The 72,089-nt window shown below is 32.7% G+C and overlaps 3 protein-coding genes and 1 pseudogene across 6 annotated transcripts; 3 read left to right on the top strand and 1 right to left on the bottom strand.

Annotated features, from left to right (window-relative positions):
* Positions 1-36,479: 36,479 nt before the first annotated feature.
* On the top strand, positions 36,480-38,541 carry LOC125420991 (uncharacterized; annotated as a pseudogene).
* A 682-nt stretch (positions 38,542-39,223) lies between these two features.
* On the bottom strand, positions 39,224-47,289 carry LOC107425261 (beta-galactosidase 8). Of its 4 annotated transcripts, none has more exons than XM_016035225.4 (20): positions 47,146-47,289; positions 46,600-46,783; positions 46,415-46,510; positions 45,963-46,075; positions 45,726-45,792; positions 45,535-45,627; positions 45,241-45,384; positions 45,067-45,155; positions 44,850-44,955; positions 44,622-44,709; positions 44,227-44,345; positions 43,765-43,926; positions 42,868-43,061; positions 42,654-42,754; positions 41,563-41,672; positions 41,204-41,314; positions 40,899-41,000; positions 40,023-40,234; positions 39,602-39,938; positions 39,224-39,517 (listed from the first exon to the last, which is right to left on the bottom strand). In XM_016035225.4, the coding sequence occupies exons 2-20, from the start codon at positions 46,762-46,764 to the stop codon at positions 39,410-39,412; spliced, it is 2,517 nt and encodes an 838-aa protein (XP_015890711.1). In that variant the 5' UTR covers positions 46,765-46,783; positions 47,146-47,289; the 3' UTR covers positions 39,224-39,409. The 4 variants fall into 4 exon arrangements, with proteins under 4 accessions (XP_015890711.1, XP_015890709.1, XP_015890710.1 ...); XM_016035223.4 differs by having other exon boundaries at positions 47,114-47,270; XM_016035224.4 differs by having other exon boundaries at positions 47,127-47,259.
* A 9,686-nt stretch (positions 47,290-56,975) lies between these two features.
* Positions 56,976-59,606, top strand: LOC107425221 (DNA polymerase II subunit B3-1). The gene is made up of 4 exons (XM_016035174.4): positions 56,976-57,449; positions 57,605-57,689; positions 58,936-58,977; positions 59,160-59,606. The coding sequence occupies exons 1-4, from the start codon at positions 57,042-57,044 to the stop codon at positions 59,231-59,233; spliced, it is 609 nt and encodes a 202-aa protein (XP_015890660.2). The 5' UTR covers positions 56,976-57,041; the 3' UTR covers positions 59,234-59,606.
* A 1,294-nt stretch (positions 59,607-60,900) lies between these two features.
* LOC107425231 (fasciclin-like arabinogalactan protein 12) lies at positions 60,901-62,115 on the top strand. The gene has a single exon (XM_016035186.4). It carries the CDS (start codon positions 61,002-61,004, stop codon positions 61,911-61,913), a length of 912 nt encoding a protein of 303 aa, XP_015890672.2. The 5' UTR covers positions 60,901-61,001; the 3' UTR covers positions 61,914-62,115.
* The last annotated feature ends 9,974 nt before the right edge of the window (positions 62,116-72,089 follow it).

Raw genomic sequence — 72,089 nt, 5'->3', positions numbered from 1 at the left:
TTGTTTTGTCTTAGCCTATAAAAGGGCTTGTTTTTTAGGAAGAACACACCATTAATAATATTCAAAATTTATTTTGTGAGATTGAATTTCTCTTTGTTCTTTGAACACCTAAAACACCAATAGAGAGTGAGTGTTTTAGTTTGACTTATCAATAGGACTTCCATCACCTATTGTGGCATCTTCATTATATACCAAGGTTTCTAATCACATGTTGGTTAGGGATCAAGGTGACCATTAGAACTTGAACATAATTGGATCTGGGCTAAAATAATACGAGTTTAGGAGCAGGTCATCCTAGGTTCGTATCAACTAGTATGCATCTATCTTCACTCATCAACAATACGACCATGCTCCACTTGGTTCTATCTCATAACTAAAACCTCGGGAAGTCAAGAACAACAATCCACCACTAGAAACATTCAATTGCAATTGCACTTCCCTTTACCCTATGCCAAAAAAAATCAAAATAGAAAACCCATCTGGTCACAATTTTGTCTTCAGTATTGGAAAAGATCTAATGCAGCAAAAGGAAGTCAATCATGTTCTTTACTAGAATGCCAGAAGCCCAAGACACTGCATTAAACCATCTTAGTATATTACTATTTCACTCTTTCCAGACAGTACAATTTAGCAAGGGGCTACTTACAATGGTTGGTCAATAAACCATTTAGGATGTGTGGTATACCAGCAATAGATTCCACCTGACGAATACCTATTCACGTATCCACCTAATTATAAGCAATATTTGCATTTAAAAAAAAATAAAGATCATGTATTTGTTTAAACTAATTATAAACCTCTTTAAATTTAAATAGCAGTGGACTGAACATATCTTGCCAAGGTTTCTTCCTGCTGCACCACATTGTTGGTGTTCTTAAAACCTTTATGATTCATCTTTCGAACCTAGTTTTGAAGCACATTACTGGAGTAAACATGAAAATTACTATCAAATAAAGAAGAAACCCAAGTGCACTAGCTCTTGACAAGTTCTATCACTTACCTAGAGTGGTTGGATAATCAATACCCAATTCCTCTTTACTTCCGTAAAGACAACCAAAACAACAAGAACTATGCTGATAACAAAACACAATAAATTAATCAACATATATTAGATTTTCATAAATTGATTTGACGATACAAAATAATAAAATGATAACACAAAGACAAGGATGAAAACCTTGACATCCTGACCACCATAATTGTGATGGAAAATGTTGAGATCTTTAACATTCTATAGTGTACCTATGTACTGCAACATTCACATGACTATACATGAATATAAGTAAATGAGTTGAAACACCTAGGCAAAAAATGAAGGCATCAACTGAGATAATCAAGAATAATCAATACTCCATTGAAGATGTAGTTTAAAAGATGCTGAAGGTAATCAAGGATTGGTCAGCACAGCATATATAATGGAGAAATGCGATTCAATTCACCAAACAGTTCAACATACTTGACATAGATAATTGTAACAGACATTTTCGACAAAACATACAGCGAGCTTAATAGGATACATATGGTACTTAACAAGCACATAGCAAAATTTAGTACATAATTAGTTTACAAACCGAACAGACACATATATTACTTGACTACATTTTTAGGCAAACATTTTAAAGAAAAGAAATAATAGAGGTACAAGAACTATAACAGTCTTGACGTCATATTGGTTACTCCTCTTTGTAGTTTTCTGATTTGCTTCAAGAATATTATTAGATTTCTCCACTTGCAAAGATAAACGACGAACTTCACCAAGAAGTATATCTATTTTGTCTAGCTTAGCTTCCCCTTCTTTTGTCCAAATGAATTTACCACATCCTTTTTCCTATGACAAGCAAACATATATAATTTAATTATTTTATAAGCAACAACAAATTAAAATTCAACACATTAACAATTATGAACAACCTATTCTCCATCTAAGCATTTCCAGAATTGACGATTTGGATTCTTAACTGTCCTTGATGTTTTTCAATGCATATATTGTCCACATAAGCACATCCGGATCGGTTGAACATCACTAGTACTTGTTGACATGCTTACACAACTAATCTCCAGATTTGTCTTCTAAAGAAGACAAGGCAGGATTATATGGCTTTTCCCTATTCATACGGTATGCTTAATATTCACTTTCAACATTACTGTACCTGCTCCTCCTGTCACCCTTGTTACTCAACGATTATTCGTCTTTCTAGCTATTCATGAGTATTGAAATAAACATTGATGATGTATGCTAACAAAGGAAAGAAAGAACCACATCTTACATAAAAATCTTCTTTGCTAATTCAGAGTATTACTTTAAACACTTCACCTAAAATGGCAGACATAATTACAACTAATCAAAATCGATACACCCTTCCTATCTCATCTTCCCAAATAAAACAAAGATGTTAAATAATAACAAAAAAAAAAATACAGATTTTTTACCAACCAAAAATATGCTATTAGAAGGCAGAATATCATAAATAAGCTACATGAACCTTACCAGCATAATATAATAAATAAGCTACATGAGCCTTACCAATGACATTTGGTCATTATAAACATTTACGTTTTGTTTGTGATATAGAGACGTTTAGAATGAGGGAATCGCATGGCATGCAAAGTAGTCTAAGTAGAGATTTTAAGAGAAGAAATTTGAATTGGAATATGATATATAGATAAACAAAAACATAAAGACAAATTCACACCAACCATTGGAATTGTCTATATAACTAATGGACTTTAAGAATTGAGATTTGGACCATCAACAAAATGACAAAAGGATGACACTGTAACGAGTGGATCTGGCAACATGGGCATGTGGGTAAGTTAACTAATTAAAGATTGAAAGAAGAGATTGCAAGCACAGATGGAGAACATGGAAATTGATTCTTCACACTCCAAAAAGGAAGAGTTTTTAATTATTTTTATTTCTACAAACTAGTAATTGTCCTATTCTACATTTGCAGTGATATACATTCAAGACAAAAACTGGAAAATTTATTATAATTGCTTGACATAATAAAAAGAAATACACTCTTCACTTATTTGTAGAGAATGGCTGGCCGATCAGTGGAATCAGCAGAAAATGGCTGAAACGGTGGAATCCAAATTTAACCCATCCATAGATGGTGAAAGCAATGGAGAATCTGGGGCACGGCTAGTCGACGGAAGCAACGAAGAATGGTGGTGGCTCAACGTGAGAGTTGCAAGGAAGCTAGGCCGTTGATGCCAGATGTGCAAATCAAAGGGCTCCAATTTTGATCACATTTTTTATATGCACATAACTCATACGGTCAGTCCTCATACTAGACTCTCTGCATATATATATATATATATATACACAATTACCATATTATATATACAAGATAAAAATAGATGGTAATAATATCTAAAAGGTAAAACCCTTGATGAGTGTGCAGTATAGACTAAAAGCATTTCAAATAATTGATGGACCAAGTATGAATAGGAATCCATCCGCAGCTTTAGGTATAAGTGTGCCCGTTCCCTCATAGGGGGAAGCCCCTTGGACTCTGATCGTTTTCAATTTACATTTTTTTTTTTTCAATTTACATTTTTCATGTTCTATTTTCACCTACAAATGTTTATGCTGTTTGGATATGGAATTGCAATACACCTTTTGCAATCTGAAGACCCTGCGAACATGCCCAAGAAAAGCTAAATCAATCCCAATGACAATCATATCTCATTCCAAGTAATTTTCAATCTCCATTATTTTATACCTGACTTATTGATTTCTTTAATTGATCTTTTATCCATAAACTATTGATTTCTTTAATTGATCCTTAACCCATAAAGTTGCTTTTTGAATTGATTCTTTATACGTGCCCTGTGCTGCTACTCTGCTCTGCCTGTAACGTTGAAATCAACGAAGAAGGAAGAAGACGGAGAAGAACGAGAAGCAGATAAGGAGGATTAAATGGTGAGTTTTGGTGTTTTTGATTTTTTTTTTTTTTCTCAAAACAATTCAAAAAATTAGAAGAAAAAAAAAAGAAAATCAAAATAGCCCGTCATCATCCTTTTAACGAAATCTGTGTGGTTTTAACCGAATTGATAATAAAAGGTAGCAATTGTCAAAAACAATTTTACAACCTCCTAAATGAAAATAAAGTAAAATACATTTTGTATTTTTTTTTTCCATATATCAATATATGTTTGGATAATTACTCTTTTTTATTTTCTAAAATCACATTGATATTACTTTATTCAGAGACTATTCAATGTTTCTTTTGACACTGATGTCTCTTATTTTTAAAATCATTATAAATTGATCAAAATTTAAATTTAATAGGAACAATAAAAATTGCACTGAAATATCTTGTATATTTTATTTTTATTTCATTTTTTTCCAATCAAATTCAGTAAAATATATTGGTAAACTAAAAAAATTTAAAACCAAAATAAAATGTAAAAACTCACATGTAATCCAACCTAACAACGTATTTTTTTTTATATAAAATATGTTTTCTTAATAAAATTTTTACTTTTCTCAAAAAAATACATTAGATATAAAAATTATTTAATCACTTTTTTTATAGTTCTTTATTTTTTTATTTTGAATATCTATAATATATATATATTATTATTATTTAATTTTATATTTTGAAAATTATATTTTTAATTTTTCAAATTTGTGAAAAAATATATTTCATATTATTATTTAGTTGAGATCATTCCCACCTACCCCTACTTCAAATTTGTCATTCACATTCCTAGATTTTTCACCCAATATAACCCATAGGACAGACCAAAAAAGGAAAAAAAAAAAAAAAAAAAAAGAAACAAAAGACAGAACCACAAAATCAAATCCCTAGTACACTCCTACAATTCCAGCTTTAATCCCCAAAATCATATATAAATGCTCTAGAATGTTGGTAAATGTATGGAATCAAAAAATTTATATTTTTGAAAAAAGAAACATCAGTTTTCTCACCATCCAAACATATTTTACCTTGTTTTTCTCCTCATCCAAACAAGTACATAAGTTCTCAGTCTTCATCACAAATCCAACATCAAACCTACAAAAACACACGATGCACAAACTTTCTTAACTTCTTGCTCACTTTCAAATCATTGTCTACTATTTATATTTTTTTTAGATGTAAACGAAAAAAAAAAAAAATCATATATGTAAATAATCTTCTTCCTCATACTACTGCAAATCTGTAGTCATTGGATCCATGCCCTTTCCCTCACCACTATAACTATTTTACCCTCTATCCTTTTAATAGTCTTCTACTAATTTTTAGAATACTGGTAAAAATAAAAAAAAATGGAAACAAAAAAGAAAAGGAAACCCAGACATGGAAGGAGAAGGAATGAGTTTGGGATTTGGGAAGAAAAGAGATCCAAGAAGAAGAGAAGAAGAAACCAGAAAGAGGAAGAGGGACATAAAAATGCATATATTTATCTATCAGAAATGCTTGTTGCATTGCAAAAACAACTTTACATAATCTCATTTTTTTTTAAAATGATCAAAATGCCCTTATTTAATTTTTTAGGTGATAATTAGCAAAAGAATTGAAAACTTAGTTTGACCAAAATTAATCCAACAAAAATATATCATAGATTGGAAGAAAACCTAGATAATTAAACTATAAAACAAGGTAAATTAATTATTAAATTTAGATTCAAAAATATGTGGTGGAACTTACCAAAACAAACTGTTTCTGAGGAAGCTCAACTTCTTCTCCAAGTCCTAAAGTTCATAGTTATGATTCTATGAAATTTTCCAATGACTAGAATCAATTCTATATCATCCTTGTTTTTATCATAGGCTATAATGTTACCTAACCAAATACAAAACACAAAAACAAAAAAAAAAAAACAAAAAAAAAATCACCTGTTTCACCAAAATGAAGATTTAAAATCCTAAAAACAAAAAAGAAATAATAAAAAAAATATATTTTTGAATTTTAAAATTTTATTCAACAAAACAAACAAAGTAAACTAAAACTAAGCCTAACATGCCCATTCATGCTCAAAGAAATCATTCAAAACATTGAAATGCATCCTCCAACCTGTGATGAACATTATCCTCAATGTTAGAAACATAAAAATTCAAGGAAAATAAAAAGATAAAAGTTAAGAATACTCACTCGTATTGAAGACTAGCAAGTTTGAACTTTGAAAACCCATGAAAACACATTGAGAAACCACTAATAGTTATTGAATCGGGCATATGCAACAACGGGGCATATAGGTGCAGCAAACATTGAATCCAAATGGTTTTGGTACTCAAATGTGTCCTCTTTCCAATACTAAAACCCTTTCCTGATTTGAAGATTTTCTTCCTAAAGTTTCCTGCATTACAAGCTAAGTAGTTTCATAGCCTCCAAATATGAATAAACACATCAAACCTGTCTAATTCAAACATAAACTCAATTCAAATAACTAAAATAAACAAAACTAACAAGGTTCTCAATCATATAAAAAAAACAAACTGGCTGAATTAAAAGATCAAAATTTAGATAATACTCCCTTAAAGCATGAAAACCCTTTAAAAACAATGTAAACACTATGAAAAGAATCAAAAATCATCAAAGGTGAAAGACGGCAAGCATGGTAGGGGCTGCAGGAAGCCCAAAGGGAAATTTCCTTGGAATCCTTATACATAAAGCAATGCACCTATTTATAAGTTTACAATGTTGCCTATTTTACAAAACTACTTGGACACTCAGAAAACTTGAACGATGTAAACCTTATCAACATTTAAAAGCTATATTGGGCTGGACTTGGACTTAAGAGGTTAGACTTCACATAAACATGAGCTGCACTTTTTAAGTTTTATACTTCTTTTCTTGTCTTTTGATTTATGAAGGTGCTTATGCTCCGTTTGGTACACAGGATATGGCTAGATTGAGATTAAAACTAGGATTAGGGATTTGGATAGAATGGAATAAGAATTAATTTAGTCTTGCATTTGGTGTCAATCAGACAAGACTAATCTATTTTTTTGTAATTTTTATTAAAATATCATAGAACTTATTAATTTTTGAATTAAACAAAATGATTTCAATTAGACAACTCCAACATAAAAATAATAACGATAATAATAATAATAATAATAATAATAATAATAATAATAATAATAATAATAATAATAATAATAATAATAAATAGATAAATCCTTTATCTAATAATTTTTTAAAAAAGTTTGTCTAATTAATTTATTTTCTTTACAATTTTTTTTATACAAACTCTTTCCTTATAAAATAATAATAAAACAAAATAATCACAATTGCAGTGCGTTTTAGACTCTTGAAACCAAATGAAAACAAAAAAAAATCCCTAAAAAAAAGAAAAAAGAATGAGATAAAAAAATAAAAAGAGAGAGAAATAAATAAATTAAAAAGTAAAGAAATAAATGAACTAAAAGAAAAGAAAACAAAATGTAACTGTAAATAAAGAATCAACTTGACAAGACGACCTCTAGGTCCTTCCTAGATATTTGAAGTGGTCCCATTTAAGAAAAGCCCCACTAAAATCTCTATCGAAACCCCAACAAAACCTTTCTTATAAAATCGGATATTATCCCAAAGCAAACACTTTTAAAATATTTCCTAACAACAACACATATATGGGTTAATCCACCAGAGTAGTCTAAAGAGTACGAATAAAAAATTTTAAAATATTGAAAGTGTTCAAAATAATTGATACATCATAGTTAGTGAAATTAAGAATACACAATATCATTAGAGTCAAAGGAAAAGAACAATATATCAGCAACAGAATAATCTACAAACATAGAAAATGCATGATTATCTGTGTAACCTATCAGTTCAGGTCTACAGAAAAAGCTAAAAATAAAACTATGAGATAAGCTAAGTGAGTAAATGAAAAAATAATTTGGAAAATAATTTCATTTAACTAAAAATATTTCTCACAAGACCTTACATTCACTTGTTATAAAGTTCTCCTGTTTGGAAAATAGAATTCACAAAACCCATATTTCCTATTATACCAAAACTCATAGTTATTAAAGAAATATAGTAATATTGGTAAAGACCATAACCTTTTAATAAAATTAAACTTGGATTTTATATAAGTAACAATAAGTATGAATAAGTATTCATCCATGGTCCAAAATATCATAAATAAATATTATATCCATAATACAAAATATCCAATCATTTGTGTACCATACCACATACCAAACCTGTTATACGACCACATCTAGTGTTTATAGTCCAAAATTCTCAGCATCCTAGAGGTGTCACAAACTAGGACCTCCGATCCAACTTGAAGAATCACATGATAAAGCACGGGATAATCAGTAAAGCATGCATAACCATAATCCATCAAATCTATAAACATGGTCCAATATAATATGCAAATAAATCCACACACTAGCATCCAACCCATAATCTAATATATATTATTAATATTATCCATACTTCTCATAATAAAATATTCCCACAAGTACTGGCATATATATATATATATTGTAAATATAATTCCGCAAAAACAATCCTTGTAATATACCAGAAAAATGATAATTTAGATATCTCCCATATCATAAAGTAAAGTATATAATTATAATAGTTTCCAGGAATAATATGTGTAATTATCAATATATAAATTATCCAAAATCATTTTTAAAAGTAAAAGTTCACTCATAAATCGCCCAAATGAGGGAACCCTAGAAGAGCCGCCGACTCCAACTATTGTCCATGTACAATCCATACAAGATCTAACCAACTACCTATCCTACCTCCTCCAAGCCCATCACAAGGGAAATGAAAACAAATATTTGCTTTATCTGGTATCAAACGCAAACTACAGCTCAACTTAAAGTTTAGCTGTAGCTCAACTTTAGCTGATGTTATGGTGTAGATCTATGAAAAAACAATTAGATCTTGATGAGAAGAAAAATTGCCATCATTGAAAAAAAAAAAAAAAACTGCGATCTTAGAGTATTTAAGGTCTATTGGCAATTAAAATTTAGGTGGTAATCAAAAATCTTCTAAGTTTATTTTATGGGTGGAACTTGTAGAGAACAAGTGCTCAGAGCTAGATCAAATTGTGTGAAATTATGGTGGTAGGTGGTGATTCAAAATGGTTTCTGATGGTCTATTGTTCTTACACAGGTTTTAGTATTTCATGGGGGTATTTTTCATAATTTCAGCTTTTGGGAGAGTTTTAAGCCCTAAAAAACCCTATGCATAAATTTCTAAGCCTTATATAGACCTTAGATCCACTAGAAGACAAACCACACAAGTTTGGATACCGTAAAAATTATATTGCATATGAAACTGTAACTCAAAATTAGGTATGCTGCTAGTCTATGAACTTAATATCAATAAGCTTTATGCAATGCTACTAGACTCAATCAAATCCATCTCTAACAGAAAGTTAAACTTGGTCCCACATAAAAGTTCAATTTGATCAAACTTGGTCAAGCGGCTCAAAAGTTCAAATTTTGGGTGTTTTATCAAAACAAATCGTTACACTAATTAAAAATAATAAAATAGTAGGGGGAAAAAAACTCACACATGGGCATCAAAGTAGCGCTATTTGCCTTTTTACATGAATTGGAGTAAATGATCCTGCACCATCAAATGGCTCACATTAATCTTGTAGTAGTAAGATTATTTTGGAATTTAGGATTTTGTAATCCTATCTACCATGGTTCTCAAACGTGGCTAATACTTTTAACTTGATTCTAGCATATGATTAGTGATATTTGTACTAACTAATCTAGCATACTTTAACTTAATTATTTGTTAAATTCCTTGGGCTTTTGTGCTATTTGATGTATTGTGGGCTCTTTTGTAAGAAAAAGCTTCAATTATGGAATTTGAAGAATATTTGCTTGTAGATTAAAGTTTTTGTGCATTTTTTAAGCTATTTCTTGAGAGACATGTCAAAGAGTTGAAGAATTACCCTAAAATTAAGTGTTAAAGCCATGCACACTCTCCTAAGAGAGTGCGTAGGAAAGTGCACATGACACCTAAAGCTACAAACGAGCATATTTCAACATAAGTGGTACTCTACTCTATCACATTATTGTTAAAATGTGGTGATCTTGCTACAATGTGCAAGGTAGTTTGGTTACACTTGCACTCTTTATTTTGCAACATCAAAGACCAAACATTATTTATGTTTATGCATTTTATTTTATCTTGTAATGTTTAAGAACAATATCCTTTTTGTAATGCCCTAAGCTCAATTAACTAAAGCTTAGGGCATTTTTGTCTAGTTGCTGGAATTATATTTCCAGCAACATAAGTCCACTTCCTTGGATGCCGTTTAATGAAGGTTTGGGATTTGGATCTGAATTTTGTGTATAATAAACTAGAACCGTAGAGGAAGCAGCAGCAAAAAGAATGGCCCAATGTGGAGTTGGGAAGGCTAAGTTAAGCCCTAAACAATCTGACCCTTGTGCAGTTTTGTTGCCCAGAAATCTGGACAAAACTGCCTCGGGTTTGATTATTTTTGAATGGGTAAATGGACTTTTTTTTATCTGATTTTTGCCTAGAACACAGTTTAATATTCAAAAAGGCTTTCCTCCAATTTTCAAGTCAAATAGAGATGGTTTTCAAATTCAAATGCCTCAGAAAAGCTGAACTGCCCATTAAAGAAGGTTTCTTGCATGCCCAGCACATTGATTAGAGTTAGTTGAGGTAGTTTTGGCTTGGTTGGTTACTTTTAATGCTTTTGTATTTATTGCTCAATATGGCAGCATGTCTTATTGTCTTTTTGATGTATTTAAAAGTATGAAAATTGTAATGAAAACGTTGAGGAAGTAATATTCAAAAAATTTTGAAAAACAACAATTTTGGCTCTCTCTCTTTCTCTCTCTCTCTCTCTCTCTCTCTCTCTCTCTCTCTCAACTACTACATTTGTTTTCTTCTTCTTCCCAAAAGCTAACAACCTTCTCAAGAACCCTAAACCTCCATTAAAACCAGAAACAAAACCTTAACAAACCCAAAAAAACAAAATCAAGAACCAAGAACCAACAACAATCATTCTTGACTAACACCTTGAATGATTGTGCTCTAGGGTACAACAACATAAACCTACACCAAATTCCATCATGGTATCAAAGCATAGTGTAATTTCTTAGGACCTTGTGAGCTTTCAACCTAGACCATTTTATTTGTGAGGATCCCCCACCTAAAGCCTTCCAACCGAAACCAAACCTCTCAAAAAGGCTAGTTGAAACTCACCAAAACACCACCACCAGAGAGCTTGTTCTTGTGTCCATTTTTCAAAACTTTTCAAAAATAATTTTTTCAAATGGCCTCACAATAATTTGCAACCCCAACACCACCTAAGTTTGAAGGCCAAAACTATTCCATTTGGAGTATAAAAATGAAAGCCTACCTTCAAGCCTTTGGTTTATGGGAAGTCATAGAAGAAGGTTATGTAGTGGAAGAGTTGAGAGCTAATGCAACCCAAGCACAAAGAAATGCACATGAGGCCGAAGTTGCCAAGGGGTTCAAGGCCCTCACTGCCTTGCACTCCTCCGTGAGTGATTCCATTTTTACAAGGATAATGTCATGCACAAGTGCTAGAGAGGTTTGGATAAAGCTTCAAGAGGAGTTCCATGGAAATACTAGAACTTGGCAAATGCAAGTTTTAAACCTAAGAAGAGAGTTTGAGACCTTGAAGATGAAAGAGAATGAGCTTGTCAAGGATTTCACGGAAAGGATGCTCAAAGTGGTAAATCAAATTTGGGTCCTTGGTGAGCAATTGACCGATCAAAGGGTAGTAGAGAAAGTATTGGTGAGCTTACCCAAAAGGTTTGAAGCTAAGATTTCCTCCGTTGAAGAATCTAGAAATCTTAGTGAAATAACCTTGAGTGAGCTCATCAATGCTCTTCAAGCAACCGAACAAAGGAGAGCCATTAGAAAGGAGGAGACCATAGAGAGTGCATTCTATGGTGGCCACGGCAACAAAAAGAAGAATAAATGAAGGAAAAGCAACAACACCAACCAAACCGGTTTTACAACCAACAACAACACAAACAACAACAAAAGTGGATGGAATCAACAACAACAACAACAAAGCCATCAAAATCGAGGAGGGCATCCACCTTGCCCTCATTGCAAGAAGCTTGGACATCCATCATCCAAGTGTTTTTGGAGGCCGGATGCATCTTGTGAAAGATGTGGAGGAAAAGGCCACATTGCCAAAGTATGCAAGCAAAGGAGACAACAAGCCAATGTGGTTAATGAAGAAGCCAAGAACTTATTTGTGGCCACATGCCTTAAGGCCACAAGTAGTGGTCTCGGTTGGCTTGTGGATAGTGGTTGCTCACACCACATGAGTTTCCAAAAGGATGGTTTTATGGAGCTTGACCGAAACTACAAACCAAAGTGAAGATTGGTGATAGCCAGTTCATGGAAGTAGAAGGCAAAGGAGATGTGTGCTTGAACACCAAGGAAGGTACCAAAATTATAAAAGATGTGCTATATGTTCCTAGTTTGTGTGAAAACTTGCTTAGTGTAGCACAATTGGTAGAAAGAGGCTTTGCTTTAAACTTTGTAAAAGATGGATGTATTATATATGATGCTGTGGTAATGAGCTGTTTAAGGTACCATTGAAGGACAAAAGCTATAGATTGGACCTAGTTAAGAATGAACAAGCCTTAAAAACCAAAGTGGAGTCCATTTCTCAACTTTGGCATAAAAGGCTTGGGCATTCTAGCTATGGTGCCATGAAAAACACCAATGCCATTGTGAAGGACATGCCAAAGATTGAGGAGATGAGAAGCCTATGTGATGTATGCCAACTAGGGAAATCCACACGGTTTCCATTCCCTAAAGCATGTTCATGGAGAGCTAAGGAAAAGCTTGAGCTAGTCCATTCCGATGTATGTGGACCGATGAGTTTGTCATCAATTGGAGGTTATAAGTACTTCCTAACGTTCATTGATGACTACTCAAGGATGTGTTGGGTATATTTTCTAACAACCAAGTCACAAGTGCTTGAGAAGTTCATGGAATTCAAGAAGATGGTGGAAACCCAAAGCAATGCAAAGATGAAGTGCTTAAGAACCGACAATGGTGGAGAATATACAAGCTTGGCTATGGAGGATTTTTGCAAAGAAAATGAAATGGTGCATCAATCCACAACACCATACACACCACAACAAAATGGTGTTTGTGAGAGAAAAAATAGGACCTTGATGGAGATGGCAAGGTGCATGATACATGAGAAGAACATGCTAAAGAAGTTTTGGGTCGAAGCCATATACACGGCTAGCTACATCCAAAACCGAGCATACACCAAAGCCAATGAGTCCAAGACACCTTATGAGATATGGTATGGAGAAAAACCATCTTTGGACAACATAAAAATCTTTGGAAGTGTTTGTTTTCTCCATGTTCATCCACACATGAGAGACAAGCTTGACAAAAGGGCAAATGTGGGCATCTTGGTCGGCTTTAGTGAGGTTACCAAAGGTTTTAGGGTTTTCAACTTGGAAACCAAGAAACTTGTGGTAACAAAGGATGTGAGGATTAATGAAGATGCTGTTTGGGATTGGACAAAGGAGGAGCTTCTTGTCCATGAAGATAATGCTTGGTTGGATGATGAAGAGGAAGAAACCAATGACAATGACAATGAAGAAAATGAAGATGATGAGGAGGATGCACTTGAGACCATTGGAGCCGAATTGGAGATTGGAGATGGTGTTAGAGGAGAAAGGCCATTGTCTGAAATATATGAAAGGTGCAATGTTGCCTTGAGTGATCCTACCAATGCTCAAAAAGCTATGCAAAAGAAAGAGTGGATGGAGGCCATGCAAACCGAAATGGATACGATAGAAAAGAATGAAACTTGGTCTTTGGTTTCTAAACCTAAAAACAAGAAACCAATTGGTGTAAAGTGGATCTTTAGGACCAAGTTCAACCCGGATGGAACAATATGCAAGCACAAGGCAAGGCTTGTGGAAAAAGGCTATGCACAACAAGCGGGTGTAGATTATGGAGAGACGTTTGCACCGGTTGCAAGAATGGAGACCATAAGGCTCATCCTATCCATCTCGGCCTCAATGTCATGGAAGGTGTACCACCTTGATGTAAAGTCGGCTTTTTTGAATGGTGTGCTTCAAGAGGAGGTTTATGTCAAGCAACCCGAGGGCTTCATTGTTCAAGGACATGAGGACAAAGTCTACCATCTACATAAGGCACTTTACGGGTTAAAGCAAGCACCTAGGGCTTGGTATGGAAAGATTGATGGTTACTTGATCTACCAAGGCTTTAGGAGGAGTTAAAATGAGCCAACACTATACATAAGGAATGAAGAAGGCATAATTGTTATCTCACTCTATGTGGATGATTTGTTGGTCACGGGTGAAAATGAAAAGAATGTGGAAGTTTTGAAAAATGAACTTGAGAAGGAGTTTGACATGTCAAGCCTTGGTGAAATGAATTACTTCCTTGGAGTGGAAGTGATGCAATGCTCTAGGGGTATCTTCATATCTCAAGAGAAATATATCAAAGATCTTTTGAAAAAGTTCAACCTTGATGAATGCAAGCCAATGTCAACACCAATGAGCCAAGGAGACAAATACAAGAAGGAGGATGGCACACCAAAGGTAAACCCAACCCTATATAGAAGCATGATAGGAAGTTTGCTCTATATATGTTCATCAAGATCGGATATTATTCATGCCACATGTGTTTTGTCTAGATATATGCAAGCACCATCCCAAAATCATTTTGTAGGTGCCAAAAGAATTCTTAGATACTTAAAAGGAACACAAGAGTTTGGAGTTTGGTATAATAGGCAAGATGTGATGAGATTAATGGCCTACTCGGATAGTGATTGGGTTGGATGGTTGGATCATATGAAGAGCACATCGGGGTATCTTTTCTCACTTGGTAGTGGACCATTCTCATGGAATGCAAAGAAGCAAGCAACAACCGCTCAAAGCACCGCCGAAGCCGAGTACATTGCTTGCTCTTCATGTGCAAATCAATGCATTTGGCTTAGGAAATTATTGGAGGACCTTGGTTATCCTCACGAGGGTTCAACCATCATCAAATGTGACAACACTTCAGCCATATCAATAGCCAAGAACCCCGTTCAACATGGAAAGACAAAACACATACTGGTGAAGTATCACTCTTTAAGGGAGTTTGAAGAAAATGGAGAAGTAAGCTTGGAATATATCAAGACCGAAGATAACCTTGCAGATTTCTTCACCAAGCCACTTCCAAAAACAAGATTTGAGACCTTGAGGAAGCTTGATGTGATTCTGCCCAAGCCCGCTCCACCGATAACCCGCTGTGGTGCTGACTCGACACGGATGAAGACTAGGCCAATCACAAAAGCTCAAATTAAGATATTTAAGGACAACCTGGGAGTATTTATACAGGGGGGTAATTAATCTCAACAGAGCTTGTCCATACTTGAAGATACAAAGCCTATTCTAAGCATCCAAGTAGTGGAAGCCGATACAGACCCAGGTGACGATTTTGGTACATTTTTGGAGTCCGGAAAGCATGAAACGGTTCCAATGCTTTATGGGTTCAATACATATGCCTAAGAGGTCATGGAATCAAGTTAAATCAGCCTCAAATGCAATCAAAAAGGGCTTGTACGGACAGCATCAACAATTTGGCCGAATTTGCTGTATTGCTTGCTGGCTTTACTGTATTTTACTGTATTAGACTTTTCTTATTTTTCCAAGCATGGGCAACGTGTGGGACTTCATATTCAACTTATTTGGCATCCTAAAAATCATCTAGAAGCTGATTTGAAGCTCAAAGAGGTCAAAGATTGATCAAAGTCAACTTGATCAAAAGGCTAGCATTTTTAGTTTTCTAATTTGTTTTTACTTTTTGTTTTAGGAAACTACCATTACTTTTTGGCTTTTATTTATTTATTTTCTGGAAAAATAACTTTAGGAAGGTTTTTATTTTATTCTTTCCATTGTAAATTAATAATTCCTAATTTAATATAAAGGAATTAATTAATCAAACCTAGATTAGGAAAGGAAGTATAGTTTCGGCCAACTAGGTTTCTTTATGTGTGGTGGCCGGTTTTCTTTATGTTCTAGGGTTTTATTTCATGGCTTTGTAGCCTATTTAAAGGCTTATTTTTCAATAAGAAAATACTTATGAGATTAATTATCTCTTTGTTCTTTGAGAACACCTAAAACACCATTAGAGAATTGGTTGTTTTAGCTTGACTTATCAATAGGTTTTCCATCCCCTATTGTGGCGTCTACATTATACCAAGGTTTCTAAACACAGGTTGGTTAGGGGTTGAGGTCCATTCCATTAGAACTTGAACTTAATTAAGATTCGGGCTAATATAATACGGGTTTAGGAGCAGGTCGTCCTAGGTTCATATCAAAGCTTCTCAATATTTCAAGCAAGAACACCAAGGAGGAGTGTTGAAATGTGGTGATCTTGCTACAATGTGCAAGGTAGTTCGGTTACACTTGCACTCTTTATTTTGCAACATCAAATACCAAACATTATTTATGTTTATACATTTTATTTTATCTTGTGATGTTTAAGAACAATATCCTTTTTGTAATGCCCTAAGCTCAATTAACTAAAACTTAGGGCCTCTTTGTCTAGTTGCTGGAATTGTATTTCCAGCAACATAAGTCCACTTCCTTAGATGCTGTTTGATTAGGGTTTTGGATTTGGATCTGAATTTTGGATATAATAAACTAGAAATGCAGAGGAAGTAGCAGCAAAAAGAATGGCCCAATTTGGAGCTGGGAAGGCTGAGTTAAGCCCTAAACAATCTGACCCTTGTGCAGTTTTGTTGCCCAGAATCTAGACAAAACTGCCTCGGGTTTGATTATTTTTGAATGGGTAAATGGACTTTGTTTTATCTGATTTTTGGCTAGAACACAATTTAATATTCAAAAAGGCTTCCCTCCAATTTTCAAGTCAAATGGAGCTAATTTTCAAATTTAAATGCCTCAGACAAGCTGAACTACCCACTAAAAAAGGTTTCTTGCATGCCCAGCACATTGATTAGAGTTAGTTGAGGTAGTTTTGGCTTGGTTGGTTACTTTTAATGCTTTTGTATTTATTGCTCAATATGGCAGCATGTCTTATTGTCTTTTTGATGTATTTAAAAGTATGAAAATTGTAATGAAAACGTTGAGGAAGTAATATTCAAAAAAATTTGAAAAACAACAATTTTGGCTCTCTCTCTCTCTCTCTCTCTCTCTCTCTCTCAACTACTACATTTGTTTTCTTCTTCTTCCAAAAAGCTAATAACCTTCTCAAGAACCCTAAACCTCCATTAAAACCAGAAACAAAACCTTAACAAACCCAAAAAAACAAAATCAAGAACCAAGAACCAACAACAATCATTCTTGACTATGAATGATTGTGCTCTAGGGTACAACAACATAAACCTACACCAAATTCCATCATTTATTACTTAAGTGACCATGCTAAATACGCCTTTAAAGGATATGTAAGGAATAGAGCACGGCCTAAAGGATGAATAAAAAAATGTTATATTGTTGATGAAGCTATGAGATTTTACAGATGATACATGAAAGAAGTTGCAAATGTAGGTTCTAAACATTCTGTTGCAAATGTAGGTTCTAAACATTCTCAAAATGAAGAACTTAAGACAAAACTATATTAGGAAGGAGACCAATTTTTAAAGGGCAGCCAATAGAACTATCTTTTGAAATGCTAAAAATTGCTCATCTATATGTTTTATTCAATAATGCAGAAGATAAAACTTTTCTTGAGTAAGTTTTCAAATACATTTCCTTAAAATAAATTTTTCTAATACACAGTTAATGATTAGATATTTTAGTATATATTTATTACTTAAATAATGACATATTTTGAATGCATATGGGAAAGTTGAAGAATTTAGATATGCTGCTACTAAGAGATGGCAATTTACTCCAAAAGCAACATTCAAAGACATTTTCTTTAATGTTGTTAAATAAGATTAATATTTTTTTATTTTTAATGTTGTACAATCATATTATTATATTATTGTTTATAAGAATAAATAATTTTATTTTATTTTCTTATAGATCAAAGTTGAAGCCCACACAACTATTATTGTTGGAGTTCGATGTGGTTTTGGATTCACTTGACCAAGAGTGTTATACACAAAGTGTTAATCTTGTGCACAACTTTTAATCCAATTTTCGGTTTGGTGTTAGGTGATTTTTGTGTTTATTTTTTGTATGATGATATCAAGATTACACTAGAAAACTCAATAATATGTTTTTTTTCATTCATTGTTGTATTACAATGGTACAAAACTTAGTTCACACATGTAAAGTGAGTGTGAGACCAAATAAAGTCTCTAAATTAAAAAAATACAAATTTTCCACCTAATAATCTGATAAAAAAACGTTCAACTACCAGTTGCACATATAACTGTACAAAGATGATAAAGGTTTGTGAGATTTTGAATTCTAAAAACTGTCTCGTTCTAAGTCAGATTAAGATATTTTGACCTAATGACAGGCTAGGATATCTTCATCCAAACTGCTTAAATCTTGACATGTGGTATGTCAAAATATTAAGGATGAAATCTAGAGAAGATTAGGTCCAAAGGAATTGGATAGACCCTCTAATTCATGTCAAACAAGTGGGCCATAACTGCTGGAAATCTCAGCAATTATGCCAACTTGCAGTCTGCATATCTTGGGCTTCTCAAGTCCTTTTTTAGTCATTCTTTTTTCTAGATTTTTCTCTACAAGCCTATTACAACATATAAAAAATTCATAACCTAGTTCAAACAAAAAATACCATGCTAGCCCCCACAATGAACCTATGTTGCTGAAAATACAATTTCCAGTACATAGCCATTCTACAAGTAAATAGCAAGATCCAACAAAAAGAACAATTCCTAAGATAGATACAACAATTAGGCAATCCAAAGATATTGCTTTAAGATATTCAACAAAACGTTTCTTATGAAGAAAGAAAAATGGTGCAAACCTTGATATACGTTGGCTTGCACAAGGTGGCAAGATTACCAACTTTTCAACAATTATGACTATGATAGATTCATTAAAATGGTTGGCATAAGAACTTAGACTATGTACAATGTCAAATGATGGCCATATTATCAATGGCATACAATTTCAAACCATTGGAGTTAAAGGGACTAAGTTGAGACTATATGTATATCAAGTGCAAGAGTGGTTGCTAATCAAAGCTAGTACACCAAATTCAAGATTTAAGTTCTTATTCAAAATTCAATACCAAAAATGCATGTATCAAACATACTACTTAACATTTCCAAGCAAAAACATGAAACTAAAAATCCAAATTGAAAGAACCAAAATCAGTCTTGTCCAAAGCAATAAACTTGAGAGTATACATGGATACCAAGCTTTAAAAATTCATAGATTAAACACAACATAATCATTCTTAGCATGTATACTTACTCTTTCGTAAATCCAAACCTATCCTTCCAAACAATCCATCAATAAAACCAAGTCCAGATAAAAGTAATTAAATTCATTTTCATTCTTATTGTCAAATCCAAAAGCAAAGTATTCTTACTAAACTTCAAGAATAAATTCAAAACTACATGCAAAAGATCAATCGTTATCATCATCAGCATGCTTCACATATTCAACATTTCTCAAGCAAATTCTCAAATATCTTACATCCAAACTTTGAACATCCAACATGCCTACCTAAAACAATTTTGAACTCCAAAGTTTATACATGAAAACATGAAAATCATCCATTAAAAATTCACATGCAAACCTAAAAACATCATCACCACCCAAAACTATGCCACTATAAGCCATTCAATCATCCATAATGTGAAAACCTCTTATCACCCATTAAGTTAACAGGTTAAATTCAGTGAAACACATGAATCACCTATTTAACTTGTTAAAGAGGGTACTTTAGTAATTATCTATATGTGAAAAGTAGATTTAATTCTAACATTAAAATTTACAATCGATATACCGCTTAACTCTTTGTCTTCACCACAACTGACTAACATAAATGGAAAAGCGTTATCATCTTCATCGATTAACATTCAACAACCCTATCATCTTTAACATAGTTTGATCTTTCTTATATTTGTTTGAAATTCATAATTATTTGCTCTGAAATGTAAACCATCTTCAATAGTTTTAGATTTAAAGCTTATTGTAACCTCTTTGTTCCACTTTAAAATCCAAGGAATATTGGCCTACATCAAAAGGTTAGTTCTTTTTTGGCTTAAATTCTACATGACCCATTAACATGATTCAAACCTACACGAGTAATTCAATGATTGAGTTTAGCTAATATGGGTGGGTTCATAATGAGTCAACTTGTTATCACCCATTAATTGGTTGAATGCAGTTAAACCCGCAAATCATCTATTTAACCCTTTAAATGGGGTATTTTAGTAATTATCTATATGTAAAAAATAGACCTAATTCTATCTAACCCTAACATTTACAATCAATACATCACTCAACTCTCGGTCTACACCATAACCAACCTATACAAAACTAAAAAGATTGTCATCTTTTCTAATCAACATTCAATAGCCTTATCATCTTGACCATAGTTTGATCTTGTAACAACCCATCTCAAGAAAGCACCTTGAATCTGAATTTTTAAATAGTTTGACCAAGATTGATAAAATTTGGCTAAGTTTCAATTTTTATATTGTCAGTTTTTGGACTTGACTATTATATCATCTTGTAAGTATCATCGTTATGAGTTCATAGACTGACAGCACACCTAATTATAAGTTGTGCTTAAAAAGTTATAGCTCTAAGAGTTTTGAGCATCAGTATTTTATCTACATCCAAACCAATCCAAGTTTTTATCCTATAGTGGACCCAAAAATTTATAAACACATGGGAAATCATGCAAAGCATTTAACAATTAGAAAATCCCCTTTTTCGTACCCCAAAAAAACCTAGCCAAACTCACGACCCAGTCAAAGTCAATTTGCAACCCATCGACGCACTTTATACTTTATCAAGTTTCATCAAAATTGAGTCATTTTGCTACACACACCACACCTTTGGAAATCCAAAGGAATTTCTTACCAACAACCCAAATTTCATAGCTAGCCATCGCCGGACAAACCCAGATTAGGCTTCCAACTCTAACAACAGAGGTTCGTGGGTTTTTCCAACAATCCAACCATTTTTCGACCAACCTAAGCTAACCTATAACCTTTACCCCCACTTTGGACCCTAAATCCATTTTCAGCATTCATTTGTACAAATTCCTGACAGTTTAAAAGATTCATCAACATCAAGTTTGGCTGAATTTTTAGATGGGTTTTCTTGCCATTTGTGGCAAAATCAAACCAAGGTGAGCACACCAATGTGTTACCCATCTCATGGGCTTTCCATTGATATGTAATTTGTGATTTGTATATCGTTTGATTAATTTTTTGTTTTTTTGTCAATTAGTTAAATACCAAATAAAATAGGATTGTATTTGGACAATTTAGAATGAAATTGAAGTTGGATTTGAGTTTTTAGATATTATTTAAATCCAATAGAAGGATTAGTTTCATATTCGCCTTACAATGAAAAATCTCAATTTTAGGTACTAAGTCCTAAAGGCTCTCCATATAATTAAACCTCTTGGTGTCCAATTTTGAAAACCTTCAAGTTGTATAAGTTATTTTGGGACATTTGGAATGCACCAATGTCTCTGGTTAAATTTTTTTGGAGCTTGAAAAATATTTTAGTTATATTTTAGGTACTGGCATGGAAATTAAAAATGATCTAACTACGGATTAGAATCGAGTTGTGATCTATAAGTTGATTACTTTGTGAAATTGATGATTTTATGATTTTGGCTACTTATGCAAATTGTGAAAGATAGTGGTTTTATAATTACATATGCTTACATTATGAATATATATATATATATACAAGTTATCATTTCATATTATTTTTGGCAAATTTTTAAATGTTTCTAAATTTTAATATACTCATTATGAAATTGTGAATGCTGGTATTTAAAAAGTTTTAATATTTGAATTGATGTTTTAGTCCAATTTCTATCAACTCAATTTTACGAAAAGAAAATAATTGGTTTGAAAAAGAGATATTGGAAAGTATTAATTTGATAAATTTTCACATGTGAGTGGATTTTTCATATTCTAAATGATTATTCAGGCAATTGATTTTGTTACTGCTATATATTTTTATGTGATAATATTTTAGAACTACTTGAGATATGGTTATTTAAATATTCGCATTATCTTATTATACTACAATGCTCTCAAGTATATGGTATTGAGAATCTAGTTAAGAAAATAAAGGAAAATAAAAGACCTGCTCCTAAACCCGTATTATATTAGCCCGGATCTCAATTAAGTTCAAGTTCTAATGGAATGAACCTCAACCCCTAACCAATATGTGGTTAGAAACCTTGATATAATGTAGACGCCACAATAGGGGATGGAAAACCTATTGATAAGTCAAGCTGAAACAACCAATTCTCTAATGGTGTTTTAGTTGTTCTCAAAGAACAAAGAGATAATTAATCTCACAAGTAATTTCTTAATCAAATCAAAGTTGTATTCTTATTGAAAAATAAGCCTTTAAATAGGCTACAAAGCCACAAAATAAAACCCTAGAGCATAAAGAAAATCGACCACCACACATAAAGAAACCTAGTTGGCCGAAACTATACTTCCTTTCCTAATCTAAGTTTGATTAATTAATTTCTTTATATTAAATTAGGAATTAATTAATTTACAATGGAAAGAATAAAATAAAAACCTTCCTAAAGTTATTTGTCCAGAAAATAAATAAATAAAAGCCAAAAAGTAATGGTAGTTTCCTAAAACAAAAAGTAAAAACAAATTAGGAAACTAAAAATGCTAGCCTTTTGATCAAGTTGACTTTGATCAATCTTTGACCTCTTTGAGCTTCAAATCAGCTTCTAGATGCTTTTTAGGATGCCAAATAAGCTGAATATGAAGTTCCACACGTTTCCCATGCTTGAAAAAATAAGAAAAGGCTAATACAGTAAAATACAGTAAAGCCAGCAAGCAATACAGCAAATTCGGCCAAATTGTTGATGCTGTCCATACAAGCCCTTTTTTATTGCATTTTTGGCTGCTTTAACTTGATTCCATGACCTGTTAGGCATATGTATTGAACCCATAAAGCATTGGAACCATTTCATGCTTCCCGGACTCCAAAAATGTACTAAAACCATCACCCGGGTCCGTACCAGTCTCCAGCGCTTGTATCAGCAAAACAGGTCTTGGTTCTTTGGTCATGATCATTCCTTCTTGATTATGATTTATCCTTTGAATAAGCACAGCAAGGTTATACTTGAACTTCTTGGCTTGTGCTCTAGTGGTTGGTCCCACCTTCATCCGTAACGGATCGGCACCCCAACGGGTTATTGGTTGAGCGGGCTCGGGCGAAATCACATCATTATATTTTTGGACCATGGTTATAGATTTAACAGATATAGTTATGGACGCTTTATATTTTGTCATCCCCTACCATGATCACATGATATAGAGCTAAACGTGAGATACTGTTCAATGATGCCTTTAGAATGCCAAAAGTCATTAAGAGTTTCCTAATCCCTATGGTTTGTGACACCTTAGGATGCTAGGCATATGCGTATGATAGTTATGATGATGGATGTGGTATACATGGTTCTATTATTATATATGCATACTAATTTCCAATATGACTGAAAAGATATGCATTGCATAGTTCTAATTTCCTTTTAACTTTGAAGCTTCACATGAAGAAAAAATCAATTTGGAAGATAGTTGTGAAGGTATTTTCAATATGATTATGATGAAACAAAATCAAGATAATGCTGCAATACTATTTCCCTTAATGATTAGTGAGGTATTTAAATATACAAATAAAATTTTAAGTTTTTGTTCATTATAGCTTTCTCTAACTTTTGGTTTTTGTTTTTAGGAGAACTTCATATTCATGGAGCAAGGATAAAAACTTAGTGGATTGAAAATGGTTTATAAAAGGTTTCATGATTATGGTTGCATTGTTTTAAACAATTTATGTTTCTAATTTCCTTATCTTTTGTTTGTAATGATATATTATTATATTGTATTTGTTGGACTATTTATTTATTTTAGATGCACTTTTATATTATGGAGTTTAAATATATTTTGATAGCTAATGTTATTTTTTCTTTATTTTCTTAAAATAAAATATAGGATATAATACAAAAAGAAAAAATATTAAGCAAATGGGTTCCACAAATCAAATGACTAATGTGTTAATAGTTAACCCATATTCAATTCAAAAAATCTGTTAACGGGTAGTACAATGAATAACCCATTATATTCATGAATGTCTTCACACGGTAGCTTAAACGGACATGTTTGGATGAGCAAAATTTAACATAAATACAAATACCACACGACCTGTTACTAGGTTTAAGTGTAGCTTCTTGTTTGCAAAGTATTATCATTTTGAGATTTTAAAGGACCTTGATGCACTTATGTTAAGTTATCGTTTTGGAAAACTAATTGAAAACACTTGGTTTCGCATATTGATAATCACTGGTTCCAAGAAAATAGATTTGGAAACCTTTTGAAAATGATTTAACGCATTTAAATTTTTGGCGATTTTTGGCACAATTGCCCGTTTTAAATGACTATTGATTTGACTCTCTGGAATCGTGGATTTGATTATGACATTCTAGTAACAATATGTACTATAGTTTAGGCCTAGAGCTTGTTTGGTTGATATTATGATGATTTTGATTATTGATTGATTGATTCAATGCGTACAGTTTTAGGCTTTCATGCCTGGCTGTTTGTTAGCTTGGTCCGATCCACCAAGGACTAGTGGCAGGGCTATATCCTAGTTCGGTCAATTCCAACAAAGAACTAAGGGCAGGATATTATTTTGGGTTAAGACGTCCTGTAATAGTTATACTGTATGTAAAATTCACCTCTAGTTTGATTGGAATGATCTCCCCTGGTATACTTATGTTCACACATTAGAACCGTTAGGACGTCCACACCATAAAAAGAAACTATATATACACATTATATATATATATTTATATGGTTTAATTATGACAAGAGATTTATAGAGAGAGATAGTAAGGGATAGTCATCTACAGTCGTCAGATCATGAAAATCATATAGATATGATAACTATATATGTTGTCCCTCACAATCCCCCTCCATAAGTCCCTTACCATATTATATCTTTATATATATATATATATATATAATGGATGGAATCATGGCAAAGGACAAAAGAGGAGTGAAAACCAATAGATATGTGATCTTTAAAAATACCTCCACTCTACTTTCATCTTATTTATGAAAACTTGATTATATTGTAAGTAAGAAACTAATATCATTATTTTATGTAAAATTTTCTTATAGTTTGCTCCAACATATTTAATTTTGTTTTCATCTTTCTAATTTTGTTGTGGCTCACTATTTTTCATAAGAGTGTTACAAAAATGAAAGAAGAGAGTAGAGAGGAAGAAGAGGGGAAGGAAAATAAAGGAGAGGGGGTTTCGGACAAAATAATCATCCACAAATATTTTTTTGTTATAGAAAAAATTTTATAAGAAAATTAAAAAAAAATACACTTATTGTTTGCTACCAAAAAACGCCTTTTATGGTGGACAAATTTAACAAAAAAACCTTATTGTTTTTTTTTTTACCAAATAGCACCTTTTGAGGTGGACAAAAATATTCTTAAATATTGATTTTTTTTTAAAAAAATTTCTATCCTTTGTGATCAATCCTGTTATCTTTCCCACCCATTCTTTGCTTTAACTTTCTAGGTGAATACCCATCTCTTCACACATTCAAGGTTCCCAAGAAAACAACTGAAACAAACCATTTAACAAACAAAGAACCCATATACACAGCTCTCCTATGTTTTCATTCAAAATCCTGTAAATCTTTTATCAAATAGGATAATGGGTGTTTCAACTTGACAGATCAAAGAGTTCTTAAGGAAAGAGTCTATAACAAAATAACAATGAAATTTGAAAAAAGAAAAAAAAAAAAAAGGAACTCAAAGAAAAAGAGGCAAGAGAAAGAAAAAGAATATAAGGCTTCTAGATCCTTTCCTAATCCATTAAAAAGCTTTGTAATATGCAATAAAATCGCTGGTCTTGAAATTACAATGAGGAAGAGTGGCACAAAGAGACTAAATGAAGCATCATTTGGTATCTTTGAAGCAAAAAAAAGAGTTTCAAACATTAGAAAATGCAAAAATCCATCGAAAATTACGAAATTTCAACATATTTCTGCCAATGGAAAATTTTCCAACCATCTAAAATTAGGGTTAGAATTTCATCTTCTTTGCCCTTAATTTCAACAATTTAAACCTTAAATCTCTAACAAAACTCTACCAAACTTCCCATAAATCTAACATATCTCTGTTAAATTTCCAACAAATCTAACCCTAAATCCCACAAATATAATTCTAAATCAAAATATAATCCAAATATGTATATATATATATAATTTTTCTATGGTACAAACATGCACATCTAACATCAAACAACATATTGCCTAATACCTTTATTAGGCAACCTGTTGTCTAATGTTAAGCACGTATGTTATGGTTCATACCTAGTATGCACCATAGCATATATATATATATATATATATATATATATCTATATATATATATGTATATATCATAATATAATTCAAAACTAACCAAACAATAACCCGATATCCAAAGCTTAATAGTTGCGTAGGCTTAAGTTCCAACTATGGGTATTGCAATGGAAAGCTTGCTACAATGATGATGACGGCATGATCCACATTGGATGGCTTTGGAAGACACTTGAACAAATTGAGACGATGGTTTAGGAATGTTAAAGAAGTCAATTGTTTCAAAGAAAAAGGATATATATGGATTTTTCTCAAAAATATGATTATTTGTGTCTTTTCTAAAAGGATACATATGTTTCTATATACCACTCATTTTTTTCTAGGTTGAAATAACGAAATTTACTAATCATGATAAGTTCCTATTCATTCATTCATTGAAAAAGAAATACAAGTTCAATATAACAAATAGTTAAACCTAGAAGCAGTCATCTATTGAATCTCAAGCACAAGGAATAGGTGAAATATCATCTTTATTAGTTCTAGAAGACAGTCACATGTCGAACTTCAAGCACAAAAAGGGTGAAATATTGTCTTTAAAACATTGTATTTTATAAGTCTATCTAATTGAAATTAGTATTTATTTCTTTTCATTTTTAAAAAGAAAAAGAACAAAGTTTGTTTCTTTTTTTCTTATACATTTTAGTATTTTACCAATTGCTTGTGAATTCCTAACATTTTCTACTCAAACTTCTTCAAAGGGTTCATCAATTCATTCATACTCTTTGAAGGACTGCAGGGGTATTATAGTGACATTCATGAGTGGAAGTATATGATAGTAACACACATTGGTCTTTAAGAGAGAGAGAGAGAGAGAGAAGGGGGATGAAGATTGTTTGGGAATATAATGAAAATGTAAAAATGAACAGGTAAAAGTTTAATTGGATAAAAATTAACCATAATGCTATAGACACCAAATTGTTTACCAAATTTATTTTTCAAATGGTTTAATCAATGATATGATAATATTTTATTAGCTTGTATTTGAAATTCACTTATTTGTTCAAGATTTCTTTATTCATATTTTAGTTAATTTTCTAACTAATAATATATTATCATATGAAATAACACATGGAAGGTCGGTTGTTCCCAAGGAATTAGTTTTTGATGGAGCCACAACTTTTTTATTGGAGTTCCAGGATGTGAGGAAGAAAGATCCAAAAATCATAGCTATCAAGTATAGAAGGTGGAAATGGCTCCCACCATCAAGGTTGGGCCAACCATTGTCTACTCTAGCTATAGAATTATTGGCAGTAAAGGACTGTCTAAATTTTTGTGTAGAGCTTCATTTTGATCATTATGAACTAGAAACCGATTCCCAAGTGGTGGTGGAAATAGTTTTGGATAAGGAAGTCCGTTTGGGAGCAGGAGTTGTCCAAGATATTTAGAAGCTTTTTCATTGTTTCCAAAAGTATCTAGAAACACTAGCTTATAACATCGCAAAACACACTTTTTTTTCTTTTTTTTTTTTGTAATTCAGAAAACAAAAAAAAAAAAAAACAAAAACAAAAACAAAAAAAAAGCTTTACTTTGTAAATGTTTGGAAGCTATGCCCATTTGGCTTCTTAGTCTCATCCAACGTTATGCATTATTTTTTCATGATGACTAAATGTTTTTTTTTATTTTTAAAAAAACTATACCATCAGATCATTTAGCACACATCATTTAACAAATAAGTTAATGTTCTATAGCACTATTGAAAATTTTAATTATTTGACAATCTCACGGTTTTTTATTTAAATGAACTAAAATTCTAGTATTGTGCCCCAAAAAATAAGTCCAATGATGTCTAAATAACCTGATGAAGACATTCATAAGGCCCAAATCACATGAAATCCAAATAAACAAATGGATAGCCACTAGCTAAAACCTTAAAGAACACTAAGGGTCCATATTTGTAGGGCTCGCAAGCTTCACAGTCATTTAGTTCATGTACCTTTTTTTCTGCAATTTTTAAGGCATAATGCACCACCCTTTTTTTTGTAAGGGGGGGGGGGGGGGGGGGGAGGGGGGGTTTCAAATGAGAGTGATCTTTGCTTATCATATAAAGGATAAATTAATTTCTTTTTAATTTACTAGGGAAAGAGACACCTCTTTTATAACTTAGAGTATTTAAATGTAGCTAGTCTATAGATTGTATATACCTGATTTACCAATCTAATATAATAGATAACTATAGAGCCAAAGGAAAATTTCCATACTATGCCATGGACGAGTAACATAGTGTAAGAATAGATGAAATAATATACTTCTGAACACTCGTCTAATAAAGTGAATATGACGAAGTTGAGACTTTTATAATGGGTCCTTGATATTAATGCCATTGTTAAGATAAAATTTTATCAATGTTTTTCATCACAATTTGGAGTTGTAAATTGGGCTTGAAGTTTGGATTAAAATAGAATTTTACTTAAGTTTCAATTATGTTAATCGAGAGGATGAACTGCAGGTGATGAGTTCATGACTGAATACTTAGCAAAAAGACTTTTTTTAATTTGTCTCCTGATGTATAATTTCCAAATGCCATGAGCTCACTATCCAAGTTTACAAAACCAAAGTATTTGTTTCTTTATTTTTTTGGTTCAAAAAGAAAAAGAAAAACAAATATGCTTGATGTACACCTCATAAAACTATAACTTTTTTTCAGATCGGTGATGATTTAATGGTTGTTTGGATGGAAACTTACAATTCACTTTTAAAGCTTATTAAACTTCATTTTATGCATGGTGCATTGATGTTGTTCCATCTCCGCCTCAACCATAGTAGACTAGAATACAAACAAAGCTTATCTAATTTTAGCATAAATGGATATTGTACTTTTAACTTCTGGTAAATCTCATCCCAAATTTAATTGGTAAAACTCGTAGACATGGTTATGGATCAGAACTTTGAGGCATTTCTAAGATATTATTAGAGTGATATGCAAGTTACAACCTCATTTTTAAGTAAGGATGAAAGTGTTAATTCAAATCTAAGCAGTCTGTGAAACATGTTAAAGTTCTATACATTACAAACTAAAGCTAACACAAACCTTTTAGTTCCTTCGTAGGGATTCCTCTTTACAGGGACTTTTTATATAGAGCATTATACCAGTTGAAGTGCTTTTCCTCCGCTTAGAGAAAGAAGCAATGCACAAAGACTTATGCCGAACTCCAAGCCTTAATCCCTTCAACCACTCCTATATATACCCCTTTGCATCCTGCCCTTTCCATCATATGCTTTCAATCCATCTTTTCTCAAAATATTAGATCATACCAACAGGAAAAGAAGAGAACTTATTGCAGCAATGTTAAATAAATTAATAATTGTAGACTTAGCATAATCAATTACTCACTTACAGGGCCTATTTATGCCATTAATGGGACTGGCTTATTTTAATATTTTGTAGTAGGGCCCTTGGTCACACACTCTCTATAAGACTCCAATTGGCCCATTGGACTTGAGGACCAACTCTCTTTATAAGCCCATTGACTTACCTATATTTTTTCTAGTATTATTATATTATTAAATTATTAGTATTTTGTGTGTTAAAATTAATGGGTAAGTGTGACTTGCAGAGACTATAAAAGGTCTAGGGCAAGCAAACATGTGCCATACGGTATTTTGATATTAGGGTTTTCAGAGATCTGAGAGTGGTTTGAGAATAGTATGTCTATAGGCACTACGTTACATTGTTTTCTATTTTACAGGATTAAAGGTTTAATTTATCAATGGCTGCGTTTGGAGGTTAGTAATTTATGATTTATAGAATTTATTATGTATGTTTAGATCCACAAATTCTGACAATTGGTAGTAGAACATGGTTAATATACATACTAAATTCTTTTACAATGTGTTCTCGTTGTGAATGTTGATCTGTTATTTTATATACATGTATATATATATATTCGACCATTGATGATCTGTGTATATTGATTACATAATATTTATTTTATTATTGTTTGCTCTTCCTTGAATAATCGGAGATTATATGTTTACGGTCTGTGAAATATAACCCGACTATTATATACTCATTAAAAAATATATATATTGTAAAATTTTTGGCCGTATACTGCTTTGCAAAATATTGAGAAAATTGTGTTTTGCATGAATTTTTGATCTGGTATTTTGGGTTCTTGTCTCTATGTCGAATGGAATTAATTTTTTGAGGTAATTTGGACTAAAAACTTCAAAATTGGATCTGGAAATTCTTGTTTAAAGGCCAAATTACATCTTGCTTGAGTGTTAAATTTTCTGGGTCTTTAAGCCAAATTGACCCCTAATATTGTTGTCCACACCAAAAGGATTCTTTAGACACTAGAATTGAAGAAAAATTCCGCCGAAGAAGCCAATTACAGGCGGGTCAAAGATTCGGGTCGCGTGACTCGTTTGGACTGGAACCAGATTGCCCGTGATGCAGTTGGCTGAGGGAGATGAAAGAAACGACAGGTGGTTTGTGCCTGTGTGACGTCATCATGCTGACATCAGCATAACATGTCGTTTGATGACGTCAGCAATCGGAAATAAAAAAATAAATTAATTAATTAAAAAAATGTTTTTCTTATTTATATTTATTCTCATTTATTCATTTATTTGTTGATTAATTAGTTTTTTATTTTTTTATTGCTTATTAGTTCATTTATTTATTTGTTTAATTATTCTATTCCATTTTTTTTAATTAAATTAAATATTGTGTTAGTTTTCCCTAAAGAGGCTTTGTGCTTAATTGGTATAGTAGTGTGGAATTTTAAGTACTCACCTGTCGTGAGACTTGTTTTGTTTTATTTTTTTTGCATTATGTGTACCAATGTAATGTATGTTGGCATAGTGGATGGGATGTTTTATATTTACCTATTTCATGAAATTGCCAATATGTTATTTTCTCCCACTTATTAATCAGGGTCTATACGGGTAACTAAACTACCCTGTTGGTGGTTTTAGTTGCTTTGTATGACGCCTGGAATGGCAGTGGAAGTTAATTAAATGCCATGTATCACAGGTTCTGAGTTGCCCTATCGGTGATTCAGTTCAATGCATTTGATTGTGGTTATTTGGTTGACTATCCCTGACCCGCGAAAGGGTATCTTTAGTGCTACAAAGACACTAGTGATTTGATATTTTATGTTTTGTGTTGAGGGACTGGAAAATAGTTATTCTTTTATATATATATATATATTAAATGTTTTATTATGTTTACTATTTTCACAGTTAGTAGCACCCCGAATGTTCTGCCTATGACTGCCATGATGAAATTAGATGGGACAAACTATCAGAAGTGGAAGAAAACTTTGGTTATGAATTTGACCTTTATGAAATTGGATTTGACCTTGGAGATAGATCCACCAGAGATACCAACTGATGAGAGTAGTACAGCAATTAGGAAACTTTATGAGGATTGGAAGCATTCTAATAAATGTTGCATGATGATGATGGAGAATTACATGGATGAAGCTATATATGCTAGTATTCCTAAGGTTGATACTACAAAGGAACTTCTTGAGGAGATAGGAAAGAAATTTATCAAGTTTGATATGAATGAGAAGCATTATTATTTGGACCTTTTAAATAATACGAAGTACGATAATGCTTATCAGATAGCAGAAAGGAAAGAGTATTTCAATGGAAGGTGTGGCTACTGCAATAAAGTTGGACACAAGAAGATAGACTGTTGGAATTTAAAAGAAAAGGAAAAGAACAAAGATAATATTTTAATAATTGAGACCCATATTATTGATGTGCCTATGAATTATTGGTGGTTAGATACTGGAGCAACAATTCATGTTACTAATTCATTGCAGGGAATGATAAGGCAAAGGAGGCCAACCAATCTTGAGCAGCATGTTTAGATGGGATATAGGTCAAGAGTAAAGATGGATATCATGGGAACAATCAAGTTGAAGCTTGCCACTGGATATGTTTTAGAAATACAAGAAGTTTTCTATGTACCCTCAATTAGAAGGAACTTATTATCTATCTCACTTCTGGATAGGCAAGGGTTTAGTTTCTTGTTTGGACATAACAAAGTTGGAATATATAAAGATGACAAAGTTGTTGGCTTGGGAACTTTATGTGGCAATTTATATAGACTTGATTTATTTAATAATGGTCTCGATTCTTATGTTAATTTTGTTGTTGCCCCTATTATTGCTTCTAAACGTCCAAGAGTTAATGATAATTCCTCAATGTTATGGCATAAGCATTTAGGACATTTTTCTAGGCACAGAATGGAAAGATTAGTAAAGGATGGAATACTTCCCAATCTTAATTTTTCAAACTTTTCAACTTGTGTCAAATGTGTGAAAGGGAAATTAACTTCTAAGGTTAGAAAGGATAAAATAGTAAGGTGTGGAGATGTTTTGGAATTAATTCATACTGACATTTGTAGACCTTTTACGCCAACTACTTTGGATGGTTATAGGTATTTTATTACCTTCATTGATAATTTTTCTTGTTATGGACATGTTGAGCTTATCCGTGAGAAGTCAAATTCTTTAGTTGCTTTTAAGGAGTTTAAGGTAAAGATGGAGCGTCAAAAGAATAAGAAGATAAAGGCTGTAAGGTCTGATAGAGGTGGTGAATTTTATGGCAGATATGATGAGACTGGACGAAACCCAAGGCCATTCGCAATTTATTTACGTGAGTGTGGCATTGATGCGTAATATACAATGTCTGGTACACCTCAACAGAATAGCATAGCTAAGAGGAGAAATCGTACTTTGTTGGACATGGTGCGATCTATGTTAGAAAATTCTAGCTTGCCAGATTACTTGTGAGGAGAGGCTTTAAGGACGGCTGCTTATATTTTGAATCAAGTTCCAAGTAAATCCGTTCCTAAGGCTCCTTTTGAGTTGTGGTCAGGAAGAAAGCCTAATTTGCATCATTTTTAAGTATGGGGTTGCAAAGCTGAAGTAAGGATTTATAATCCCCAAATTAAGAAGTTAAGTGGGTATTTTGTTAGCTATTATATAGAATCTAGGAGTTCAAGATTCTTTTGTCCATCTCACACCACCAAAATTGTTGAATCGGACAGGGCTGTTTATTTTGAAGATGATTTTGGATTTGATGATAATAATGGTCCAAGGGAGCCTTAATTTAGAGAAGAAAATATATTCATTCCCATTATAGTAGTTCCTAATAGAGATATTATTAATCCAGTAGTTGATGAACTAGTAGTTGATCAAGATGAACACATCATTGAAAAGCAAAATATCCCAGCTATTGTAGATGCTGATGTGCCTTTGAGAAGGTCACAAAGGACTAGGAGGTCAGCTATTCCTGATGACTATGAGGTTTACTTGCAGGAGCATGATTTTGATATAAGTGATGATTCAGATCCAGTCAATTATGAGGAAGCCGTAAGCAGTTCGCACTCAAATTTTTGGTTGAATGCAATGGAAGATGAAATAAAATCCATGGCATCAAATGGTGTTTGGGATTTGGTTGAGTTACCATTGGGTAGCAAGCCTATAGGGTGCAAATGGGTCTTTAAGACTAAAAGAGACTCTAATGGTCAAGTGGAGAGGTATAAGGCTAGACTTGTAACCAAAGGGTTTAGCCAGAAGAAAGGAATTGATTATACAGAGACATTTTCTCCTGTATCCACAAAGGATTCTTTTAGAATCATTATAGCAATTGTGGCATATTATGACCTAGAATTGCATCAGATGGATGTCAAAACTGCTTTTCTAAATGGTGATTTATTTGAAGATGTGTATATGGTTCAACCAGTTGGCTTCCAGTAAACAAGGAATGGTAATTTGGTTTGTAAGCTTAAGAAACCTATTTATGGTCTTAACCAGGCTTAAAGGCAATGGTATCTTAAGTTTGATAAGGTTGTAATCAAGAATGGCTTTAAAGAGAATGTTATTGATAGATGCATATATATGAAGGTCAGTGGGAGCAGTTTTATATTTTTGGTGTTGTATGTTGATGACATACTTTTGGTTACTAATGACACTGACCTGTTGTTGAGACAAAGCAGATGTTGTGCAACCATCTTGATATGAAAGATCTTGGAGAGGCTTCTTTTGTTTTAAGTATCAAGATTGTTCAAGATATGACTAATTACGTGTTGCAATTGTCTCAAAGAGCCTATATTGATAGAATCCTTAAGAAATTTGATATGCATAATTGTTCTCCTAGAAGTGTACCTGTCATAAAGGGTGAAAGATTTTCTAAGGATCAATGTCCCAAGAATGATAAAGAGAGGATGGCGATGAGAAATGTTCGCTATTTTTTAGCAGTGCATAGTTTGATATGTGCTCAAGTATGTACACGGTCTGATATAGCTTTTTTTGTGGATGTGCTTGGTAGATTTATGAGCAATCCTTATCCTATTCATTACCAAGCAGTTAAGAAGGTCTTTAGGTATCTTCACAGTACTAAAGATCATATGTTGACATATCAACGTACCAACTCCCTAGATGTTGTTGGTTATAGTGATGCAGATTATAAAGACTATGTGGATGATAAGAAATCTACCACTGGGTATATATTTATCATGGCAGAAGGTGCTATATCTTGGCGCAGTGCCAAATAGTCAGTGACAGTATCCTCGACTATGGAGGCAGAGTATGTGGCGTGTTATAAGGCTACTCGTCATGCAGTTTGGCTTTGGAATTTTATTCGTGATTTGGGAGTGGTTGACTCCATTGACAGGCCTATTATGATGTATTATGATAATACTGCAGTAGTATCTTTCTCCAATAATTTAAAAGGTACTTCTGGTGCAAGATACATTGATGTTAAGTATTTTGTGGTTAAGGAGAAAGTTGAAGAAGGCCTCATTACTGTTGTTCACATGCCTACTTACAGCATGGTGGCAAATCCACTGACCAAGGCCTTACCCGTAGGCATATTTGAGGAGCATGTGTCCCGTATGGGATTGTTAGACTGCTGTGGGTCAGTGGGAGTTTGTTATAATTTCTGCAGTAATATCCATGTTAAGTATTATTTATTTATTTGAGTATTTTGATACATTGATGTATGTGGATCATTATTTATTTATGACATGATTTATTACATATATTATTGCTCTTATATTTACAGGCCTGTTGAGACTATTAGTCTATGTATATGTGTATATTGATACACAGGTGCCATGATGAGTCCTTACTATCTAGTTTGGGTATATTGATGTATCCTGTCGATACACAATGTGCTCAGATGAAATGGTATTGTGTGTTGGGGGATTGCACGTGGTTAGGTAAATCTCTGTTATCTAGACTGAGTTTATGGCATGCAAAGTGCTCAATTGAAATGGTATCATGTTTTGGGAGATTTACTGAGAGAATCTCTACTGCCTAGTCTAGTATATTGTTGTACCCTGTTGGTATGCTATATATTTAAATGAAATGGTATCATGGTTTGGGGGATTCTGTAGTAAGTGAGTTTGAAATATATATATATATATATATATGATGATTATGCAGTCCAAGTGGGAGAATGTTAAATAAATTAATAATTGTGGACTTAGCATAATTAATTACTCACTTACAGGGCCTATTTATGCCATTAATGGGACTGGTTTATTTTAATATTTTGTAATAGGACCCTTGGTCATACACTTTCTATAAGACTCCAGTTGGCCCATTGGACTGGAAGACCAACTCTCTTTATAAGCTCATTGACTTACCCATATTTTTTCTAGTATTATTATATTATTAAATTATTAGTATTTTGTGTGTGTTAAAATTAATGGGTAAGTGTGACTTGCAGAGACTATAAAAGGTCTAGGGCAAGCAAACAGATGCCATACGGTATTTTAATATTAGGGTTTTCAGATATCTGAGAGTGGTTTGAGAGTAGTGTGTCCATAGGCACTACTTTATATTGTTTTCTATTTTGCAGGATTAAAGATTTAATTTATCAATGGCTGCAATTGGAGGTTAGTAATTTATGATTTATAGATTATGTATGTTTAGATCCACAAATTCTGACAAGAAATGGATAGAACAAAGTTATATCTATGGATGACTTTCTTCATCATATTACTCTCTGTGGAAATAACCTTTGTTCGGGGCCAATCAGGCAATGGTAATGGAAATGGAAATGATGGCAACAGCAATGGAAATGGAAACATTGGTGACGGCAATGGAAATGGAAATGATGGCAATGGCAATGGAATGGAAAACATGGCAATGGAAATGGAAATGGCAATGGCAATGGCAATGGAAATGGAAAACATGGCAGTGGAAATGGAAATGGCAATGGCAACGGAAATGGAAATGACAACGGCTACAGTGGCAACCATGACAATGGCAATGGGAATGGCAGCAATAGCAATGGCAATGGCAATGGCAATGGAAATGGTAACATTGGAAATGGAAGTGAAAATGGTAACAACAGTAATGGTAGTGGCAATGGAAATGGAAATGGAAACCATGGCAATGATGAAAATGGAAATAATAATGGTAGCAAGGGCGATGATGGAAATGACAATGGCGACAAAGGTGGCAATGGAAATGACAACAACAGCAGTGGCAATGGAAATGAAAATCAAGAAGGCAATGATGGCAAGGAAATTGGAAATGGGAACCATGGCAATGGCAACAGTGGTAGTGGGAACGGCAATTACAACAATGGCAGTGGACATGGAAATGGATATTACAGCAATGGCAATGGAAATGGTAATAGTGGCAACAGAAATGGCAACAATGGCAATGGAAACAAAAATGGCACTAGCAATGGAAATGGCAACAATGACAAAGGAAATGGAAATGGAAATGGCAATAACAATGAAAAAGGGAATAAATACAGTTCAACAACAGACTACGACGAGTGGATAGGAACGAGCTATGTGCAAAGCAGTAGGAAATTGCCACCATAAGACTCTTACATGCCCATCCCAATGCCCTCAGAAAAAGCCTAAGCAGAACAAGAACGGCAAAGGTTGTTTCATCAACTGCAGTAGCAAGTGTGAAGCTACTTGCAGAAGTAAGCCTCCTTGTCACTTTTTTTCTCTTCCCACCATTCGTTTTCCTTCCTTTTATTCATTCATTCTTCTTCAAAGTTTTACTTCATTTTCTATCTTTTAGTCACATGTCTTAGGTCCTAGGACCGTTTTTCATTGGAATCCAGGATACAAGTTCCATTATTTACCCACTTATCCTCTAGTAGCATATATCTCTTCTAATTTCGCATTTTATCTTACAGTGCCATTCAATAGCAAGAAAGGATCATACTTGAACTTACTCTCTTTATTATTGTTTGGCAGGCAGAAAACCCAACTGCATTGGATATGGATCTCTCTGTTATGATCCTCACTTTGTTGGTGCAGACGGAGTTGTGTTTTACTTCCATGAATCTAAGGGAGGAAACTTTGCCATCGTCTCATATGACACCTCCCAAATAAATGCTTACTTCATTGGAACCAGACCACAAGGAAGGACTAGGGACTTTACATGGGTTCAAGCCCTCTCAGTTATGTTTGAAACTCACAACCTTGTCATTGCAGCTAGGAGATTCTCATACTAGGATGACAAAGTTGATGCTCTAATAGTGAGATGGGACAGTGAATCGGTTAACATTCCTACTAATGGAGATGCAGAATGGAGGACTAATGGAGAGGAAAGGGAAACTTTAGTGGAAAGGACTGACAACACTAACAGCATTATAGTCCAAGTTGCCGGGCTAGTGGAAACACACATAAAGGTAAGACCTATTGGAAAAGAAGAAAACAGGGTCCATAACTACAGACTACTAGCTAATGATGCTTTTGCTCACTACGAAACACAATTCAAATTTTCCAATCCATCTGATCTTGTTGAAGGTGTTTTGGGAAAGACTTACAGGTCAGATTATGTTAGTCCTATCAAGCCTGGGGTTGCCATGCCAACGATAGGTGGGGAGGACAAATACCAAACACCATCCTTGTTTGCTCCTTTATGCAAGGCTTGCAAGTTCCAAGGCCTATATGGGAATATTGCCTTAAACAACGTTGCTCAATTTGATAACAATCCAATGTCTAATTCTCTGTACTGGGTCTTCGGTATTTTGGCATTGTAACTGAGTTAAAGTATAGAATAAGGGATATGAAACTGCTCATGTCAAGTTTGTGACTTCTTTTTTACTTGTTTGAACAACTATAATAAAGATAATTGTTGAGCACATGAATTTTCATCAAGTAATTTTTCAATAAGATACTACCAATTTGACTTCATTGGTGAACTTCTTGTTGCTTCATTCATGAATCGTTTCTTTCAAATCAACTCAGAGACCATATTCGGCACTGTTAAACTGTATTGACAGTTTTGGTGTCTTCAGCCCCTAAATAGTGACGCCCTTGTGCTGCTCATTTCATTTTTGCCTCGTAGAATCACACTTCTATAAAATCGCAACTCACAATCTGAAATCTAATGCTATAGCGTTAATTGCAGCTAAAGCAACCAGGATCATCAGCTAGCACAGGGGAAATGATAGCAGGATTGGTCTTACAGGGCCATGTAGCCTGGTATGGTCTACATGACTAGATTTTCCTTTATACTCGCTTTGACCATAACATTCTCTAATTATCAAAGTAAACCTAATTTAGCTCTTTTTTCAAAGGGTTAATTCACTACGGATTTCTAGTCCCTTCGAATTGGTAGGTGGTTTGCGGGTAGGATCATATGTTATACAAAAATGGGCCAAGAAATCAACGGTTGTCCTCTCCTAGAACACTAACCATAATTATTGAAAACGGATAAAATTGGGGAAAAAAATATTCTATATTTTCTTTTTGCAAGAAATATTACACTGCTATGAAACCGTTCATTTTTAAAAGTAAATATAACTTGGACATCAACAGAATAACCTTATTCAATCATGCAAAAGCCTGGGGACAGCCCATTTACTTGACAGCAAATACAAGGCAAAGATTTAGAGCAGAGCCTTCTTATGTACAAGAAGCTTCAACCGCTAAACTCTTCGTTACTCCTTGACATGGGTCACCAAATTTATTTATTGATACTTCAATGCTACAGCTGTTGGATCCAACACAAGCCTGTGGAAGGTTACACTTAGTATAAGCAAATATAACCAATCTTAAAAAAGAAAAATGTTTGAACTATAAATCAAAATATCACACCTTCCGAACAATTGATAGAGCCATATTGTTGCGGCATTGGCCATGGCTGAATCCACCGCAAGACCCAATAGGTGTTCCAAAACTTGCAAACGTAATTGAAGAAATGACCTGCTTCGGAAATGGGCACTTGAGTGAGAGTACAGGCCCCGAATTACTTGCTGCAGTTGAATCTGAATTCCACATATCTACAGGTAATGGGTGAGTCTCTGAGACTTGTGCACACAAACTCTGTATTTGTCTTGTGGCAAAAGATATTTGTGTTGGATCACCCCCCATTTCCTCAAACAATACAAGAGTGTTGCCACTTGGTTTCAACCATGATCTTGGAACATGGTACCTGTGAAACCCAAAATATATATATTAGAAATATATTTCTCTAGTTGACATTTTAACTTTTGACGTGTATTATTTTAGCACATACAGTTGCTGAGATGGCTTCCCACAGTTCTTACGGCATTTGCCCGAACCATAAGGTCCTCTATAATCGCATTTCTCATTGCAGCCATTGCTGAAAGCAATAAAAGCTGGCCAATAACGCCCAATGCTTTGTCCATTCACCCATGCCTCACCCTTCCCCAGTCCCAAAAAGTCTAGTGCAACAGGATTACTTCCAGCAGGGGCATCAAACGTCGTCTGAACAAAAAGTATCACCATCAGTAGGTACCAAGAAAAGAAGCCAAAAACGGGAATCAAGTGGCTGTCTCCTTGTAATTACATATTTCAAAAATTGTATGACATGCTACATCAGGCGTACAACTAAAATAGTAGAATAAAACTTTTCTAGTTATTCATTGACACCCTGCTTTGATATATTTACCCTTGTCTGGTAAGACTAGTTTAATTATTTGTATCTTATTGTTTCTTCCCTTGATTCAAATATTTCAAAAATCAATCTCTAACTCAGATCCATCAAGTAAATTATTTTGGTGACGTGTAGTATTCAGCATCCTCAGTTAAACCACTTCAGATTGGTCGCCTTGATCTTATCCTTTCATGTGCTCTATGCCCTTGTCCCTCACCTTAATTAGTGACGTACCTCATAACATATTTAAATAATAATAATAACAACAACAAAAAAGAGATTCCCATTTAACTTGGTCTTTGTTTCGGCCTGTCGCAGAATTAGGCACCATTCCTTTCAGAAATTTAAGATTCAAAGAAGATCTAGCAACACTAACAACTGAGACAATTTTAGCATTAAACCAGATTAAATTTCAACGAATTGTTCCTATATCCTTGTACTACAGCAATATAGCTTAAGTCTCTTGTCAATGACCAAGAAAAATACTGAATTTACCTTGTACCATATTAAGGGTTGCTTCTTGGGTAAAGTAGACTTTGAAATCCATCGTGAAGAAATTCCACTGCGCAGATCTAATTCTTCACCTTTAAGTCCAATCTACAGTAATCATGTTAACGAAAAAAGTAAAATGATAAACTTGCATGCAGTCCTTTGAAGGTATGCTCTATGCATAGTATTTATGAATCAAGTTGGAAACTTGATTCTTCATTTGTAAAGTCAGCAAATCATCATTTGCCTCATCATTTTCCCTCTACACCAATAATTTATTTAAGCAACTTGAAAAGACACTAAAAAGACACCTGATATGTCCATTTCTGCGAAGAGAGATCAAAAGAACCGCCATTCTTTCCATTCAGCTTCACTGGACCGGTAATCCCCGCACCCACTTTGTCATAAAAAGGTCCATAGTTCTGACATAGCCATACAAATACATATAGACTTCATAATTAGCAAATAACAAGCCATACAAATACATATAGAACTTCATAATTAGCAAATAATAATGTTGTTGTTTTTTTTTTTTTTTTTTTTTTCTTTTTGAATGACAAAACTTGGATCCAACAAATAATAAATTTTTCAATAAACTATCAGAAAATGATAGATAAAGATTTCCCTCATTTATACAAGCTTAATGAAATCTTAATTGAGAAGGACAAACCTGAAGCCCCACTGTCAAACTCAGAAGATCGATTGTGTTCTTCCCACGTACAAGTGTGACAGGGATATCTGCTTTAACATTAGAATTGGCACTGTTGCCAATTCCGCTTCCTGCGAAGGCCATAATCACCTTGAATATATTACAAAATGATGAAACAGTCCAAGCAAATAATCACAATTACAACCCAAGACCTTATTTCCATTTGGAAAATCATGGCCAGGAATCCTCTGGATCAGGCTTCATGATTATATGAAAACAAGCCTAGAATTACATTGCTCGATAAGCCTCTATTGAAAAACTTAGTTAAGAGCACTGGTTTGCATGGTGATTGATGAAAGATAGTTCTAAGAGCTCTTGTATCAACTAGCTAGCACAATAAGTTTTGACGCCATTAATAGCCAACTGAGAGGTGGGGTTCTTCGTTTTCATTATCTTTAAACTTTAAGATGGATGCAGAAACTTACATTGCAAAAAAAGAGACATTGAGAAGATGAAGGAAGAACCAAATAAAGTCTTCCAACAGGGAGCATCAACAATGACAATAGAAGATTTTATAATCTAACAATCAAGTAATATACCCTTTTTTACACAAATTGATTTTTTCACTTTACAATCGAGACTCCTGATCAGAGAAGCTAGCGAAACTCATAAATCATATACCCTATACACATGGAAATGCCAAAGACATCCTTCCTTAATTCACTTTTCTTTTTTGCTACATGGATCTTAACTCATTAATTGACCTTTAAAGGTGATTGAAGCCATCAGGCTGTACCCTAAGGATTTCTTCCTTAATTTAGTTAATAACAATCTTATAACTCCCTCCAAAAAATATAGCAGGTTAGACAATATCTTTTAAAGGTTTTGCACCTCATCCTTTAAGGCACATCTAGAGTAACAATTTTTACATATATAGTATCTCAAATGTTGCTGAGGCTAGTTTATCCTTTCCTACCAAAGCAGCCATTAAAAATACTAACAAATAAAAATGTAATAAACATAATCTAGAAACTTGAATGAATATATAACTAGATTTTATGGCAATTTAATAATATCAAATTCTTATTATAAAAATTAGTTCCTCTACTCACCAACAAGCTTTCCATTGATAAAAACATGAAAGGCATGGCCAAGCGATTCCACATGAAGAACAGTTTGATCAAGGAATGGCTCATCACCTTTGATGCCAATGCTGCCACATTTAACCAAAAACCATTTTAAATCCTTGAAGACTTCAATGCAATGGCTTGAGGGACTATAGGTATCGCTTCATAAAGAATCTCCGCAAACTACAAGCTTCCATACCTTAAAGAGTACCACAAATAGTCGCTTTTATCAGCCGTTGTATTTATTTGCTCCACTAATCCAACTCTGCTAAATGCATCATCCTTTGATATGCCCACAGGTTCATTTATCCAGCTCCAGTCTGAGCCCAAGGAATCACCATTATCCTTCAAAGATTGCCGTGTCAAGCTTGGAATTGTAGCTGCAGAGTTAATCTGTCATTTCATATAATTGATATATACTCAGTTACAAAACTAGCAGGCAGGAAAAAGAGAGCAAAATATAAATTTGGTAGAATTTTCCGGCAAGAACATTAAAAAAACTTATGGCATATTTGGGTAAAGGTAAAGTTAGTGGGAATCTAATTCTCTTGGGAAAGTGATAACTTTCTTTTGTTTGGATATTTACTGTGAAGTGTAAAAGTGTGGAAAGTGATAACTCTCTTTTGTTTGGATATTTACTGTGAAGTGTAAAAGTGTAGGCCCAGGAAATTAAATTTAAAATAGTTTTAAATTTTTTTTAAAATACATATTTATCCTTAATTTATTATACAATGTTAAATTTAATTACTTATCAATCCCAATTTTCCCATTACTCACCAAACAAATCAAAAGAAAAAATAATTCTCAGGAAACTAAATCCTGGGAATCAATTTTCCTCTTAACTTTGACACTTCCCAAACACCCTGTTAGTGTATGTATAAATTTCTAGTAGATATGCAATAGAAACTACACATTCAATTTTGAGAGAATAACAAAGTAGAAGTAACTCAATGGAGGAGAGACTAAATTTTTCAAGAAAAATGTCATGGTATACATTTCAAGCACTAAGTGTCTAACAGCCATTTCCCCAGGAAAATAACCTACAGAGCATGCTCTCATACATTGTTCATGTGAAACAGAAGCTAAGATGGCAAACCTTTGCAGTGTTGAAGACAACATTCTTGCAGTCTGGTAGGATGCTCACAGACCATGCTGGCAGGTTATATGAATTTCCATTGAAAGTTACAGAGGCATCAGACTGGGTGCCCACATTAGCAAGAAAAGCAGCACAAGCTGATCCTGTTCTATAAACGGCAGCCTACAGATTTTAAACCAATACAAACCATATTACTACCATATATTTGTAAGTTAAAGCAGAAAATATTCAGCTTAAAGCTAAATTGAATATCAAATGAATTTTCTTCTTAAGGCTTAAATATTTGCTTCTCTCTAAAATTAACCTTGCCTCAAACATGGGGACATTCAAATAAGAGAAAATTCAAGAGTAATTTTCTTGTAGACTGAAGAATCTTGAGGCCAAGAAGTTCATTTAAAGTTCATAAACATATCCATAATTGTAGAGAGAAGCAAGGCATAAATCAATATGCAAGGGGTATACCTCCAAGTTTGTACCGAGAGAAGTAATTGTTGGATCAGTGGCCAATAATGTATCTTCAATTAGCTTTATGACCTTATGCAGATCTCTAAGGTGACCCCACTTAGGTTGTCTAATAAGCCCTGCAACATTATGAAACTTTGTATTCATTATCAGACAAAATTTATTTCTGGTTTATGAAAAATATAAGCAATCACAGTTTAAAGTAAAAATCCTATTCCAAAGTAAGGATAATATATTAACTGGTCAAGTGCTTCCAATACCCTATTTTGACTGTAACAAATGGTCAAATTACATACAACCGATAAGCTTGAGTTTATATCTACAGACGAATAGCATAGCGGCTTATGCCATCAGAAGTAGACATATGGAAGTAATGAAAGAGATAAAACGCATACCATACTCATCTATTGGGGCATCATAATCATAACTTGTAGTAATAAAGGGTCCACCAGAAGTTCGGCCAAAGTTAGTCCCACCATGGTACTGTTTAATAGCAACCAAAACAAATTTGATACATCATTCCATGTTTTTGAGTGGTTTTTTTATTTTCAAACTAAATGACCTATCAGAAAACACCCTCATTTATCCTAAATATATCATGAACTTCACATATAATTGCATACCATATAATAATTTTGAAAAGTTCCACCTCGCTGGTAAAACCGTGCAACTGCAAATGCCAGATCTTCCACAGGTCTGAAAGGCACAGCACCACCAAAGGAGAGAAACCTGGCATTCCAAATCATAAAGTTCTAAACGCAAGATGCTTTCATAAATCAATGTATGTGAAAATGACCAGTCTAAATCAAATTAGAATTGATAGGATTAAGGAAGCTTTACCATCCACTCCAATCCTCAGTCCATATTTTGGGCTTATTATTAGAATTTGGGGTGAATTGATCACAGTAAAATCCGTTGCAAGTGTTGATCTGCAAGCAGCAGTTATATATCAAAGGAAGAAAAATTGGAGAAAGCGTGTCAAGAATGCTGTGCAAGGTGAATAGAAAAGCTAACAATGGGATCCGGAGCATCTGATTGCTGGCACATGACCCATGGTACTCCTGTGTCCAAAGACAAAGCCATCCCTGCTGACCATTTAACATAGGATTTGCCACGAGACCCATATGCTGAGGCAACATTTCCGTACTCATTTTCAACCTGGCATGGTAATGAGGTATCACCAAGAATGAATTGGGATCATCTAGAAATTACTACATAGTTTGTTATGCAAGTTCACCCCACAACAGGATTTGGGCAACTAAAACCAAACACTCAAATGACCAAATAAAATTTTGGGAAATATTCAACCTGAGACAAAATGATGGGTCCACCCTGAGAGGCGTAAAGTTTCTCTTGTTGCATTATATTGACAATCTTAGCCATGAACCGCTGCATTTCCGCCTGAAATAGATAAGAATTGAAATGACTAGTAAAGTTGATCATACACTCAAACTACCCAAAAGAAAAAAAGGTAAAAAAAAAAAGGATAAATCCTAAACCTTGAAAGGCTCATTGTCGGTTCGTAACTCAATTCCTGGTATAAAATGCAACCAAAGAGGAAAGCCACTGTTTCAAGAAAGGAACAGGTATAACCATGTAAGGAAAAAATCTCAATAAAAATAAAAAGACACATAAAAGAAAGTAAAAGATTATTAATCAAATACTCCATTCTTTTCCAAGTAAAATAGGCAAGAAGATCTATAAGCAAGTACAACTTGGAATTTTCATTTTTTTACCCGTAGTTCCATTCCGCGCATGCATAAGGACCAATTCGTAGATGCACATATAGACCGGCTTGTGCTACAGTCTTCACAAATTTAACCAAATCCTTTCTTCCCTCAAAATCATACTGTAGAATTACAGAGTTAGTCAAGTGGATCAGTATAATACCAAAGATTCGAGATTATGAGTTAGTCAACTGGATCAGCATAATACCAAAGATTCGAGATTATAGTAACTCAGACATCAAACTCTGCTTGCTAGAAAACATAATTTAAAAAAAAAATTGCATAGGTTAGAACGATCAAATTAATAAACTAAATTTTGGGTTTCTCATTTTGTGTCTTCAATACATAGAAAAACTGGACAAAACCAATACCGCAGCAATAATCATGTCTATTTAGTGGACCATTGCACAGTTATTTTGTACTCCTACCAAAATGATAAAAGCAAAATGAGGAAGAAGAACCTGGCCTCGAGTTGGTTCATGTAGGTTCCAGAAAACGTAGGTTTCAATCACATCCAAACCTCCGTCCTTAGCTTTCTGAATAAGGTCCGGCCACATCTGCAACAACATAAACCAACAATGAGAGAGAGCAAGAGACACAGAGAGAAAAAGAGAAGAGAGGAAGAGAGAGAGAGAGAGAGAGAGACATCCGGCGTGCTTCGAGGGTAGTGAATGGAGCCAGAGATCAAGAGCCTGCGTTTGCCGTCGACGACCAACGCTCGGTGATCGTACGTCACATTGCCGCAATACGACGTCGTTGCGAGAACGCCAAGCAAGAACAGAAGAGATAGCATAAGCCCCTTCCCTTCCATAGCTAATCGTCTCTGTTTCCTGTTTGACAATTCTAAATTCATCAGCATTCTTAAATACCACACTAAGGCCTTTTTCTTTTTTTCTCGAAAATGTTTTTTGACAACGCTTTTTTTGCTTCCTGAAAACACTTCCTTCAAGTTTCGTCTAATTGAAAACAGCTTCTTGCTTTTATTGAAACATTGCTTTGCTTTAATTGCTTTTGATATGCTTTTGCTTATGGTCTGTCTCTGTGTGTGTGTGTGTGTGTGTGAGAGAGAGAGAGAGAGAGAGAGTGAGTTGCTTGGCCGCTTTGTTAAAACAACTCTTGGAGGGAAGGGAATAGAAAAAGAAAGAGATAAAAGACAGAACTAAGCTATCGTACGCCGGAGACGACACGCCACCTCTTGAACTCGTCTCTCTCTTTGTCTTTCTTTTCTTCTACAGTTCCACTGCTTCTGAGCTCAGTGGGCTTCTGAGCTCGTGGGCATTCGGATAACAGTCATGGATTAGCTTATGGTGGGGGGGAAGGGAGTGTTAAAAGGCAGCGAAACTGTGTGAGTGAAGAACAATCCGGTGCTTCTGGTGCACCGTAACATCCATGCACTTGCTCTGTTATTAAGTGCCACGGCATGAAAAATATTGCCGTACGGACACTTATGGTAAACACATAATTATTCGAGGACGGAGTACCTAATATTTTTTTAATTTATTGTGACAGAGCGGGAAAAGGCCAGACATGCGCGCTAAAATCGACGAAAGAAACGGAAAGGGATTTGATTGTGTGGGAGAGGGTGCAGTTGAAGGAAAGACGGATAAGCGCGTGGATCCCATTCGGGCTGTTGCAGTGTATGTATTTGTGAAAGAAATATGCCATTTCTCTGTAAACCTGGCGACCGTCTACCAGCTGAACGAAATACAACCGCCTATCACATAGAATATGTGGACCCAACATGTGGAGCCCACGTCCTATATAAAAGAGGAAGCATGTGCACCCGGTGTACCGAAGACTTTTCCTACTGAAACGCTCGTAGAGAAGCGAGAAGAAGCGTAGTTGCATAAGGCCACTCGCATGAAGAGAGCTTTCTAGTTTGTTTTTCTCTATTTTTTCTAGAAGAGCTTCGAGTTTTGAGCAGTATTACAGAACCCAAAATTTTATTTAAACCATGATTTCATTTTTATTTTTGTTATTTTTTTTTAGTCTGAACACTTATACGAATCTACCCCAAATTCAATCTATCCCATGATTCACCATGATTGGAATCCATGCACAAAAAACATAGGTGTATTTAAACCATGATTCTACATTTTTTTATTCTTTTTGTTTTAATTAAACTTTTATGAAATTTGAATTTCGATTAATGGAGTGGACATATAATATAATACATTAATGTCTACTTTTGGAAAAATACGGATTTGGTCTCTGGGTTAAATAATAAAATATAGTTTTTCAATTTCTAATGCCTAGATGTTAAATAGTTTACTTTTTTGGGTTATCCTCCTTGAAGAGAATTTATTTATTCATTTATTTAATTCTTTTAAAGATTCATGGACAGAATAGAATACCATAATTTATTGAACAATATTTGTTATCATGAAAGCCCAATAAAGTACTTGGTAATTTTTCTTTTCAAAATAAAGTTCATATGAATGAAGAAATGTGTATTTCAAAAAATAAAAAATAAAAAAATGAAGAAATGTGTTTAAAAAAACAAAATGGCATTTGGTAATTGTCTTTGGGGGATGATATAGAATTTGATGTCAATTATGACGTTTGGTGCATAATGTAGACTTTTAGGAGTAAATTATTAACTTTTGCACCGAACTCTAGAGTTGCAAAAATATGTCATTACAGTCCCTTTATGCCTTTTTGGGTGAATTAATAGTCCTTTTAAGTTCGTATATATATATACACAACAAATTGCATATCTTACATAAGATAGAATTATGTTAAAATCTCTTATGACAACCATTAATTTTGCTTAAATTTGCTTAGTTTGAGATTACTATAAATTATGAGAAAATTAACAAAACTTTACTGAAACAATAAACAAGTTTGCTGTTAATTTGATAAATGTTTAATAAAATGTGATTTTAAAATTGTTAAACATTATAAAATTAGAATTTGAGCATTTAGTAACCACATACAACAATTCTCACATTCATTGCATAGTTGGTTGTCCATTTTTTCTAAAGGCATTTTTATCTTTAATTTTAATATCTCCATTTTTTAATTATATTGAAGTCCTTGAATTCTCAATACTAACCATACAAAAACTATTCACAAAAAAACAAAAAAGACTACACGAGAAATAAAAATTGTTTCCTTGAAACTAAAAGGGTATACTTAATTTAAAATTTGAAGGATTTTAAAATTGTTTAAAAATTTAGAATTATTCAATTTAGATTTTAAATGAGTTTATACAAATCTAATAATATTTAATTCATATTTTAATGGATTTTATAAAAGTTCATTAAAATTCAGATATATTTAATTATAACTTTATAAAATTCTTTTAAAATCTACAGGTATTAAAAAAGTTATTGATTTTAAAAATAGTAAATTTTAATAGATTTGAAAGGATTTTAAAAGTGAAATTGTTATGAAAATTATTAATATAAAATCCAACCTTAATCTCAAATATTTCATTAGATTTTTATAAATTCTTTATAAAATCTATAGAATTCCATAACAATCTATTAAATCCTTTAAAATCTATAATTTATTTTGAACCATTAAATTCTATATTGAATACATCTTTTAAGTTTATAGTAATCAGTTTCCCTCCAAATTAAATTGGTATAAGTTAACTTTACAAATAATGAAACAGGTCGAAGTCGAATTGAATTGTATATTAAAAATTAAACAAACAGTAAAGCCATAAGAGATATAGTTATTGAAGTAATGTTAAATATATGTAAATTTCTTGATTAAATAAGAGGTTAATTATACATGCATACAAGTAAAAGATCATGCATATATTAAATACATATAAGAGGTGAGTTATACATCTAATCCTCAAAATAGCATTAGATCCATGTCCATTTGGATATGGAGAAACGTTGTGATAAAATAAATAAATCCATAAATTATACAGCCTTTTCGTCCAAAAAAATTATAACCTTTTATAATAATTTTTTATATATATTTGAAGCCCTATATTGCATATTTTTCATTACATGTTTATTTTAATTAATCGACTAATAATGTATAGGCATGATTATTGCCCCGCAATTTACAAATAACTACGCAATAAAACACATTGCTTTTTTCGTATGAATGCTCAAAGTTACCAACCAAAAATCTTACCATATATATTTAAAATAATTCTCTAATTAGGGATTTTCTGACTTCAATAAATGATGAATTATTATGTGATAAGTGTTAAAGATTATCACATACAATTTATGATTTTAAATTTAAAACTAAATATTAATCATCTTTTTATTTAATGATTAAAATTTTTACCATATGTAAACATCTTTATAAAATATCTAAGATTTTAATGAGAAGATTTTGATTCAGTGGACTATGCAGCCTATCATATCATACACATCATACATGACAAGATTTGGCATAATATTTAGGTGGGGACACAAAAATAATTGCATAAGATTTTCATTTTATTTTTAAATCTAGTAAGATATAATTATTTCATTAAATGACTCAATTTTCATATTAGGATTTTATTATTAAAAAATAAAAGTAAAGTAATTATGTAAATTAATATTTGTCATCCATAATTTATCAATTATACCTTTATATAGCTTATCATAAAGTGAGCTATATAGCCTATAAAATTATAATTGTATATAGTTTTAATATCAATAATATTATGAATATCAAAATATTTAATAAATTTATTTATCAAATAATACATATTAAAATGTTATTGGTTGTTATATTCATATAACTTAAATATAGATATGTGAACTTTTAAATAAAATAGTGAATAACAAAATAAGTCAACTAAATATTATCACATTATTTACCATATCATTTTATCAATAAATCTAATAAATATTTTGGTAAGTCTATTATTATTGTTTTAATACAAGAGATTTGATCAGATATTTTTTTATGGAGATGCTAGATTGAAAATTTTTTTCAACCAACTTAAAAAAAAAAAAAAATTGATCCAACTACTAATATTGTTTAAAAAGGGACACTTACATATATATATATATATATAGATACATATATATTGGTATATGTCATTTAATACTCTTTGAAGTTTACACAAGTTAAATTTAATTTCTTAGATTTTTAAAATTATAATTTGTATTATTTTTATGGTTATGAATGATATTACTCCCAAAGGTATAAATAAAATAATAAAGGAGGAATATGACTTTTGAAATTCAAGGGGAGAGTGCTGATATTTTAAACTCATAGAAATCAAGTATTATTAAGTAAAATCTTAGAGAAGGTAGATGAAATTAATTTTTTTTTTCTTTTAATTTCAAGAAAAGTTGTCTACTATTACTTGAGGCCCTCATTCACATTAATAAACCTGGCATGCAAAGTGGATTTGCAAAGTTTGAAAATTTTATAATTTTTTTCATCATTGATTTGCATTCTTTTGTGAAAATGCTAGCTTTTTTTTATAAGACTAAAATAAATAAATAAATAAATAAAAGAGTTTTGTTGTCACCAAAATGCCTAGTTAACGTCTTTCAATGCTTACAGCTAAAAAAAAATGCACATTAATGACGTCAAATCAAAATAGTAAACAAGTGATTATTTAATAAGTGAAATTATAATGTCTTTGTAGGACAATCAAATAGTAATAATCATTGCTTTCTCGAACAACAAATCTGAGTTTAAAGTTTTACATTTCCAAACTATAACAGTATACTTATGATATGGTTTCCATAGGTAAGATTTTTAGGGTTATTATAGGTGTAACTCAAAATAATTGTTAATAAAAGAGCTAATTTTAAAATTTGTTTTTGTAAATTCAATTAATTTTAACCATTTATTCAAATATCAAAGGAAATTGAAAGTATTTATGCATGATATTTTCAAAATTGTTTACTCTCTAGACAATATTTTTTTCCCCTAAAATTTTCTTATTTTTTCAAACTTGTGTACCAATTAGAAGGAATATTGTTTTCAACATGTACACCTTTACACTTAACGTCCTTTGCCAGTTGGAATAACATTTTCGTAAACAATATGTAATAGCCAGAATAAAGTTTTCAGATAAATGCAATATACCTGAAATAGATAAATAACCTTACCTAATTAATCATTTCTTAATAATTGAACGCGCATTGTACGTCATACGAAATGCAGGTGAGAAGGAGCACATATGTGTTTCTGTCGGTGCATAATGCGCGCGTGAATTGCTAGCAGGAGCGTTGCGACGTTTTAATGTGTTTATAGTTATTCAGGTAAAACGTCCAACAATTTTCATGTTATGCTCAAGAATACATGTATATGGGTGGAGTAACCAATAATATGCAGCCACTTTTCATATCTGACGGTCAAAAATGGACCTTTCCTCTCTTGTTCATTTTGGTCCGTGAGCTAGGGTGGATTAACTATTAGTAAAATGGGTTTTTTAATTTTATATTTGTAAAATGGGGTTCAATAATAGACAAATTTAACATTAATCGATAAAAACAAAGATGAGGATTAAATTTATAAAGTGTGGTAGCTTGGATATGATAAATAAAAAAGACTCTTTTAGTTAATTCAAAATTTACATTAATAAGTTAAATTAATATATACTACTAAAAAAAAAAGTTAAATTAATATATAAAAATTTAAAATAATGTATAAATTAATAAAATAATATATAAATAATAATATTTTATTTAAATAGATTAAATATATCAACCTATTTAATATGTAGTTGTTTAGATAATTCAAAATTAACAAAAATAAATAATAATAATAGATAAATTTATATTTTAATATATTATAATATAAAAATAATAACTGTATTTTATTTAAATGGATTAAATATCTCAGCCAGTTTAACCCCGTGTTATGCTATCACGAATTGCCATTCCTTCATTAAAATAGCAATTTTCCAATTAAAAATTAAATATGATCCCATCATTGATTCCACGACAAGGGCCACAATCAAAGTGTCGCTAGCAATGAAATTATGTTGATTTGTACATTCTGCATATATAATCATATGTACGTTTTGTTTACAATTAATTTATAAATTATTTTGTTTAGGGACTAGCAAAAAAAGTTAAAATAGAACATAATTTGTTTTGGGATCCAACTCTATGGTGGGCAAAACATTCAGGGAAAAATTTCTAATACTCCCGGAGTAGGGAGGGCTCAAAACTCCTTTTATATTTACGACATCTGTCCAGTTTCCACGTCAGAAAGCTTTGCAAAGGCAGAAAACTTGCTCCGTTTCTTCACGTCGTTAGCTTTCCATCTCCAAATGTCTTTCTCCAGCCACTCTTCCTCCCCTCCGTCCTCTCTCTTCTGCCATCTTCCATCCCACTTCTTCTCTTTCCTACTTTCTTGGCTTCTCTATAAGAAGTATTTTTGGGCTTTCATATCTTACAAACTTGGTCTTCACTGGCCGGATTTGGCACTTTGCAATAATTTAAAAAAAAACAAACAAATATACTTAACAATTAAACCTGACTATTTTGCAGTCTTTTGCAAAAAGAGCCTCTAATAACATAATTAATGGTACTCCTTTTGTATTAAAATAACTATTTTTTATATTTATAACCTTCCAAATTTAGTTCCAAATGGGTCTCCAAGGTTTCCAATTTTTAATTTTAGTTTTTTTAAAATTTAAGATGGGCGATTTTTATCTGGGTTTGAAGAATATATATGTTCCTCTTTCGTTAGGATGGGAGGTGTCGTGGTGGTATCCTCTGGGTTTACTTGTCTGAGAGATTGGTCTTAAAAAGAGATCTGAGATTTGATTCAAAGATTAAAGAAAAATGCAAGCAAATCTTGCAAACCAGAAGAGAAAGAAGTTTGGGGAAGGACTGGAAAGTCATGAATACAAAAAAAAAAAAGGGAAAAGAAGATATTGTTCCTTTAGATCCGAAGGTGAGAGAAAATCTGCTATTCGCATCTCCTTTCTGGGTTTTGAATTTTTTTTTTCTTCTCCTTTTTGGGAAGTTTCGAATTTTTTTCTTTTTTTGATCATGGAGGTTTTGATGTTTACTGTAAAATCTTTTTCTGTTCAAAAATATGGAAAATATTTTTGTTGGGAAAAAACAATTATAGAAAATATATTAACAATACTTAGAGAGAGAGAGACATTGTAGGAAAGGAGAGCTCATGTAATGGTACCATCACAGAGAACGGAGAAAACGGAGAGGTTAACGATTTTTCAAATGCCATGTAATCGTATGACACGGATTAAGGCAGCCACATGGCATTAAATATATGGAAGGAGTTTAAAGCAATTCAGTACTCCGGGAGTACTTGAAATTTTTCCATCGTTCAGGTGGTCCGTGAAGTTGGCATGAGTTGGAGGTACTGGCTTCTCACCACGGAATGGTCAATTATATAATGTTATTTACAATTTACAAGGAACCAAAAAAGTGGATAAAAGGGTTAAATCTCTAGACTTTTCGATATTCTAGAGGTAGTTTCATCATCTATATAACAAGCTTGTGCACGGGGAAGAAAAATTGGCAGATGAAATTTAAAAGCTCCAATAATATGGCGTTCCATAGAAAGAAAAGTTTATAAAGAAGAAAAAGATCTCTTTGATTTTTTATCACACACATGGTTTTGATTATTTTCTGATCTTTTCCATCCACAGAATTTGGATTTTAGATACATTAAAGTAGAATTGCATGACGAGTGGGAAACAACTAGAGCGCATATATTTATTGACTTTGGCATTCAGGTCTTGGTTTATTTTGAAAAGCTAGGGCGGTGCAAAGTGGTCCTCTTATCTCCAACTAAATAAACAAAGCTATCTTTACCAAAAAAAAAAAAAAAAGGCTATTTTCCATAAAAGAGAAAAAGAAGAAGCTAATAATATAGAACATGTTATACAATAGCAAGCAAATACAAAAGCCACCTATTTTAACTCAAAATTGAAAAAGCAATTCAGGCATTTGGTTACTATTTCCTTATTTCCAAATGCTCTTCCCACCTTTTTCATGGAACATATATATATATATATATATATTTTGGTGTGTTAACACATCGAAAGCTGACTTCTTCCCAAAATTACAAGTATTTTTGACACATTTGATTAAAAATTTTAAATACCCCATTTTTTCCCCTAAAAATATCCCAGAAAGCATGAGAAATATGGTAGAGGCGAGGGGATAAGGTAATGCACATGTAGTGTGCTTGTTGGTGTGAGATTAAACACACTAGTATGTCAAAGCCTGATGTGACATTGGTGGAGTGGTGATATATATAAGATTTTGGGATTTTAGTGGTGGATGGTTTCAAATTTATGTTGTCTTCATGGTTGGGTGGGGTTGACGCTAACAGCATAGACAAGCCCAGTGATTCACCCAAAAAAACAGACAAACCCAGTGACTGAGAAGCCTGCACAGCCCTTAATTAGCCCAGCTATGTGTTCTCAGTCTAATCTCTTCATACTGGACAACATTTGATTTCTTAATGACGGCTTTGAAATTTGAAAATGTGCCAATAAAATATCTCCATTGCAAAATTTTGTAATTTTCTAGACTAGCATCCTTTTAAATGTTTTAAATTTAACTTGCTATTTAAATATATAGTTAAATATGTAGTTGGGATAAGATGGAAAAATAATGGTGCCAACAACAAGACATTATGCAATCCAACTATGTTAAAATGCATAGAAGAATATGATAGGTAAGATTTTCGGAAAAATCTTATTTTATAATAATATCTTATAAAGTCAAATAAAATTAGATAAGATGATAAGCTATTAATATTTATGCATGAAAAATTATAAATTTAATATATTAAAATAAAAAAATATTATTGAAAATGATAAGCATTTAAGGGCAATAGCAATTTATGGTGTTACAAAACAAAAATTAAAATCTCACGGGTAAAGTTACCGAAAGTTGTTTTTAGTTTAAAGTGTTACTATTTGCCTTTGTTGATAATTATTAAAATTTTGTTTTTGTTTTTTAATTTTTAAATTAGACACCGATTGTATTGACATGATAAACCAGGTACATGAGTCAGTAAAACATCAGTGAGCCATGTAGGCCTTCCTCTATCCAGAAGAAATTCAGATTGAACTAGTGTATCTCCAGTCATATTAATGCTGCACAGAAAGTAAGATTCGTTGTTAACATCGCCGCTACAATATATATATATATATATTTTTATTTGCATGAGAAAGTGAATCCATGTGATTTAACCATTTAACCAATTAAATTTTAATGTTTTTTTTTTAATGTCAATATGCAGGCCTACTGTTCTTCAATTTTGTTTTTTCGCTTTCATTTTTTTTTTAAAAGAATTAAAACTTAGGGGCATATATAATAAAAAAAAAAACGAAAATAAAAAAGGAAAATGTATTTGGAAAGTTGTATATCTTTCTATTTGGGGCCAAAATATGGGCTTTGGCCTAAGTTTCCTTTCTTTTATTTGAGACGAATTTTGGAGGGTAGTTCGATGGAATGTCCTTAATTTGGGCCACCTTTGACAAATATTCCCCTCTCTCAAGAATTATTTATGTTTTATTTTTTTTCCTCCTGGTGTACCCATATTTCTTTTATCCACAACTCCAAAAAAAAATAAAAATAAAAATAAAAAATGTATACTATGATTTTGGGTGTCTGACCAAAGTTTATCATCAAACAGGTCGTGGACAACCTATATATTCTCCACAAAATCATTACTAATCCGCTCCTTTGTAAAAAGCCCAGTAAGCAATGACTCCAATGATAATCTCAATGATGTGGATTCAAAAATTGGTGATGAAATAATTTATCAATAATAGAAAAAAGACACTATTAATCTCTTCCAAACCAATCTAAAACACATAAGATACATAGAACAAACATGATCAAACAGTTCAAAAACAATCCAAAGTCCCGACTGCGAACCCAATTCTCCTTAAACAAGTTAATTAAGAAAAGAAGATTCAGTGCAAGCTTCATCTAGTAGGTGTCACGGACGGGCCCGACGGGGGTAGGATAGCATAGAATGTGGGCTAAATTATCCAATTTTGCATATTATTTTTCGGATGGGCTTAATCTGCTTTCCAGCGTATTTGCCAAGCTTTGGAACGGTCCAACGATAACAAAACTGTCAAGCCCATAGCCGTAAAAGCAAGGAAAGCATTGTCCCCCAAAATATCCAATCAAACGCAGAAGCTCAAAAACAGAAAGCATGGCGTCCTCCAAAAAACCAGTACAGGAGAAGAAGGGCAACGAAACAAAGAAGAAAGTGACCGAAGGCAATAGCGGGAAGAAAGGAAGGAACGAGACGAACAGCAGCAAGACCTGCAATGGCACCGTGAGCAATTCGAAGATTGTACCCTTACAATCTTCGAGCTCCGAATCGCAACACAAAGTGGAAGATGGGCCTGAAATTACGAAAACACCCACCAGCAGCTCCAAATCCAGGAAAGGTAAAGGGCAACAGAAGGTCAAAAGAGAACGAGAGGAAGAGGTCGCCGAGAAAGAGGATGCGAAGATGAACAAGTTTCCTATGGACCGGATTAAGAGGATTATCAGGAGCGAAGATTCCAATTTGCGCATCAGCAGCGAAGCGATTTTCCTTGTCAACAAAGCCACGGTATTTTTATTTCTTTTTTTCTAATTTATCTTTCCCAATCTAGTAAATTTATTTAAGCTCACTTGGAAGATTTTCATTTTTATTAGCTTATGTTGTTTTGTGTGTTATTGGGTTGGATTATTAAAGATATTATCATTGCCTATGATTGGTTTCAGGAGAAGTTTCTTGAAAAATTCTGCGCAGATTCATATGCTTGCTGTGTTCAGGACCGGAAGAAGTCTCTTGGTTACAAGCACCTCTGTGATTTCTCTTTCTATCTCCTTTTGTTTTCAATTTGCTTTTTTGTTTTTTCTGTTTTGTATTTTTTTGCTTACCTTATGTTTAATTTTCAGCATTGTTAGTAGGATAATATATCAAGCTAGATTCAAATTTCACCAATCTTGTAATATAGGTTTGCTACCTAAAGGACTTGGTGTTATTTATGACTTTGTAATCAATCCACATAGACTGGAATTGGGATAGAGATTATTAGGATTATCATTATTTCAGACTGACTGAGCTTAGAGTTGATTTTTGGTTATTTCTATAGAATGCAAGTGGGACTGCTTTCTCGGAGAAAGATTTTCCTATTGAAGCATTTAATTATTCTAATAACCCTGTAAATGTAAAATATGTAAATATATGTCTATCTCTATATATCATTAATATTACGAACGGGATAACTATTTCCCTTATAGACATGTTTTATTGTAGGGTATAAAAGTAGACTAAAAACTACATAGGTAGAATTAGCAAAGAAGGATGTGATTCCCAATCCCAGGGACGTAATCTAAAGGCATTTTTATGGATAGAGTTGAGCAGCAGAGACAAATAAATTGAATTAGCCTACTGACTGCCCCATAAATCATGGGTAAAAGGTTAGTTGAGTTTTGATTGAGTTGAGAAGTGTAGTTGGTGTTTTAGCTTATATACTTCTTAGGAATCAATACGGTTCAGATATGCATTTCATACGAGAATTGACGTGTAGGTAAATGTGACAGACCTCATTTATGGTCAGAAAGATGGATTCCAATATTTGTTGCTTGTGGGAATAGAGAGCTCTTGGTATGCCATTGCATCTGAAATAGAGTTATGTTTTGTGAATTGAAAACTTGAAGTGGAAATTTATTCTGCAAATTGAATTTGATAGAAGGAAGAATCTTCGTATCATAATTCTGTTTGTATTTTTTGGTTGTTTGGAAGTGTGTTGAAATTTCGAGCTGCCTTATGGATTCTTTGTAACATTGATAGATATTAAAACTGATTAAGCAATCTTTACTTCTTAGTAAACTTGAAACTGGAACTTCAGTTCTTATTGCATATATGGCTTTGATTTTTTTTCTTTGGAACTTTTTTAATTTGAAACTGTGAAGAGGGGCCTAGGACAAGTCATCTGATAATTCAGACTTAGGAGAAAAAAGGGAAAGAAGGAACACATCAAATCATAATAAGTTGTTCTAAATGATGTTACAATCTAGTCGATAAAGGTGCATCTTTCTTGTTTCAGCATCAATTGTCTGCAAACGGAGGAAATATGACTTTCTTTCAGGTAATTTTTTTTTTCCCTTTCCTCTCCCTCCCCTTTTAAACTTTAATCTTTTTAGGCTTCCTTCAACTGGCTTCCATTCTACTTGTATATATTATACTCTCCCATCTTTGATATTTCCAAACTTGCTCTGTATACTCTGCCATCTTTTATGCTATCTGATGAATGTCCAAATAAATATGCAGATTTCGTTCCAGAGAAACTAAAAGCTGAGGATGCACTGGCAGTAGCAAAGTTAACCAAATCGGAAGCAGGATAGGAATTTCCAAATGTGCTGAGGAGATAATAGGATGACAATTTTTTTCCTTTAACAATGGTATATGTTTTCAGACTCATACGCTGTTGCTGTTTGCCTCTTACTCATCAGTGCTGAGAAGCTGATGCATGGTTCGCATTTCCCCCTTGGATTATTTAGTGTCTGGATATAAGCGGAATCTGCTTAACTATAAAATTGCGTTGAGTTGATAAGTGAGCTGGTGAATTAGCATCCTCTTGGAGAGCAGATATAGTTGTATCTAATGATTGTTGAACCCGGCTATTTTCTAAAATCTGGGACACTAGTGCTTTGGATTCTGCATGGCCATTTGGCCATCGAGTTTAATAGAATTTTTATTTTTATTTTTCCTCCATAACTTTTTTGCTAGAGGCAAAGAAATCGCGTTGTTAAGGAACAAGAATCTTTCCACTGTACATAACTTCATGCTAATTTTCCTTGTTTTGGTAATATGGTATAAGACAGTGTATCCTTGAGGTAGAAAATGAGCTGAAAAATGTTTGGTGCGTTTACAAGTAAGAGGGAGGGTGAATTCAGATTCATGCTGCTATTTCCAATCTTAGAATAAGAGACTAATTGATGTGCTTTTAAATTTATTTTGTTGTATTTATTTATTTATATATTTTTTTGGGTGCTCTCTAGTTATATTACACGAAGAGTTGAGTACCAATAAAATTATTTGTTTCTGCTTTTTATTTTTATAATAATAATAATTATTTTTTTATAAATTATTTGCCACCAATGTTAGATAAATTTTTTTTTTTTAAATGTTGATAATAGATCAACAATATGACTATATAAGCCATGAATTGGTCCCATGGATTATCTTAAAAATTAAAATAAATGGGTCTCTTAAAAGTTGGGCATGATTTGTACCTCCAAAAATTCAGTTTGACAAGTGCAAATTAAACGACTGCGCATCTGCACGTCAGTATCAGTATGTACAAATATCTTGGCCAAGCTACAATTTTCCATTTTATCATATGTGTGATAGATATAGTTTGTCGAGAATCAAGGCAAGTAGTAGTGAAACCATTATTTCAGTGGAGACGTAATATCTGCAAGGCGGAAAAAAATGTTCGCTAGCCATATAATTATATGAAAAGCTTTACCTATCTATCTACATATATGTATATATATTTTTTTTGGTTCCAAGATAAAAAGGGAGAATAATGTTCAGTGCATGATATTGAGGGCAGACGTACAGAAATATACATGCGATCTAATAGAAAACCAATAGAGTTCCTCCAAGCTGTCAAGAGATGGGGTGGTAAACCCACCCTCATTAGTGAATTAGGCATTGGGCAACCCTTTTTATGATTTGCTCATGAAATTATTAGTTGGGACATTCAAAACTTCTTGCGAACTAAACTATCAATATCAATTATTAATTTATAATTTTTCTTTTTCACAAAACCATATCTTAGTGAAAGCAGAGCAAATCTTTTGTACTTCTCTTTTTCTCAGTGTTCATTTTTCCTGCTTTCCTAAGCAAACTTGTCACTATTATTGCATAAAATCTCTCTCAATCCACTCCCTTCACCTTCCTAGACAATGAAAGACATTGTAACCATTAAAGTTTCTTAACTAGAACTTGCAACCCTTAACCTCATTCATTCACTCTCGGTACTATAAAAACCTTCTCCTTCTCCAACACCAAGCATCAAACACCAGAGCAAGATCCTCTCTTATTAGCATTTGCCTCCAAAGCAAAGCAAAAAGCACAGCCACTCCACTGCACAACCAAAAAAAAATGACGAAACAGCCTCTCATCTCCCTTCCATTCCTTCTTGTCTTCCTCTACCTCTCCACATCCAAAGCTCTAGCTCAGTCACCGGCTCATGCACCATCTCATCAAGACCACCAAGCTCAAGCCCCTGCAGCACAAGCACCTGACCAACCCCTGGTTCGAGCCCCGCCGCGTAAGTCCCCCCATCCAGCCCCACCGAACGTCACCGATATCCTCGACAAGGCCGGTGGATTCAGCACCTTCATACGACTCCTCAAAAACACCCAAGTTATCAACCAGATCGAATCCCAGCTCAACAACTCCAACAATGACTTGACTATCCTCGCCCCAACCAACGACGCATTCTCGGGTCTCAAACCCGGCACACTCAATACCCTCACGAACGAAGAAAAGGTCCAGCTCCTGCAGTTCCATCTCATTCCGTCTTTCGAATCCGTCTCGAATTTCCAGACCATTAGCAACCCTGTGCGTACCCAAGCAAGCAACACTCACGATTACCCTCTGAACATCACCACCACCGGTGGCTCAGTGAACATCACGACCGGTATTGTGAATACCACCATTTCGGGGACAGTGTATTCCGATAATCAGCTGGCTATTTATCGTGTTGATAAGGTGCTTCTTCCTCTTGCCATTTTTGCTCCAAATGCACCTTCACCTTCACCTTCACCAGCTTCATCTCCATCACCGTTGAAATCACCATCATCACCTAAACCACGTTCGGCATCGGCATCACCACCCGCAGTGGTGAAGCCTAAGAAGGAGCAGCCTGCAGCTTCGACGACATCAGTTAACATCCCTCCGGTTGCGTCGTTGGATTTGTCTGGTGGAGTTGGTATCGCCGTAATCGACATGGCATCGTCCGTCGGAGTGGCTGTGGTTGCAGGAGTTTTTCTGTGGGGCAGGCCCATTTGAATTTGCCTTTTGCTTTATGATTTTGCCCCGCCGGGAAGTTGATTAATCGCGGTGAAATGGTTTGCAATAATATATTATTGATTATTATGTGTGCTAGATTTGTTAGTTAATTGTATATGCGTGCATGCGTTCTTTTGTAAGAACTCTGTACGTCGTACTATTTTTATTTAATTTGAATTTGATTAATTGATTTTATTGGATACCGCTTATAGTCATTTTAATCTAATAAATATATAAAATTATTTTATACTCATTAAAAAAGAAAAAAAAGAAAAAAAAATGCTGTTTATCTTATATAAACAGTGGGTGACTATGGTAGGATGTATAGACTAATAGGAATTTTTTTTTTTATAAAAAAAAAAAATACAAAAATATTATGTGTTATTTTAGTAAAAAATCATCAATAGCATCTACTGTTAAATTATTAAATAATGGATATTTACTTTTAAAATTTTAATATAAAAAATAATATAATTAAATAATTCAATTATAATTTGTTATATAAGCTGGTGTGGCAAGATTTTAAAAAATAGTGTTAGGAGTAGAAGAAGTCCATCTACATGCTTAATATGATGATGTTGCGATGCGACATTTTTATTTTTATTAATTAATAAATAATAAAATATAAATATAAATAAGTAAATTCTTATCAAGAAAAAAAAGTTTTTTTCGCAACACTCTCATAAAATTTTTAAATGATTAAAATATCCCTATTTATTTATTTATTTATGTTTTACTTTTTTTTCCTCACCCTCTGCGTCTTCCTCATTTTCCATCATTCTCTCTCTCTCTCTCTCTCTCTCTCTCTCTCTCTCGGTCTCTCTGCTAATCACCACTTCTCTACTTTTTTACACTGATTTTGTCATAAACCCAATTAACTCCCTAAAGCCACCATTAATATTTTTGTTTGGTTAAGCAAAATTTCCATCAAGAGGCATAAAACTAAAAATTGCAGCAAAGTGATTTAGCAGTCCCTGCCCAATCAAAGTAATTCCCAAAAACATTTTTATTTGGGCTTGTCCTTCAATGTTGTTCAACATCTCCCACATCACATGCACATTCTTGCACTGGTAAGCCCTCACAGCTTGAGTAGCCCTTTTTACGAATTTCAAGATGAGATGTAATGCCTTTCCCAACCCTTTGCACGGACCCTTTGCACGGAAAACAATGAAACACAACTTTACTTTCAGTAAGAGGAAGGAGAAGGTTGAGTTCCACCATTAATACTTGAAGAAGAAGAAGAATAGAGCAAAAATGATTAATACTTGAAGAAGAAGAAGAATATAGCAAAAATGGAGTTTTTTCTAGTTAATAAAGGAATTGACGAAGAGGAGAGAGATCTCCTCGACCAATGGAAAAGCAGGTGAAGAAGGAACATGGAGATAAGTGAAGTGGAAGTGGAAAGTGAGTCTCCAATGGCAGGGAAATAATTGAAGGAACGTGATACCACAATCAATAAGGGTGCTATAGGAATTTGAAAGTTATAAAATTACTCCTGCGGTGCATCTAGCATTTTTCTAAGATAAACGTATCTAAATTTTTGCAAAATAAATTAACTCATCACTGTCAGTTGATAAATAAATTAGTAGAGTTTTTAATAATTCTAGAATTATTCCGGGCAGTGACGGATTTAGAAATTTTTTAGGCGCACCATTGTATGATAAAACTTAATCAATTTTTTTATTTATGATTTAAAGAAATACAAACATATAAAAACATGCAAAATTTTGTGCTATATAGTAATCAAATTAATTAGAATATTTTACTAAATTAAGTAAGGGTTTCTTTCTTTTTTCTTTAAATTTTTTAGGGTAAAAATATAATGTAATTTTCAGTGCTTTGTCAAAAATTATTTTACAATCCACAATAAATTTATTATAACTTTATATTAATAAAAATAACTTTTATAAAAAGTTAAAACATACTTCTTGAGGCAAAAGGAAAAGGAATAAACTTTTGATTTAGTTAAATTTTTTTAAAAATTTCATTATGAATAAGTCTAATTATTATTTTGAACAAGTATTATTTTTTAAGAATTATAATTATAGATAAAAAGATATTAATTTAATGAATATTATATGGCTAAGATATAAAAATTATAATTTTAAGGAATAAGTGATTACATATAAACCATAGGTGAAATAAATAGCAATTCTAGACGACATATTTTATTAATCAAAAGTTTGGTATGAAATGATTTGACATTATTTTATTGACTTTTATCTTCTATAATTTTGGAGCATTTTCGATTTGTCAACGAGCAATAAACTGCCACATCATTTGGCAACCAAAATTTAATTCATGTGACACATGAAAACATTTCAAAAGACTAAATAGAGGGTGACAATTTAGATCATGATATAACAGCACGATTCGAAAATAATAAATTTGAATTTAGCATAAATGGGTTCGGGGTCAATATTGGGTTGACCTATTTAACACAATTATTAAATGAGTTATTTTTAAATCAACCCGCTTAACTTGAAATTGATTAGTTTAATAATCGTGTTCAATTAACTGGTCAACATAACATGATACGTTAACATGTGTATAACACATTTAAATTAATTATTTTTAAAATTAAAAATAACATTAATATAATAAGGAAATATTTTTTTTAAAAAAATTATATAATCTGTTAAATTAATTAAAAAAACATTTAGTCCTTGCAAAAAATTTTAAAAAAAAAGTTTACAAACTAAAAATAGAATATTCATCATATGCCTTTTTTGGAAAAAGAAAAAACCCAAAAATTATATAATGTTTTAAATTAATAAAAAAAAACCTTTTGTCTTTGCACCCACATAAAATAAGTTTAGAAATTAAAAATAGAATATTCATCAGATGTCTTTTTTGAAAAAAAAAAAGTCCAAAAATGTAACATCGGGACCTGAGAAATTGTCTCGAATTTGAATTTTTGACCAAGTTTGATCGAAGTTGACTGAGTTTGACCAAGTGGGTTTTATGGTTGACTTTTTACTGTGAGAGAAATTTTGTATTGACTGAGGTACTATGGCAAAATACTCGTCAACATGAGTTCGTAGACTAGTAGTAGGTCAAAATTGGAGCTGAGAATAGAATGTTATAGTCAAAACAAAATGGGATCCAGATCAATCGGCGAGTCCGAAGTTGACTTTTTACCTATATGGGTTTTGATGTTGACTTATAGACTATGTGATAGTACTCGTTGATACGAGTTTATAGACTGTTGGCAAGCTTAAATTGGACCTATGGTTGAAAAGTTATGGGTTTGTAGGGTTGTGCCTAATTTATTTGGGATTGATTTTACTGGGTAGTGCAATATTTAAAGAAGTCTTTAATTTGTGTCACGTATCACTAGTTTACATGTGCCATGTGCCATGTTTAGAAAGATACAACATGTCACGACAAGAAAATGCCACATGTCATCTTTAATGAAATATTATATTATATTATTGTATTATTATTATTCTTTTCCTTTTCCTTTTTCTTTTTCTTTTCTTTTCTCCCCCAATGGAAAAACACCTCTCTCTCTTTTCTTTCTCTCTCTCCCTCTCTCTTTGTTGATCGACCGTCGGGCGGCGACATGCACCGGCCGGCGTGAGAGCCCATGGCTGGGCAACGCCAGTGGCCGAATTTTCGACAGTTTGGCTGGCGAACGCGGTGGCATCGGCGATCAAAAGCCGGTAGCCGATGACTTCTCGTTCGCCCATTTTCCAGTAGTCTCCGATCGTGAGCTTGGTCTTTCCCCCTAGTTTTCAATTCCATGATCTCAAAAATGGCCTCCATTCATCTAAATTCCAAATGGTTTGTGAGATACTTTGTAGGGGAAATTAGTCCAAACTTCCCGGCCAATGTTGGCAGTGTTGAGCCCAATGAAAGTTAGTAATGTTGATGCGAACCCGCCCGAGCTCGCACCATCGACAACTCACTGGGGTACTGATCCGATACGGATGAAGACTGGACCAATCACTAGGGCTCAAGCTAAGAGGTTTAAGGATAACCTTACTGCCTTTATCCAGAGAGTAATTCATTCTTAAAAGGGCTTGTCCATACCTGAGGATAAAAGACCTGTTTTAAGTATCCAAGTGGTGGAGGCTGATACATCGGATACTCACACATCGGACATTTTATATAGGACACCCTTGTCTCGGACATTGGAGCCTTGCCTCGGACATTTGATCTCGGACTTCGGACATTGGATGTAACTTAGCTCGGACAGACATCAGTTAGCTCGACCAGACACAACTTAGCTCGGACAGACATCAGTTAGCTCGGCCAGACACAAGTTAGCTCGGACAGACATCAGTTAGCTCGGATAGGCCATAAGTTAGCTCGGACATCAGGCAGACATAAGTTAGCTCGGTTGAAGACATAATTCAGCCTAGATGTTAAAGTCAACTCGTTACCTAATTTGCGATTGACTTTATTTCTTTTTGGATTTTTATTTATTTATTTTCTAGACAAATAACTTCAGGAAGGTTTTTATTTTATTCTTTCCATTGTAAATTAATTAATTCCTAATTTAATATAAAGGAATTAATTAATCAAACTTAGATTAGGAAAGGAAGTATAGTTTCGGCCAACTAGGTTTCTTTATGTGTGTGGCGGGTTTTACCTAGGGTTTTTAGGGTTTATTTTGTTTCTTTCAAAGCCTATTTAAAGGCTTATTTTTCAATAAGAATACAACTTTGATTTGATTAAGAAAATACTTGTGAGATTAATTATCTCTTTGTTCTTTGAGAACACCTAAAACACCATTAGAGAATTGGTTGTTTTAGCTTGACTTATCAATAGGTTTTCCATCCCCTATTGTGGCGTCTACATTATACCAAGGTTTCTAACCACAGGTTGGTTAGGGGTTGAGGTCCATTCCATTAGAACTTGAACTTAATTGAGATCCGGACTAATATAATACGGGTTTAGGAGCAGGTCGTCCTAGGTTCGTATCAAATGTGTTCCTCATTTCTTCAGCTTTCCATTAGTTCCTTCCTTGTGAATTATGATGGTGTATTTGAAAAGTTGCCGTTTTTTAGTGAATCTTGTATTTAGTGTGAAATTAAATTTACACAAATGTGTTTAGGTATATATGTGTGTATATATATATATGTACATATGTGTACGTGAAAATATATATATATATATATTGTTAGTGTAGCAATGTATACATGTATATATATTTGTTTAAATATATATATATATATGGATATAAAAGTATATATAAATGTGAACATTTATACTTGTTAAAATATATATATATATATATGTTTGTTAAAAGTTTTGTATGTATACATTTAAATGTATGAATATATATATATAAATATATATCTACAGTCCGTCTATGGTGCGGACGGTTCTCATGTGGACCACAGTATTGGTGACGGTTTTTCATAATATTGGTGACGATTTTCTAAAAAACCGTCGTTAATACTATGAAAAACCGTCACTAATACTGCGGTCCTCATGCAGACCGTCCTCACCATAGAATTTCCGTATATATCTATATATGAATATATGTATGGTATATTTAGTATATATATGTGTACATATTTATACATGAATGTGTACATACTTACTAAAATGTTGTACATATGTGTATGTGTATGTGAATGTATATTTTGTGTTATTTAACATTTGAAAAGTATTATGTATGTTTTAAAACTTAAGGAAATTGTTATTTAATTTTATTATACTATTTTATGTGATTTAAATATATTTTTTATATAATATTTATAAATATATGGTTTGGAGAAATCAATTGTGTTTATTTATTGTTGTATTTATTTCGTATGATAAAACGTATTTATGTGAAATTAAATTATATGTAAATTTCATGTGATTTATTATAATTTTTGCATAAATAAATTTTGATGGTTTAAGAAGAATAATAAATTTTAGTCTATAAAATATATTGTGTACTAGATAATTGCGAAATTGAACTTTTTGTGGAAGAAATTAACTTCATGAAATTGTTGGATTTATATGGTTGTTTAAAAGAAAATATGAAATTCTATAAATTTGGTAAAAGTGTATAAATCCGGTTGTATTTTATCAAATCTCGGTATTTATAATATTATAAAATGTTTTGATAGTTTTTAGATGCATCATATAGTATTGGTATTCTGTACTATATTGTTGATTAGCGCACAAGTATATATGATCATCCGGTGGATGGTTGTTTATTATGGTTATCTTGTGGGAGTTATGGACCTAAAGGTTACTTATATTTGCATCATAAGCATCAGCCGCCCCCTTTCATGGCTGTAGGATTGTTTTTTATTATATTATAGCTATCTTGTGGGTGTCATGGACATGAGGATTTGTAAATATATTTTCACAGTGAACATCAGCTGCCCCCCTTCTTGGCTGTAAGATAGTTGTTTATTATGTTATGGATCAATGCGCAAGTTATATTCATAGTCGTCCCTTGTAAATTGTGGTGAGAGAGGGTAAGCAGGTACAATACAAAGTGAGCACCAGTCGTCTCCCCCTTTGACCGCAATGTGGTTGTTATTACAAATTAGCGTGCATATATCTATGACCATCCTTTGGGAGCTATGGGACTGAGGTATGGTAAGTGTAATGCTTAGTGAGCATTAGCCACATTTCTTTTGGTCGAAGGGCGATTGTTTAGCCATGGCAAGTTATTAGCAATTGGCATCGTGGGATGCCAAGGTGATCGATTGTAAGTTTTTCTCTTTAACCTCCCCGTCACGTAGTACTCGGGACACCTAGTACTGTTTGGCACCACTGATATATTGTATGATGGATCAAGTATCTTTTCAATATATACGTGTCTCTATATATATCTATATATATATATATATATATATATATTATGTTATGTTTGTATATACCACACCGGATGCGGCAACGATCCGATTCAACCCATGAATAGCTTAGCTTCGTAATTCTACTACCTACGAGTCTATGGGGTCGGATGATCATTATAGGTAACCGCCTCGAATCATATTGGTAGCAGTATACTTGCAACAGCTGATATAATAGGATTGCATATTAGTATGTTATATGGTATTGTATGCACCTGCACTATGACTGTGCATATTTCGTAGTATATTTATAAATATTAAAATTTTATTTTATTTTATTTTATCTTATTTATTCATGATTTTGATTTTCTATTATTACCTTATTTGTTATTATTATTATTATTAAAATTATTAATTGTTATAGGATTATTATTATTTATTGTTAATGACTTATTATTATTATTATTAATATTTATCATTGATATTGTTTTTAATTATTATCATAGTTGTTATATTAATTATTGTGATTATTATTTTTGTTATTAATATTATTATTGTTATCATTATTGATTTATTTATTATTATTGTTGTTGTTGTTATTATTATTATTATTATTATTATTATTATTATTATTATTATTATTATTATATAGTAGCCCTTGGATAAGAATCGCAGTTTTTGGAAAAGTATGATAGCTTTCGGACAAGTATGAGAAAGTCTTTGGGCAAGTTGTATTATTATTGTTATTAATATTAATATTACTATTGTTGTTTTATTATTCTTCTATTTACATTATGCATTGGTGTGTTTATAAGCGGTATAGAAATGTATGACTGTACTAAGTGGGTAGTATGGGCGAACACTAATTATAAAGGTATTTATGTTTTATTAAAATTATTCCTCGCGTCTATATCTCTGTACTATTTTTATAGAAGTCCTGAAAATATATGGAATCCCTTGTAGTAAGGAGGGAGGAATAAGGTGATGCTATATAGGAGTGTTTTTATACAGGGAGTTTTTGGAGCATGCTCAATCCTTAGGGGAGATGCTGCCGAATTTTCCGTCGAACGGTTCGATAGGGTTTCCCCTGGGATCATGACTTATCTAGGGTTCAGATAAGGGATCCTAGATGGGTTCTCACAGAATTATTTAATATTTTGTATTAATAAAAAAGACGTTTAGTCTTTGCAAAAAAGGAAAAATGTTTAGAAATTAAAAATAGAATAATCAAGTGTCTTTTTCCCAAAAAAAAAAAAAAAAAAAATGAAGCCCAGAAAAAGTTTAGAATTAGATAGAATTATTAGAAGAAACCTATCTTTCGCTCCACCACTCTTGATGATAGGATTGCTTTCGTGATTCTTCCAAACACTTGATGTGTTCCCACCTAGAGAAGTGCTATTGAATTTTCTATCAAAAATTTAGTAAAACACCTCGTAATTTGAATATAACCTAATAGTATAGATAAAAATGTCATAGCATTTTTAATAGAATGTTCACAAAAGCATCAATCAAACATAATATAAGGGACATATATATTAGATTAATCCACCAGAGCAATCTAAGGAATAGAAATGAATTAATGTAAAATATTGAAAATGAGCCAATAATGTACAAATTAGAATAAACAAAATAAATAATATTTTCTATCATTAAAGCGAAAGGAAAAGAATAATACATTAGCAGTGGAGTAATATACGAAAAACGAAGATGTCTGGATGTGATGTTTGTAACCTATCAGTTAAGGTCTAGGAGAATAATTAAAAAAAAAAAAAAAACTATGAGACAGATTTAATGAGTGGAATAAAAATAATACTATGAAAATAGTTATTTACTTTAAAACTTTTCACTCTTTTGAATTGTTTCCCTTTAAAAAGCTATTTTCTAAAACCCAACTTGCACTCCAAATTAATATTATAAAATGAGTATTTCATAATTAAAAAATTTAAAAAATTGATAACCAACTGAAATATAAATTTAACACTGAACAATAAAAAAATATAATCATAATCGTAGAAGTGATAATGAATACATAATACAACCACCAATGTATGTATATATGCAAGAAAATCATATACTATGTGATATTCTTAGCAATGTCAGTTGATGTAAGGTGTCGCAAATATCACTAGATAGAAAAAAGATACAAAGAAACTAACGTCATAAATGAGCAGCACATAACTCATCATCACTCCGAGAGAATGGATCATAACTCAATCATCATTTCCTCATATCATGACAACCTATCATTCTATAGTCACAAGTGAGTGGCACACAATTCATCATTATTCTAAGAGAATGGCATACAACTTAATCAGCATTATCTCATGTTGTAACTATATATATAATGACTAAGTTTGTGCGCGGCTAATAATATAAACAAAACCATTAGTGCTATATGGTACACCCTTTAAAACAAAACAATGCAATATCCAGAAACAATCCTTTCAAAATAATACTTTTCATTTTTCCAACAAATATATTACCATGAACTAGAAATTTAATATTCAAAACCATTTATATAAATATTCTAAATTATCATTTCAAACAAAAACATAAATACTAATAGTGAAATATATATCACTATAAACTGCTTTAAGCACATTTAAATTCCAAAAACTTATATATACTTTAAGACATATAATTTTCAATTTTCTTTCTTAAAACCGATTATTTTCCAAAAAGACTAAAATATCAATTCAAATACTAAGATATATAAATAAAAGGTTTCCAAGTTTATCATGAACTCATTAGAATTTAAAATTATTTAAAAACTTGTCAAAAGTTACCTAGAATGATAACACATATATGTAAAAACATATATTCATAAATGTATATGATAAACGTTAAACCAAACCATATATATAAAATATTCAAACTGTATATATGTGTTGTACTAATATGCTTAAGATCATTTAAAAACATAAATCACTTACAGTTAACGCTGATTTCTACTCCCACTTTTTTGTATGGTCCTTTCTAGTCATACTATAAGTGCCTAAAATGTAATAAAATATTTTTTAGGCTTCAAAAATCAGATCTGTATTGAAACGTGCTGAGTACCAAATATCTTAGTTTAATTTATAACGAATATTGAAGGGTCCAATTATACTGTTATTGGGAAAAAAATCCAACATGGGGAGTTTTTGATTGGATGAGCCTGCCACCTTCTAAATTGAAGAAAATAGAGAAAATAATAATAATAAATAAGAATGCCAATAATAATAACAATAATTCTAATAATAATAATTGAAGCAATAAAATAGGCTGCCTAAGAACCAGCACAAAATTAAATGGATAAAATTAAATAATAGGTGGCCTAAGGGCCAACACTCTGGCTTGTTTTATGTTGAAAATTAGAATTGAAGATAAAAATTTTTTTTTTAGTACAAAGAGATGTAGTAGAAATTAAGGTGTGTTCTTTAATGAG

This window comes from Ziziphus jujuba, chromosome 10 (assembly GCF_031755915.1).
Source record: "Ziziphus jujuba cultivar Dongzao chromosome 10, ASM3175591v1".
In the NCBI taxonomy this organism is placed as follows: Eukaryota; Viridiplantae; Streptophyta; class Magnoliopsida; order Rosales; family Rhamnaceae; genus Ziziphus; species Ziziphus jujuba.
The sequence above is the reverse complement of the archived record's forward strand: the minus strand, read 5'-3'. Positions and strand labels throughout refer to the sequence as shown.

Coding starts and splice junctions, on each gene's coding strand:
- LOC107425261 (XM_016035222.4), bottom strand. CDS start 46,812: ATGCTGATGAATTTAGAATTGTCAAACAGGAAACAGAGACGATTAGCT. Junction 46,076..46,414: donor ATGAACCAACTCGAGGCCAG/GTTCTTCTTCCT, acceptor GTAATTCTACAG/TATGATTTTGAGGGAAGAAA. Junction 45,385..45,534: donor GACCCATCATTTTGTCTCAG/GTTGAATATTTC, acceptor TTACCATGCCAG/GTTGAAAATGAGTACGGAAA.
- LOC107425221 (XM_016035174.4), top strand. CDS start 57,042: ATGGCGTCCTCCAAAAAACCAGTACAGGAGAAGAAGGGCAACGAAACA. Junction 57,450..57,604: donor TCCTTGTCAACAAAGCCACG/GTATTTTTATTT, acceptor GATTGGTTTCAG/GAGAAGTTTCTTGAAAAATT. Junction 57,690..58,935: donor TCTTGGTTACAAGCACCTCT/GTGATTTCTCTT, acceptor TTCTTGTTTCAG/CATCAATTGTCTGCAAACGG.
- LOC107425231 (XM_016035186.4), top strand. CDS start 61,002: ATGACGAAACAGCCTCTCATCTCCCTTCCATTCCTTCTTGTCTTCCTC.